Source organism: Poecile atricapillus, chromosome 1, assembly GCF_030490865.1.
Source record: "Poecile atricapillus isolate bPoeAtr1 chromosome 1, bPoeAtr1.hap1, whole genome shotgun sequence".
In the NCBI taxonomy this organism is placed as follows: Eukaryota; Metazoa; Chordata; class Aves; order Passeriformes; family Paridae; genus Poecile; species Poecile atricapillus.
In genome coordinates this window covers 120797209-120868246 of record NC_081249.1, presented here as the reverse complement: position 1 = coordinate 120868246, position 71038 = coordinate 120797209, and the positions used below count along the sequence as shown (strand labels likewise).

At 41.2% G+C, this 71038-nt stretch overlaps 3 protein-coding genes across 6 annotated transcripts in view; 2 read left to right on the top strand and 1 right to left on the bottom strand.

The window, feature by feature from the left end:
• DEPDC7 (DEP domain containing 7) overlaps window positions 1-5863 on the top strand; it is an 8862-nt gene extending 2999 nt beyond the window's left edge. The window contains exons 3-9 of the mRNA XM_058829554.1: window positions 1457-1587; window positions 2453-2642; window positions 3421-3635; window positions 4748-4890; window positions 5069-5194; window positions 5297-5375; window positions 5544-5863. Coding sequence (XP_058685537.1) covers window positions 1457-1587; window positions 2453-2642; window positions 3421-3635; window positions 4748-4890; window positions 5069-5194; window positions 5297-5375; window positions 5544-5758 — 1099 coding nt within the window. The 3' untranslated portion in view covers window positions 5759-5863. The remainder of the gene's footprint in view (window positions 1-1456; window positions 1588-2452; window positions 2643-3420; window positions 3636-4747; window positions 4891-5068; window positions 5195-5296; window positions 5376-5543) is intronic.
• Window positions 5864-8107: 2244 nt separating this feature from the next.
• Window positions 8108-19697, top strand: TCP11L1 (t-complex 11 like 1). Of its 4 annotated transcripts, none has more exons than XM_058829959.1 (10): window positions 8108-8232; window positions 11376-11541; window positions 13716-13848; window positions 15019-15139; window positions 15832-16052; window positions 17100-17236; window positions 17665-17858; window positions 18178-18359; window positions 18988-19160; window positions 19388-19697. In XM_058829959.1, the coding sequence occupies exons 2-10, from the start codon at window positions 11388-11390 to the stop codon at window positions 19621-19623; spliced, it is 1551 nt and encodes a 516-aa protein (XP_058685942.1). In that variant the 5' UTR covers window positions 8108-8232; window positions 11376-11387; the 3' UTR covers window positions 19624-19697. The 4 variants fall into 4 exon arrangements, with proteins under 4 accessions (XP_058685942.1, XP_058685953.1, XP_058685934.1 ...); XM_058829970.1 differs by lacking the exon at window positions 8108-8232 and adding an exon at window positions 9259-9503; XM_058829951.1 differs by lacking the exon at window positions 8108-8232 and adding an exon at window positions 10040-10142.
• Window positions 19698-22826: 3129 nt separating this feature from the next.
• Window positions 22827-70769, bottom strand: CSTF3 (cleavage stimulation factor subunit 3). Its single transcript, XM_058829940.1, has 21 exons — window positions 69978-70769; window positions 61000-61101; window positions 60775-60870; window positions 38731-38763; window positions 38252-38349; window positions 36819-36885; window positions 36688-36722; window positions 36454-36580; window positions 33805-33882; window positions 33465-33627; window positions 32852-32961; window positions 32348-32464; window positions 31148-31222; window positions 29849-29992; window positions 29645-29747; window positions 28154-28223; window positions 26798-26993; window positions 25143-25296; window positions 24663-24757; window positions 24468-24528; window positions 22827-23539 (listed from the first exon to the last, which is right to left on the bottom strand). The coding sequence occupies exons 1-21, from the start codon at window positions 70005-70007 to the stop codon at window positions 23337-23339; spliced, it is 2157 nt and encodes a 718-aa protein (XP_058685923.1). The 5' UTR covers window positions 70008-70769; the 3' UTR covers window positions 22827-23336.
• Window positions 70770-71038: the final 269 nt, after the last annotated feature.

Genomic DNA, 71038 nt, shown 5'->3' with positions numbered 1-71038 from the left:
CTTGTACATTTACAGGGTAAAAATAGACACTGCATAGATGTTTGTGGGTGGAAGACAGGTAGGAAAGAGCAATTTGAAGAGAGTAAATCACTCAGCCTACACGGTTACTTGTTTTCTCTGTTATCACATTGCCTTGGGGAAGGGAGGGGAGAGAGTAGAAATTAAGTGCATTTACATACTGATCTAAATCGATACAACCAACTGGAATTCAGGTGCATCAAACAGGGCAATCTTTAGTCACTGCTTGTCTAGCTCTGGCATAAACCAGTAACCCATGCAACTTCTAAGGGAAAATTATTTTCTCCTTTCATCATCTTTGCTTCACTATGCTTCCAATTTATCTCTTTTTCAGCTGTTTCTTTTTGCATGTCTGACTTGTTCCCAGGCAGGGTAGCAGGTTGTTCTGCTGTTCTGCTATTGCACTCCATCCTAGAGCCAGAGGGAAGTGCAATGGTGAGGTTTTGTTTCCCTGGTCCCTTTAGGAGCGGGCAGAGAAGACCCTGGTACAAACTAAACCCACACAAAGCAGAACGTGTAGATGCCACTTTGCCAAGTAACTTCCCTTAAACGGTTTTAGTGAAGTGTTCATCTCTTCACCCACTCTGATATATTCTCACAAGAAACTACGTGCATGTATTTAATGCAGTAGGTTTAGCAATGTGCACTTTTGAAAATTGTAAATGGTGTTGATCCAAAATGGAAATGCCTTATTGGATTGACACGTTCAGGTGAGTAGCAAATGTGAACTTGAGTTCATCAACCCTGATGAAAAAAGCAGAGGAACAGAGATTAAAAATATTTCCTTTGTCCTGCTTCTCCCCTCTCTCCCATCAGCTCTTGTCCTAAAGCAAACTGTCCCAAGTCCTTACTTAAAAAGAGAATTCATAAGAAATTAGAACCACTTTAATTATATGTGGTATTTAAAAATATTTTCATCACAAGAGCTGTTAAAATAAGACTTAGAATATATTGAACAAACAGTCAATAAACAGGATTATTCCTGTTTTATTAGTGTAGAATGAAGGTGTTTTTCTTCTGGGCAGGGCACAGATCCATGGGTTACATTTCTTCATTTAGTGAAAGGAACAGAGCTATCGATACATGTAGCTTGTCACATCCATGCCAAAGATAGTGGACATCAAAAAGATTTTGCAGTGCTCTAAAACAAGGAAGCTGTGGGAATTTAAATCATACAGCTATGCTTGGAGGAGCAGTAATTTTGTGGCTGGAGTGGTTCTGTTACATGCAAATAGTTTTTGAAGGTGCCATACATTTTCCTGGGTGATTTGGACAGAGGAAGTGTCAGGCAGGAGAGACGAGGGGGAAAATTATGTAAATATCTATATAGGAGAACATTTTTGATCTTGGGACAGTTACCCATATCTTTATGTTCCATTATGTTTGGTTATTCATATATATGTTTATATATATGTATAAAACCTGTTTTTAATCTCAGATATGAGAAGAGCACATTGTTCCACTCTACTCCATTCAAGCCAGAAAACTTGGAGGATCTTTGGGAAAACCTAAGTCTAAAACCTGCAAGCAGCCCTCAAGTAAACATCTCTGATAGCTTGTCCCGTCGAGGTAAGCCAAATAATGTCATTTGTCTGTGGCAGGAGGAAGCTACATCTGTAGGACTGGGAGGACTTGTGCCCCACAGGTTGGAGAGGGAACCAAACTGATACTTGCAGTATTTTGAACACCAGGTCATGAAAAATCAAATTATATTTGTTGCAGGCTTGCCTTTTGCCTTTTTATTTCATCAGACAAGAGGCATTATCTCTTGCTGGAAATAAATCAGCGTTGACTTTAGTGGAGAAGAATACCTAATGTACAGAGCTTGATTTGAGTTAGAAATATTCATAATATTCAGTTACCTGCATTACTTGTGTGCTTGTTTTAGTCAGGGCAAACAGTCTGCTGTGAGCCAGAAGGGAATTGTGTATCTGCACTTCCAGCACTCCTTCGGTATTGTGTGAAACTATTCTTGACAATTCATGGCTTGTCTTTCAGACCATATTATGATCTCATGTTTCCTTGAGTTAAAAGTGCTAAGGCATCCTAGAAAATGTGGTTTCATCATACGGAAATATTCAAGGAAGCTGTGATAAGGAGAGTGTCACTGTTGCACTTTTTTTTCCCCCATCCCTTATCTAGAACAAAGATTGTTTGTAAATTAGAGTACAAAGAGTGTAAGGCACTTCAGACTTATCCGAAAAGCAGTTCTCCCACACTTGTAGTTAACTAAACAAGCGGGTAGTTCTTGCCTTTTGTGGTGATAAAAGCCACTTCAAGCTGATAAGAGCCTCCTGCTTTGCTACTGCAAATCTATTTTGGTGAAATCAATCTGTTGGGTTAGGCCTGATGGGAGGAAGGGGAGTTATCTTCCTTGTGATCGGTTTTTGCCCATGCTGAGTCTCTGTGTGCTTTTTGTACCCACCCTTCCCAGTTATTAATGAAGTGTGGCAAGAACAAACAATTGCTCGCCTGCTGCAGCTGGTGGACCTCCCCCTCCTGGAGTCTCTGCTTGAGCAGCAGGAGATCAGACCTCAGCTCCCAGAGCCCAGGAAGGCAGCTGGATATGTCATCACAAGTAACTACCTGGACAGAGAGATCCTCAAGGCTTTCAGTGACTCACAGTAAGTAATCACTGCAGCTCTGAAGGACTTGCTGCTTTCAGGGGAATGTGGAGCACAGTTGGTCTTTGGGTAGAAATGTGGCAGTCTCAATCTGGCAGAAAGGAGGTGAGCAGACACTTTTTTCCCTGTTGGACTTGGCTGGAATAACTGTTAAATAACAATTGTTTAGTGAGAATGTCTGCTGAACACTGGGATGGTTTTTGAATGCAGTGACAGTAGTTGATGGTATTCAGAGGGGAAATTCTTTGCTGCATTGAGGGAAGAATAGAGGTTTTATAATCATCATGAATTTTTCCTAGAGACATCACTTGTGAAGAAATAGTTTAGTTCCCCCTACTGTATTAAAAGAATGCTGAGCTTGAAACTGTGCATAGAGTTAAAAACATGCTCTGAAAGACTTGTACCAGTCTGAATCAGATCAAGGTTCATGTTTCTGTTTATCCAGCGATAATTGTGTCCTTATCTAACAGTAGAGGACATGATTGACTTTGGGTTTTACTGCTTGTGACTGTTTACTTGTGGGTTACTAATTTTTCATCTTGATTAAATACATAACAAAGAGGCTCATGACTGTGATCTACCCGAGTGTGTCAGGTGGAGTGTCTTGTGTGTGAGTTTCTAATGGGTTTAAGTGCCTCCACACGCAGTTTTCCCTGTGATGAAGGAACCAGTTTACCTGCTTTCTGTGGAAAGCCTTGCAGCCAGCTCTGAAAATTAAATCCACAAATAAATCAGATCCACAATTAAAGCTGCAAACTCAAACCCCTCTCTCTTCCAGGACAGATGAATGGCTCTCAGCAGCAATTGACTGTTTGGAATATCTTCCCGATCATATGGTGGTGGATATCAGCAGGAACCTGCCTGATCAGCCAGACAAAGCAGATACCTGGAAACTGCTGCTGTTTGAAAACATTGGTAGATACTACAGCCAAAAAAAGGAGCCACTCTTAAGCCACGCATCTGAAATTCATTTAGGAATTGCAGAACTATTAGGTGAGTAAAACAGAGCTGTGTTCCAATGCTTATGTGAGACATGTACTAAGAAACTGAGTATTTACCTCAGGAGCCAAGATGAAAAACTGACTTCTATAAGTGATTTTTTTTTTTTTGTTGGTTTTTATTTCTTTGTTTGTTTGGGGGTTTTATGTATGTTTGGGTTGTTTTTTTTTTTAATTTCTAATTTCAGTCAGAAAGACTGTTGTTTGACATTCTGGTTCTTACTTTATGCAGTTCTGTAATCTTTGTTCAGGTCTGTGTAGAATGGCTGTGGAACCACAGTGCTATAATTTGGTACTTGCTGGTATCCATGGAAGTCAGATATCCATGGGAAATGAAATATAAATATAGCCTAATAGTAAATATTTAGGCTGTAAGAGCTAAACTGAAATCTGTATGAGTGCTTGGTACCCCATTGACAACTTTTACTTTTTTACACTGAAATGTTTCTTAAATTTTGTTTGGACAGTGTTTTAGAAAGCTTTTGATGTTTTAGTTCTCAACATTTTATCCTGGATCTCCTTATTTTTCATAAGTTCTCTGCCTTGATTATTCTTCTTGCTTCATGTTAACTGGAATACTTTGCATTTGTATCCCATTCTTCCTCTCTGCATGATAAAGGATATTAGTACAACTTACTTCATTTAAACAATTCACAAATCTAAAATGGCTATTCTGCCTAGTAAGGCAAATTAAAACTTAGCAAAGGTTTACAAAGTAATTTGTAATCAATTCATCAAATTAGCCCATATTCCTCAGTTTTTCTGATATTTTTATTACCACAAGCAGAAGTCATTCTTTTTTTTTTTAATAGAACCATTTCCCTTTTTCAGTATTTCACATCCCCTTTAAGATGTTTGAACTGTAATTGAACTTAATTACAAGGGAGCTTTAATGCCAGGCTGAATGCCTGTGTGGGGGATGTTGTCAGTGTCTGCAAGCAGCTCTCCTCAGCCTGGGAGAAGTTTTTGTGAGAATGAATGGCTGTGTTTGGCTGGTTCTGTTTAGAGAGATGGGTGGATGGGTGTCTCTTCAGTGGCTAACCTAGGTGTTTCATGGTGACATTAATTTAAATGAATATGGCAATAAATACCTTCCTCTCTCCCCAGTGAATGGGAAGATGGAGCAATCTCTAGAAGCTGTTCAGCTCTATTTGAAGCTCCTAGACAGCCAAGTCAGGGAGGAGTTCAGGAGGCTGCTGTACTTCATGGCTGTTGCAGCACATCATTCTGAGCTCAAGCTACAGAAGGAGGTAAATCTGCATTCTTAACAGCTGTTTTACACTTTCTGAAATCCAGAGGTCCCAGGCACTGGTCAGAAAATGCCTTTGTAGTTTGAATTTGTGACTGCAGGAAAAGCAGTGTCTCAGGACTTCTTAATGGGGGAGACTAACTCTCCTCTTCTTGTCATTCTTTCTCTTTATTCTTTAGAGTGACAACAGGATGGTTGTGAAAAGGACGTTCTCTAAAGCTATTATCAACAACAAAAACTTATCCAGAGGGAAAACTGATCTCCTGATCTTGTTCCTTGTGGACAACCAGAGAGATGTGTTAAAGGTAAGAGCTTTTAGAAAAGGGCCAGGTTTTGTTTATCTGGTATGCTCATGGAGAGCTGCCTTCTCTAAGTTGCTGTTGTGCTGTCCCCTATTTCTGTTCCAGATCCCAGGGGCACTGCACAAAATGGTCAGCAATAAACTGCTGGCTCTGCAGAAAGGCCAGGATCCCAGCAAGATAACAGGTAACGCTTCCCTCTGAGCTTTGTAATCGTGTCATGCCCCAAAATGTGGTGCAAAAAAAGTTTGCTGTAACAGGGACTGATTTGATCTAAAGAAGGGTGGCTCTGTAGAATCTCCGGGGTGGGTGGAGTGTGGTGATAATCCTCTGAATGTCTCATGTTTCCTTTCAGGTTATACCTTTTGCCAAAAACTTGATGAAAGAGAATATCGATCCAACACGGAGAAAACCACAAAAGATGAGCTGTTATCTCTATTGAAAGCTATTGATGAAGATTCAAAGCTCTCTGACAAAGAGAGAAAAAGGCTGCTAGGTCAGTTTCATAGTAGTAATCCGAGTATTTTTATGCAGTATTTTGGAGACAGAGTTACTAATATGTGTGTGTGAGACTTTAAATATTGATTACATTGTATACCCCAGCAGTGAAAACACTAATATATTTGTAAATCTTTTATATTCATGTATCTGCCTAATAAAATTATTTTGTGGAAATGGATGGAATTTATGCAATTATTACCAACAGTACCTGAGTTTAATGTGTATTTATAGTTTAGCTTTTCTCATTCTTAAGTGCTATAGGACCTTTTAAACAAAATAATACTTTTCCTCCCCAAAAGCCAAGTCTGTTGACTCCCTCTATTCTATATCAAAATCACAGAGATGGAAGACACCATGAATGAAATCTCTCTGCCACCTTTTGCCCCAGCACTGAATTTTATGCTTTTTTTTTTTTTTTCCTAATTTGCCTTGGATTTTGTGACCATCACATAGGATTGATCTTTTGACTTGCTGTGTGCTAGAGAGAGCTGAAAAACATGTTCTGCTTGATATTGCACAGCTTTTCTGCAGACTTGCCAGCTCACTAACTTATGTGTGTGACAAATTACTGTGCTGTTTTAAGCTCAAATGGCACCATATTGAGGAATTGGCTCTCCTGGGGTGGTGAAGCCAGTCTGGCTTTGATTGCCACAGGATGTACTGATTGTGGCTGCTTATCTTCATCCCTGCAGTGTTTTGCTCTGTCTGTAACTTACTGATGGCACCAGCTGTAATCAGAAAAGTGCTGGAGCAAATGAAGGGCCTTTGGCTTTTCTTGTGGCATTTCTTATCCATGTGTGGTCTACAGTGGAAATACCAAGATCTGCAACACAGACAATCATATATATATATATATATATATATACATGTCGTTCTAATTGGGAACGGCAGGAAAGAATGACAGGACTCTCAAGGGAGTCAGAACAGGAGAGAATCTCTAGTTTATTGCTTCAGTCATGCTATATAGACTAGTTCGTGGAAAGTACAGAAAGGAAACTCTTATTGGTTAGTAAAGTGCTACATTACCATCATTGGTCAGTGGCGTTCACCAGCCCCCGACCTTCTCCTGCAAGGAAAACAACAGGACAGACAACAGCACCTGGCAGTTGTTTTCTGTCTCTGAGGATTGTTTTGAAATCCTCCTATGAATTTCCCAGGCTAGCTTCTCAGGCAGGCCTGGCAGGCTATGGGGCCTGCAGCTTGCTCCAAAGCTAGCTTCCATACATATATATATGTATGTAACATGATCAGACATCTAATTTTGACTCTTGTGGAGTTACCTTTGGACTGACACCACCAAAACTTTATTTATTGGGAAAAAAAAAAAACAAACAACACCTTTTGTTCCATTTAAAGTGTTGAGCTCTGTTCTTTTATTTAGGAACAAAAGCTAATTTAATTATGACAACGAAGTGTGTTACAGTCACAGCTGGTGAGCTGTTCTTAAAAAACACAATCCTAGGTCAGACTCTCCTGATTTCTGGTGTCTGCTGCCAGGGGCCAGAGTGTTTGTCTGAAATGGAGCTGAGGGACTTGGTGTGTGGAGCAGGACAATGTTTTACTGTGTCCTGAAGGGGGATGAAAGACAAAAATGTAAAAAGCTTCTTCTAGTTAATTAGAAAGGACTTCTAAAAATAATCAGTTCCTGAAAGCTAGCAGGGAACTATAAGCCTTTATAGTAGTCATAGTTGTTAGTTTTAACTGAAAGCTTTTTATTGTAAATGCACTTCCTCATAAAAATTAGCTTAGCTCATACTTTAAAATGTGGGGATGGAAATCCTAAGGTAGTGGTGGTGTTGGATTGGTTTGCTCTTCAGCAGAAGTATTTTCCCTTTTCTACCTCCTGCCTGCTGTACCACCACGGTTAATGGGATGAGGTTCCTATCCTGGAAATGAGCTGCTGCCTGTGGCTCTCGCCTGCTGCAGTGAGAGTCCCGGGTCACAGATCCCCTGCCCTGTGCCACACTGGGCTGGCTCCGGTGCCGAGTTTGTGTCCGGGCCACGGAGGAGCAGCCGAGGGTGGCCCAAGGCAGGGTCAGCCCGCTCCTTCCTCTCTTCAGGGCGATCCAGCTCTTCTCAGAGCACCTCACGCTCCCCCTTGGAGCAGCTGGCGGTCACACCGTGACCTGTACAAGGTGCCTAAGGACGGCAAGGACAATCCGGGACTGCGCTCCCCGCTTCCTGGGGGGTTAATCTGAATCAGCGTTGTGTGATGGGGCTGACCCCGCTCTGTCCATCGAGGTCCGGGCGGGGGCTGCGAGGGGCTCCGGTTGGAGTCGGGCCCTGCTCCTCGCTCGGCTGCAGCGGGCCGGGTGCGCTGCCCCGGAGCCGCCCGTGCCCCGCGAGCCGGGCCTGCGGTGCCTCTCCCGCGGTGCCGCGGGCCGGGCCCGGTGCCGGCGGGGGCGGCAGGGCCCGAGCCCCGCCCCGGAGCCGCCGCGGCCCGCCCTGCGCTGGGGCTGCGGCGCCGGCCCAGCCCCGCTCCGCGGCCGCAGGAGGGGCCGGGCCCGTCCGAGCCGGCGGCCGCGGCGGCTGCTCCGAGGGCGGTAAGGCGGGGCAGCCCGGCCGGGGGCGGCCCGGGGCGGAGGGCGGCGGCGGGGCCGGGGGCGGCGGGCAGGGCCCGGGCCCAGCAGCGCCGAGCGGGCGGCTCCGGGCCCGGGCGGGCAGCGCTGCGCCGGGGCCGCCGGGCGGGCTCAGCACCGCATCCTCCCGTTCGGCCCAGCGACCCACAGCCCCCCGGGCTCGTTTCTCCCCTTAGCCCACCGATGAAGCCCGGAGCTCCCGGGCCTTGCGAAGGGAAAGCGTGGCCGGAGCGGCGGCGCTGCCCGGGCCGGTGGGGATGGGGACGGTGCCCTGTGAGCTCCCTCCCGGTAGTGATGGACCTGGGAGGGCCTCACGCAGGACAGGAGCGGAGGGGAAACAGCGGAATTTCACAGCGGAATTCCCCTTTTAATTTGGAAGAGAGACGGGGTACAGGCTGCGGCTTGCCTGCTAGCGGCTTACAAGGGAAAGCAGGTTGTGCTGGGGCAGGTGAGCAGAGGGAAGAGCTGAGGAAAGGCAGCCCGGAGTGCTGGGGCCGCAGGTCAGAGGAGCTGCCGGCTGCTGTCTCATACAGTGGGATCCAGGAGCAGCTGCTCCAGCCTTTTGTGTCCTCCAGGGAAGCACAGCGAAGTTTGTTCAGTGCTCCTCACGTGATTCGAGGACCTGTAATGAAAAGAAGATGGGGAAAAATGTTGTGTTTAAATTTTAATTTTCTCGCATTTCTGTTTTCATTAAAAATAAACGCAAGGAAAGTGCCAAGAAGTAGACTTTGCTCTATTAAGAGTCAGAATTGCCTTTGTGAAAGGAGGGATAATGATCATCCTTCTGGAAGAGGTATTGTCAAGCTTATTTACCCGGTGGAAAGAGGGTATGTTCTAGATGTGTTCTACCAATAATAGCAGTAATCCATCAGAAAAGAGCAGACTATTGCAAACTAAACAACTAAACCAACAAGTGTGCCTGTTTACCTCATCTGCTGAACAGTCATTTGGTAAAATGGCCCGGGAGTTCTAATACCTGCCCCTCCATAGCTGAAATAGGATTTTTCTAAAGCAAATGGTAATGAAAATGAAGCTTGGGCTGGGTTTGAGGCTGTAGCTCTTGAGCTGCCATTTTATGGAAGGCAACACTTTAGGGTGTAGACTGTGTGGTAGGAATGATGGCCTGCTGGGCAAAGCTGGGGGTAGGAATCATTAGACTGATGCTCTTGTCCCTGTCATTTATCTTCTGTGAGTCCTCAAGCAGCTGAACTCAAACCTCTGTTTCCCCTCTGTAAGTAAGGTTTATTACAGTTCTCTGCTTTTCTCAGGGTAGTGAGGATAAAGTGCAGTGAGAGATTGCAAGGTACTAGGAAGTGTTGTGTGCATTAAAGACTTAAGTGCGGCTTGGTTGAGTCATCTTTATGGCTGAGATTTGACTTCAGGAGGATGCTTTGTGGAAGAGAGACCATCTAGTCTGGAATGAATGTGGAAGCCTGTATGATAATGCTTTTATCCTAGCCAAATTCAACAACAGGTTTCTCTCTCTCTCTCTCTTTAACCATCCTATTTTATATTTTATATTTTACATTGCAATGGTTGCTATGCTCTTCTCTGTGAACAGCCCCTTTATTAACAGAGCTCCTCATCCTTCATCTAGAGCTGGAGTGAGTCTAACAGTACCTGTGCTGATGCCTGTGTGCCGAGGGTGCTCTCCTGTGTCATTTATCCCAAGCTTTTCATGCTGTTTTCACTTCTAAAATAGAAATGACACAGTGCTGTGGGCAAGTGTTGCATGCTGTTGTCTCTCATGCATCGAGCAAGATGATGATCCTGAGTCATTGCTGTAGAGCAGAACTCTTCCTTACATGCCCTGAGCTTTCCAGCTGTCCTGAGGAATCACACTGTGCAATCAATTCCAGCACTGGTGGAGCAGGGTTAGTTATTACAGCTGTTGTACGAAAATAAATCCCAGTGATGCATTTTATATTTCTACACTGTTGCTTGCTTCTGCTGCATCCTCTTCAGTGCAGTTATTGATGATGTATTTTCTCTCAGTAGCTGTGAGAAGAGAGTGTCTCTCTTGCTGAGAACTTGGTTTATTTCAGAATGTGAATGTGGGGATGGTGGGATACTAGGGGAAAGAGGAAGTTTTTGTTTTTCCAGGAGCTTCTTTTTATTTTGAAAGCACACTCTTCTGGACTCCCACTTCACAGAACATCTTAAGTTATTCTAATTTAGAGACATCATATGCTCTCAAAGAGATTTCTGTAAAATTAAAGCCTGAGCAGCAGCTTCCTGCATGGTCGTTTTCAATGGTGGATGCAGAAATTACATTCTTTATAGGGAAATCTGAGAATGAAATAGTGAAGATAAGGAACAGTGAAACTTGGTTTTCTACTGGTAATTGTTTCAATGTAACTTTGGGTACACTGCAGGTATCTGCAATGTGATATAAATATCCTTTAATATGTCATGTCTAATAAAGCAGGATTTTAATTACTCTAACTGTTCTTTACTGTCTTAAAAAAACCCCAAACAACTGTGATGTTTTATGCATAAATCAGGATCCTTGAATAATGAAAACATGGGAATATAATTTTATATTAATTTCTCTCTAGTTCTTTTGCTGCTTCTTATTGCTTTTGGATGGCTCAGAGGGAAGTTTTTAAGTTGTGAGCAGTTGGGGCAGGCCATAGTTCAGGAATATGTTATGTTCAGGAAGATTTATTGCTGTGTAGTAAGGAAATGTTGTCTCATAATCTTTTGTAAAACACTTTTGTAATATTGTTCTGAAGGTGTTTTTCATCTTTCTCCTAAAAGCAGTGCTAGGAAAGAAAACAATATCTTTTTCTCTCGTCTCTCTCGTTGTGGCAAGGGAACAGTTTGAGATTTTTAAGAACTGACTAGGACTGCAGATTAAATAAATGGTAGCTGTGTTGAAAGCATCCCATTTTGTGGAAGATGGGAAGTGAGTCACTGAGTCCAAGTCCCCTGCCGTTATGGGGATGACATCATACAACTCCTCATAAGAATTATTCTAAATTATTCTTTAATTCTTAATTTATTTTTTTTTCTTAATCAGGAGGATTCCTGGTGATGTTTACCCACTCAGCCATGTCAGAAAATGCTTATTCATTCCCTTTTTCATATTTTTTCTTTTTGTAAAGAACCACCTGAAAATGTCTCAGAATCCTGACAAGCTAAATTCAAGTGAAGAAAAGTTGAGTGGTTTGGAGGATGATCAGGACGAGAACTTGGACAACTCGGATCAGTCTGTCCGAAAAAGAATACGACAGAGTGTTCCAGGGTCACACAGAGATGATACACCAAAGTGTAAGCAAAACTGCTTTATGAAATACAGTAAAAAGATGGTAAATTCTGTAATTGTTGTTGGAGGCAATCCTAGTGTTTTATAGCATTCTGTGCAAGTTTGTCTTGCAGTTAATTGCAGTGTGACTCTTGATGATATGCCTTGAAACTGTAATACTTCTCTCCCCGTTTTCTTTTTATTTCCCTAATTGTACACACAGTGTGTACATTTTCTTAATTGTACACAATGACCACGTTGCTCTGAGCCACGTATATCCTAAATATCCTGGTGTGTTTGTGCTCTTGGAATGGATAAACACAACCCCAGTGTGTTCCAGCTCAACTGTCTCTGCTGTTTGCCTTATCAGCTGAACCTTCTGCATTGCTGCAGCCCCTGTTCCTACTGCAGGGCAGAAAAAGCTGTTATTAACAAATATAAATTGACAAATCTTGTCAGCCCCCTCACAAGATAGATGGAAAGTTGTATATTTAATCCTAATACTACTTCCATGTAAGCAGGACTGCTTATTTTTCTTAAGGCATATTTTTCTTTGGCATTCTGCTTTTGACATGAAGGTCTGGATGCAATATGGGAGCCAATATTTCTGGCAAATCTGTAGATAAAACCAAGGGGAAGTTTTCTGGCTCCAGGGATTCAATTCAAAGAAGCCTAAGTGCTCAGGGTTCTAAATTTCTGTAGGGAGTGGCTCAGCAGTAACATTTTGTTTGTTGTATTCTTTCTATTTTTTAATTGTGTTCGTTATGACTTGAGGTTTAGGGCTGTGTTTAGTGGAGATGTTCTGAGGGAGTTTCTATTCCTATGCCTTGCTGGTTGCCTGGTGGGAAATGGGATGTTTGTATGGAGAGAAGCTCTGAACATGTGGAAGTAAAAAGCATGGCACAGTCTAGCACTGCACTGTACCACAAAGAAATGGTTTGATCTCGAGCCCTTCCCTCATGTGAGGGAGCAGGTATGAGAATGAAGTGATGTGATTTAGGAGCAATCTTTGGCCAGTGAAAGAGTCTGAGCTCCTAGTACCCCCACTGCTGGAGTGAAGTCATTTGGCACTCGGACAAGAGCACTGGGAACTTTGCTGTCTGCTGGTTCTTCTCAGAATATCAATCCTCGCTGTGTTCCCAGAGTCACTCTGCAAGGTTAAGCTCCAAGCAGAAGGAAGTAAGGATTTAGGAGGGCTGCATGAAAGGAGAAAGATATTAATGAGAAACAAGCACATTGGAACCCAACTGTATGAACTCAGAAAGGTTCTGCGTGGCAGACAAGTGATTGACACTTTCTGAAAGACCTTTTCTATGTAATTACTTAAATCCAATCAACATGGATTATCAAATGAGATGGTCATAATAGTTTGCCCAGAACATTTCTCAGGGAGCCCAGCCTATGAAGAACCCTGCTTGGTTTCTTTCACTTTGGGATTAGTATGTTGCTCCTGTGCCTGAACTGTAGCTGAAGTCAATGAGCTACAGAATGGAATGGATCCATCAGGGCACCAACCTTTTCACTAGCCCAGGGCCAGTTTGAGGCTGCTGGCTCATCCTAGTCAGTCCCAAATGCATGCCAGGGGAAGAGCTCTTTAAGCATTGGTGCTGCCACTGCTGCTGTCCTCTGTTTTTTCTGTGATGGCCTCTGGGGGGGAAAAAAGAGTTTGGAGGGGTGCCATTTGCACTGGAGTAGTGAGAATAATTAGCTACTGGTGTGCTGCTGCTTAACAGTGATGGTGATTGTTTGTTGACTGCTTTAATGATGAAATCACTTCCTTGAAAAATGTAAAACTGAAATGGCAATATCTACACAATACTTGTGGAAGTAGTATGGTGAAAATGCTGCTGTTTGTAATTATTTCTTCCTACAGTGTGGAGAAAGATGCCAAGATGTTACTAAATCATCCTAAAGAAGTTTTGGATTGGGGGGGCTTTGTTTGGGGATAGTTTTTAAAAGAGCTTGATAGAAGCAATTGACATACTGAACCCAGAATATCAACTGGGATCCACACCTTGGATTTTTGAAATATTCCAACCTGTGTTGTCCACCAGATGGGACAGGAAGGGAAGGGAAGAACAATCTTCAGCTGATACTGTCACTTGACCCTGTGTACTGTCAATAAGGTGGAAAGGGTCCAAAAAGACTCTTTCTGCAGGCTTTTGCTGAGAACTGTCTGACAGTATAATTGATGTTGCAGCCAGTCCCTCTCGGCTTGTGTCAATAGAAGAGCTCATGGAGACAGCAAAGGCAGTCACCAACATGGCACTGGCACACGAAATTGTGGTGAATGGAGACTTCCAGATAAAACCAGCTGAATTGCCAGAAGACAGGTAAGGTTGGTACCAAATAGGTACCTAAACAAAATTGTGTTTGTAGAGCTGCAGAGCAGGTGAAGGCTCTGGCTGGTTCTTGTCTGGCAGTGCCTGGGAGGAGCTAGGAAAGAATATAAGAAGAACTGCACAGTTCTGCTTCCCCAGACATGTGTGTGTGAAAGCCTCTTGGATTAATTGGACATGTGTGGTGCAAATCCCAGAGTGCTGTGGTTTCTGTTGTGTCCCCTTGTTCATCTGCAGCCTTTCCAGTGCCCCAGCCTGGCTGCAGATGTAGGTAGTGCTTTTAGCAGATTTGAAACTTTCACTGCCTGTGGGAGTAAGATGAAACTGATTATTGTAGCTTTTCCTGTCTGTTTCTTCAGGGATATTTTGGGAAGAGATTCCTGTGTTTTATTAGGTTAGTCCTTGCTCCTTTCAAGTTTGAAGTCTTTCCTTCTCTGTGCGAGTCTGCAGTAATTGTGTGCCCTGCTGAGAGGGGAGAACAGAGGAAGTTTCATCTTCTGTTCCTCTCTCTCACTCACAGTGAGGTGTGGCTGAGAGCCTCCTGGCTTGATTTGGGAAAGGGGGTGCATATTTCATGGAAGGAACTTGGTCCTCATTGGGGTCAGTGCTGAAGTGACACCTGGTGTGAACAGGAGCTGTATTTTGAATTAGAAATTAATTTATTTTTTTATACAAACTGATCTGGGCCCTTACCTCAGAGTAGGTGCAATACTTATGTATGAAACAGAAGATTTTGTGTCAGGGAAGTTACTTAATTTCTGTTGTGTTTACTAATGAATTTTATGTAGTGGAATTGATTCTACTTAGTGATGCCTTTAAAAGGAACATGAATACTGGTCTTTTGAAGGCAAAATATATTTTTTGCCATTTTTGTTCTCTTCCAGTTATCTAGATGTAGCATGTGACAAATACTTTGAAGGATTTTAATTTGCAGCCACCTTTGCTCATGTGTAACCCTGTATTAGGACATAAGCCATTCCAAATCCCGTGTCCAACTTTTCTTGCTTTTCTGAGCAACTTTAAATGGCAGATCTCTGTTAATCATCACATAGTTATTATTACATTATATTCACATTATTACATGCTGTGCTTCAGGAGCTGCAGGTTATCTTTGTGAGGTGGTGCAGAGACCAGTACCATTGTTTTTAACATGTTTATTCACAGTTTAGAGAAGAAAGTCAGAGATATTGTGCATAAAGCTTTCTGGGATTGTCTGGAAGCTCAGCTGGAGGAAGACCCCCCGACATATGATCATGCAATTAAGCTATTGGGAGAAATTAAGGAGGTAAGATGATGTGATATGAAAGGAAATGACTGAATTTGAGTAGCTGCAATGAATGGGCAGAAGTGGTTGGAATTTGGCTTTTCATAAAAAATCCTCTTGTTCTTTTTCATTACTGTATCACTGTGAACATATACAAGCTGTATAATCCTAGGGGAAAAATTTGAATGTAAAACCAAATGCAAAACCATGTAAGGTGAATAACAGGTAAGCAATAGCAGCTCCAGAATTCCAGGCTTCCTTCATCTTATGGCACTGGTATTAGTTATGGAATCAGTGAGATGCTCCAACACTGGGCTGATAAAATCAAGCACAACAGTCTGAAGTATGATCTGTGTCACAGAGGATTTACCCCTCAGTAACTTCAGTATCACTCAGCATGAGGTGAAACATTTGGAGTTGGTGAGTGGTTGGCTAAAAAAAAAATAAAAAGATAAATTAAATGATTGAATTGTTTACATAAGAATCCCTGGTAGTGTTCAAGGCCAAGTTGGATGGGGCATTAAGCAAAATGGTTTAGTGGGAGGTGACCCTGCCCATGGTAGGGGTTTGGAACTGGGTGATCTTTAAGGTCTCTCCTGACCCAAACCATCCTATGATTCTATAATTCTGTAAGAGGTGGTTCAGTAACTGTTTTGATCCTTATAGTCTTTGATGTGTAGAACTAATGCACTGTTAAAAACTTTCAATTTCAGAGTCTTCTGTCTTTCTTGTTGCCTGGTCATACTAGACTGAGAAACCAGATTACAGAAGTTCTTGACCTGGATTTGATAAAGCAGGAGGCAGAGAATGGGGCCCTTGACATTTCTAAGTTGGTCAAATTTGTTATTGGGATGATGGGGACTCTCTGTGCTCCAGCTCGAGATGAAGACATTAAGAAACTGAAAGATATTCATGAAATTGTTCCTCTTTTCAGGTACTGAAATGTGTTTAGCAGTCATGTTCAGAATCCCTTAAATAATTTTAGAGGTGGGGGGTGGAGTGGGCAACTTGCAGCTCCTAGAAGGAAAAGAGTGATAGGGAAAAGGGTACAGCTGTGGTGTGAAGGGGAGAGATGTTCCAGGAGTCATTAACAAGGACCATCTCTGACCTGGTGAGTTGGAGTATTTGTCTGGCTCCTGCATGTCACTGAAGGACATTTGCTTAAATGTCAAATGCAAATAAGCTTTAAAGCAGCAGATGAATAGTCAGTTTGTATCAGAATTGAATGTCAAAAGCAGAAGGTGAAAAAAGCACAAGGGGGAGCTCAGGGGAAAAGCATTACTGGTTTCCAACTAGTTTGTCCTTTCCTCCCAGTTTGAGCTCTCTTTACCCCACTCCCTGTGTAATTCCCTGTCAGTTCCAAAGGGAGTGTGTGTTCCACATCTGGGAGCATCCAGGCTTCTGCTTTGCCACCATGTTCTCAGTGGCACAGCTCAATAGCTGGGAGAAGCTTCATTAACCTTGCTGTTTTCTAATTTGAAAAGCTTCCAGGAGTTCAAGATTGACTTGGCAGAAATATTGCCAGCAGGAATTAGGTTGCTTTGAAATTAAAATATTTTCCTTTGGTGTTTGTTTGTTTGTTTGTTTTTCCTTTTTTGCCTCTTGGGTCTGATTATTCACGTCCCACCGAGGCTGGCTTTCCAGGCTGCCAGCAGCCATGGCATGCAAGCTTGGAAACCCAGATGTCTTTTCATATACAGTATTGCACATCCTGGGAGATAAAAATCTATGGAGCTAGTGAAGTTAATTCCATGGAGGCTTTTTTACAGAGAGCAAGATTTGTTTCCCACTTGGAAAAGACACATGCATGCATGTACATGCTTGCTCCAGCTTTCTCTGTCTCATGCTCTGAAGTTGTTAAGCTGTTACTGTTTCCCATGCATGTTTTTGCTCTTTCCTTAGACAATCTGTAATAAATCTTGTAAACAGCACCTCTGAAACATCTGCAGCCTTGAATAACTTTTTCTGTTTGTTTGTTTAGAGCAATTTTCTCTGTATTAGACCTAATGAAAATGGATATGGCAAACTTCGCTGTCAGTAGTATTAGGCCAAAATTAATGCAGCAGTCTGCTGAATATGAAAGAAAGAAGTTTCAGGAGTTTCTTGAGAAACAGCCAAGTATGACTTTGTTCCTTTCTTTCTTCCCCTCTGACCTCCCAGTAAACCGTGTCTTTGCTTGTAGATCATGAAAAGAGCTCAGATATTTTTATAAGTTCTAGAATTCATGTGGTAAATGACAGCTTGTGCCCCAAAACTATGGTTAGAAAAAAAATCTGCCAGAACAATAGTTCTGCCCTTGGTACATTCAGTTTAATTTCAGTACAGCATAGGGCATGATTACCCAGCATCATCTCACCTCTGATTTCCTGTAGCTGTGTGGTTTTGTTTTAGACGTTTTGCTTGATGCAATAAATGAAATGCATGTCATACCTGATATCATGGGCATTAGTCATAATAACTAATGGGATTGTTTGGAAATTATTGGTGGAAAAACCTGACTTTGGAAAGGAATTTTCTTAACAAGATTTTTTCCTCTGCTCTTCCAGATTCTTTAGACTTTGTCACAAAGTGGTTGCAAGAAGCAGCAGATGATCTTGCAAAGCTGGGACATGAAACGTTGCCTCCCCACTGTAGCGATGGTGCCACTGGTGGACCTTCTGCCTTGTGCTTCACTGCTGTACAAAATCAGGCCTATCTGAAGCTCCTGAAGTGGGATCACGTGAACAGGCCTTTTCCAGAAGTAGGTATTAAACAGAAAAACTGGTCTGTGCTTGTTCCACTTCTCTATTCCCAGGACACAGCAGAAGCTCTTTTGATTTGCAGCCTTGCAACATGTACAGTACTGAACCATTGATCTCTGATTGGGAGATCTGGCAGCTCTAATAGGTGCTTATCTTTCAGTGCTGGAACCTGCTTAGCTGGAAAAGAGGAGTCAATGCTTTTCATTGTGCTCCTGGTGCTGGCCTGCTGTTCCCTGTGCCTTTGCTGCTGCATCCCAGTGTCCCTTCCCAGCCCTGCAAACTGACTCCATGCTGTGCTGGCTCCCTCCCTCCTTGCAGACGGTGCTCATGGACCAGACACGCTTCCTGGAGATCCAGCTGGAGCTGGAGCAGCTGCTGCTGGTGGGGACAGTGCTGCTGGTCACCTTCAGTGCAGCAGGCCCAGCACTCGTCGATGTGCCTGGATTCACTGAGAAAATCAAAACCATCGTCAAGGTGCTGCTGACGGGAATGCATCTTCCGTGAGTATGGCACAGTGCTGCTCTCAGGGACAGCTGGAGCTCTGGTGTCACCCTGGGAAATGATCAGGTTATGCCTCTTTCTGGCTGGGGACTGCAGGAAACGCAGAGGAGGTGATGAGGGCTTTCTATGAGCCCAGGCTGACAGTTCTTCAGCTTACACAGAGCTGTCTTTTCTTGCTCTGCTCTTCCATGATTTGTACAAGCTGCTTTTTCCAGAGACTGCTTTTCATGGTGCCAGGCTGGCACAGGAGAGTGCCAGCAGCTGCCCCTGCTCAGTTTGGGCCAGCCTCTCCAAAAACCTGAGTGTGGCACAGTGAGCTGCCTGCAGATTTAGTGATTACACCTACGGGTTTTGCTTTAGTCAGAGCTGTCCTCAGGCAGAAAGTCAGCTCTTACATGTATGGATTGCTCAGGCTTGAAGTCTTGAATGTTCTCCTACTTCCTTGCTTTAGATCCCAGCTTTATTTTTCATGTATATATAATTGTATTAATCTTTATAATTGGCTTTATCTGCGTTATGCTTTTTCCACTACATTTGATAAATTAATTCTAATTGAATGGTTTCTTTTTTAAAAGTGGGAAAACAGTGAGTAACTAATACAGCTATGCTGTATCTCCTGTTTTCCAGCTCCTTTAACCTGAAGGAATCCCTGGCCACTGTGGGTGAGAAGGTGTGTGCTGAAGTGAGCAGCTGCCTTTGCCAGCATGGCTTTACCCCGTTCTCAGCTGAGAGAGAGGCTGTGCTGAAGGGACAGATCCAGGCGGTGGCCAGCCCGGATAACTCCATCTGCAAGCTCATCGGTGAGTCTGGAGAGTGCTCTGCTCTCCCTGCCTGTGGAACTGGGGCTGGGGGGTGTGCAGGGCTCCTCTTTCCATTCTTTCCACGTCGTTTCCACGTTGTTTCCATGTTGTCTGTCCAGCTTGCTGACCACCTTCAGGCTTGTTGCATTTTACATGAGGTTACGCTGTTTCTAATTCGCCCTCTCTTTTGAAAACAAACCGAACCCATTTTTTTTTCCCCCCCCCAGATTCTCGAATTCAAAAGTTTCTGGAGAATTATCTTGCATCCAGTCACCAAAAATCATTGCCTGCCATTCCTGGAGGATTAGGCCCTATTCAGAGGGAGCTGGAGGAGATTGCTGCCAAGTACATTCGTCTTGTCAACTACAACAGAATGGTCTTCAGCCCTTACTACGATGCAGTCCTTGGCAAAATACTGACTAAGGAAGAATCCCAAATTGTAGGGAAGTCAGAAGAATCATAAAACCAGTCCTTGTGCTACCACTACAGTATTGTCAGCTACTAAATAAAACTTGTACCAATATTTGTTTAGGAAAACAGCTTTCCGTGTAAATACTGGTTCCTTTTAACCCACAAGTGGTGACTGGTGAGGGAAATACAGGAGATGCAAAAAGGGTCCTGAGGTAAAAGATGAGAGATGCATTTCTAATATAATTATGCAACCTGGGGTGGGGAATATCATGGGAGTTTTCTGGCTGCAATTTTTAGATTTTTGAGCTGATGATAGATAGGGCAAGTTTAAGAACCAAACTTTGTATTTAAGTGGCTCGTTTTTAGGGCATTTAACTCTTCATTTACAGTGAATTTAGTTGAATTTATCCACAGCTGATTAGCAATGGTTCTTCCCAGAAAGGGTGATTCGGTTTTTTAAAAAAATCTTACTTTAAAGAATTAATAAAGCTAAAATTCAAAAGAAGAACTTTACCAGACAAAACACCAAGCCAAGCAGCACTTTACTGTAACATTATGGTGAGTATGGTAGGCTTACTGGCTTTTTCTGTATTTTACTGCATTTTTAATAGCATTTTTTTGCTGTTTACCTGCAGATGTTACAAAACATAATATATTTTTGTAGCAAATTTTCTGGTTATTGGGTAACTATCCTCTGCTATGTACAGTACTACCAGAGGTGGCAATCTTATAGATTGCAGCTGTATTTATATCTTGTAAAGATTTCAGAAAGGGCAGAGCTAAAATGTTTTGATAAAAGTGGCATTTCTTACCTTTTTGTTGCTAGTAATTTACTCCTTTTTAGGTGAAACACTAGTTTTAAAGTAAATTGTCATTTGCAGAAGGTGGATTTAAAGTGTGTGAAACTTTAGGTTGAAAATTTGGGGTTTTTAAAAAAAACTACAACAGGAGATGGTTGCATATTCAATCATGTCTTCAAAAATATCTGGGAAGTGCAGAGCACTGTGGGCACTATTAAGTGATTTTAATGTACTGTGAGAGGTGAGTGGTTTGATGTTAGTTTGAATATACAGGGAATATTTTAGTAGATTTTTTTCACTTTGTAGAGGTGTTCTTGAAACTTAGAATATTTGTAGGTCTTGAATTTAATGAGCTACTTGTTGTATAGAGAAGAGCCCAGTGATCTTTTACATTGCATTCTCAGGCTCAGCTGGGAGGTAAGTGAAATTTTCCTCTGGTTGAGTACAACAGTGTATTTCAGTAATCAATATTTGATGGCTTTATGAAAGCAAAGTTTGTAGTTACACACAGTAAGTGGCCCAAGCATGAGGTTGTCCAAACCAGAACGTGCTGTCTTTAAAAAAAACAAGGAAAATGGTATGTGAAATAAATTAAATAAAGGGGCCCTTGTATTGCCAACAGGCAGCTTAATTTAGGAATCAGCCAAAGTAACAGAACTTGTAGAAGCACTTGATTATGATCCACTGTTGATGCTTCCCTTTCCAGTTTCCTTTAAATGTCAGTGGGGATAAAGATGCACCAACTTTGTGTTTGGAGGGGGATGGAAGAAATAAGACCTTTTTTTCTATATTAGCCTATGCAACTCTAAACCAAATCTTTTCTCAATCATTTCAAACCCCTTCCCCAAGGGGAAAACCCAGCAAAACCCTGTGAAAGTTCATCAGCTCAGACAAGTGATTTTTCTCTTGGCCAAATGTACTCATCCAGCAAAATGAATGTCTCTCTTTGAAAGCTTCTTTGAGAACTCAAGAATGAGGTTGGTTAGCCTGAGAAAAGGGTTCTGAATAGGTTCTATTTCATTGTTTGGATCAGCAAAAGATTCTGAAATCTAAAAGAGATCATCAGGGCTTGCTGGGCTTTGCTATTAGAACAGGTTCTGTCTCACCACACAGCCTAAAGCTCTGCAGCTGCACAGACTCCCTCAGCCTGTGCTGAACGAGCTACCAGAGCCAAGGAGATCGATCACCAAGGCAAAGCTGGGTTCAGTTTTCTTAACTGAGAGCTGCACAAGTTAGAAATGGCTGCTGTTACTTTATCTCTCAGCAGTGCCAGGACATTTGCCAGGAGCTGCCTGTGGAGGCAATGGTGCTGCCTGCACAGCGGTAGGTGAGGTACAGCACAATCTCGAGGGTGTGGGGAGGAACATCGTGGTGAGACCTAGAAAAGCCCTTGAAGGGTGTGTGACTGAGGGCAGAGTGCAGGGCACTGCTTTAGCAGTGGCTGAAGCTCCAGCTGAGGAGATGCTGCTCCCAGGGCTGGGAGTCAGGGCTCATGAGGCCATGGCAGCAGGGACTGTGCTTGTATTGCTTGCAGGGTCCACACAGGGAATCCCATTTCTTCTCTCAGGGGGGCTTTGAGCCTAAGCCTTCATGTAGCAGAAATATCCTAGAATGAAGGAACAGAGTGCAGTACTCACCTGTGGCTCCCCTCTCACCTCCAGGGCCCACACAGAAGGAACAAATGCTTCTGGCACAAGTGCTGGGGGCCTTTCAGCAGGAAAGATCTAAAGGAAATGCAGTAAATGCCCACAAAGCATGGTAATGGTTCTCCCAGGTTGTTCTTTTTAACCAGTGTTTGACAAAACACTCTACATCCTCTCTAAAAGAAACAGGGAGATGCAATTGAGTGGCAAAGCAAGGAGGATGCTCCAGGATGGCGAAGGCCAGCCCCATCTCTGTGTGCAGGTGCTGCTTCACCCCCTGCCCTGGCAGAGAGGAGCCCTGCCTGAGGCAGCTGGGCTGGGCTGGGAATGGCTTTCATTTGCCCCAGGCTCTGACTGTCCTGCAGTCCAAGGGATCTTATCAGAGTGCAATTCCAAACAGCCAGTTCCAAGTTAAAAGCTGAAGTACGCATAGAAACTGCTTGGAAAGCTCACATAGTGTTTTTTTTAGCTTGTTTGAAGATAACAAGTGCAATGATGTAGCTGATTATTAACATTTAGCTTTGTACATTACGTGGAAGACCAGTGCAGGTATCCAGGACCAGGCTGTGTGAGCCAGTGCTCCTGGACTACCCACACTGAACTGAGTTAGTCTCACGATGCTGTCTTCAAACAGTCCTGGAATTACAAGCCAAAGTGTGCTGTATCCTCTAGAAAATGGAAACCAAGCTCATTCTAATATGTATGCTCTGATCAATTTCCTGTGACGGTATAATTAGCATTGCTTTTGAAGTGGCTGAGTAATATTTAAGAAGTACCTTGTTGTGTTTGAATAAAATCAGAATGAGGCATGATGTTATGGATATCCTTTTATTTTAAAGGAATGGTGTTTTGTTATTGTTTTTTTTTTTTTTCAATTTTCAACTACAAAACAGATTCCTTACATTCTGCCATAAATAAAAACGAACAATAAGGCAGGACACTACATGAACAAACTGAGAACAACTGTTTTCCAGAAAAATTTGAATTAAAAATGCTTCACAAGTATAAGCCATCCAGTTTTTAAAATAAAACTGTTGAAAACCCACAAGAGTTCAAGTGGTAGATGTGTACACCCTTGAAGAACAAAATACAGTTTTGACATTTTGCACTTTTGGTTTTGAAAACCGAGTTTTGTTCAGAGCACATTCTAAGGTTGTTCGGGCTGTTTTCGGATCAAGAACCATATGGGAGAAGAGGCACCACAGTAACAAAACCATTTTCAAGGATTTTTTTGTTTGCAGCTGTCCCTTTTAAATGCTTGACTTTTAAGAGACTGATTCAATGCAAGTCTTTGTCTGTCACAGCAGAACTCCAAACTTGTTTCACCGGATTCTCTTTTGCTGTCGTGCTCTGTAAATGTCATGTACAGGGGGAACTACAGATCCTTTCTCCTCATCGTCATCAGAATCCTCATGTGATCTCTTCACAGCCTTGTTGAGAATGGTGTTGTTTTCCACAGGTCCATTGCCTTCCACAGCTATTTCAGGCAGGCCGCCCGTGATGATCCGTACGGCTTCGTCAACAGCTTCGGGAAGAGACAGAACCACTCAGTGTGTGCAACTCAGAGCCCTGCCCAGCCACCAGCACCCCAGCAGGGACACCCAGAGACACCTCAGGGACACTTCTGCAACATAAGACACTTTTCCTGTCCTGTTCTACAAATATTAGGCCTGTCTGAAACCAAGCTGTGGTGAACACCAATTATAAAGGAAATGCTGCTGCTCCAGCTCGAGCCCTTTACACAGGAATCGAGGTCATTTGTGAGCTTCAGTGAAACAGGAAGGCCTTTTGGGAATCAGGGTAACTAGTTCATGATTCACCAGAAAGGCTGCAGAGCAAGTCAGTTTCTGCTTCTCAACAGAGGAAGCCTCAAAAATACTCTGTGTAATTTAAATAGATATTTTAGTTTCACTCCAAGAAACTAAATCCTACATTTCTTTATGATAATTTTTTTCCTTAAACTAACAAGGGGGGGTGAAGGGGAGCATATTATCATCTGCTGTAGGATCTGTGCTGTTTCTCTGTTCCAGAACTCTGCTTCCCTTCTTTGCAGGAGCTCAGAAAGCCCTGCCTGCAGCTTGTGCCCAGGCACTGCAGCACTCAAGAGTTATCCCCACCAATGACCTCACCATGCTGCAAATTTGTGTTTTCATCTTACAGCTGCAATGCTGCTGGAAATGCTGCCTTTAAAGGGTATTCTCAAAATCTTCATTTCTTTCTTTCAATTGATACCATCATATTAAAAGAGCAGCTGGTGATTTGAAGTTTTTTGACTTTTTGTTACCTCCCTCCAGGTAAATGTGCAAACGTCTCTATGCAGATTCCTGCCCAATCTCCTCTGCTCTTAAACAATAATTAGAATCTGTAAATGAGGTCTGGGTTTTAGACAGCAATATGTAAACCCAAGTCTCATGCAGCACTAGCACAGCCTCCAGAAAAGACAAGTAACTTACTGTCTGGCAGTTTGCATCTTCTGAATATCTCCATGAGCTCATCCACTTGAACAAAGGGACCCTGATGTGGTACCAAAGAGGGGAAAAAAAAGAGTTTAGAAGGTTATTTTCAATAGAGTGATAAGCACTGTGATTCTGTCATCACAGAATGTCTTCCACAGCTTTCTGAAATGTTCAGAGTTCTTTAAAACAAACCTGAAAACAAATAGGAGGTGGCAGGAGCTTCATGAGAACTACAGCTGCTGGTGGAACAGGAAATACCCCGCCCGGGACAGGATGTAAACCTGGAGCTGTGGGGAGAAAAGCTGGGTGAAGCCAGTGCAAGACAGCTGGACCAGAGCTGCTTTTGCACTGCATTGTTATTTGATACAAGTAATTAGTACCCTGTCCCCTTTGCCTCTACTAATTCCACACTGTTCACTCAGATCTGCTCCGTGAGCAGTGGAACAGATTATTACCATTTACCAGACCCCAAACTCCTTGTACTTATTTCCATGTGACCTTGGCATTAATTAAAGCACACATGCCTTTAGCAACCCAGTGAAATGACAGCCTAAGAGTTAAGTACAGGTTTAGATCACTGAGGAGTAGGAAAGCCTCTGATTAGGCTGGCTGAACCCCCAGGTTCCTGACTCCCCACAGGTGAAAGACAGCACCTCCCAAAGCCTGACTTACGTGCTAAGTGCCTTGGCTGAAATGGAATCATCTGCTGAGTGTCTGGTTTGGGATATTCAGGTTTCCTGTCGACTTCATCCTTGAGAACAGGCACGATGGAAGGTGCAACCACAGGGTCTGGAATTATTGCTGCTAGCTTGGCACGGGAGACATCCTGTGAAAGCCAATTAGAGAGCGCTGAACTTGGCAGGATCACATTGCTTGCTTCAATTACAGAACAAAACCTCGCTCTGCACCAGTCGCTTATTCTCACTTTGCCTTCATTATCATTTCAGATGTCCTCTCACAAGACCATCTGGGCAAAACTTGCATGGTTTCAGTTAACATTTTAATCCTACAGTGTCCCAGCTGGGAATGGAAACACTTGTTTCTGTTACTGAATGGGACTGTGTTTGTCATTTTCGAGCGGCTCCTTTTTTTAGGTTAAGAGGATTTAGGTGAACAGGTGCAGACCACTAGGCCTTCACAATTATCATTTCCCCCTCATTTCACTCCCTAGATTGCTTTAGCTGGAAAAGAAGTAAAGCATAAGGCAGTCAGCAGGCATGCAAAGCATCAGTTCAAACAGGATTATGTTTTGGCATGCTCCAAGCAGCAGGAATCAGTCCCAGGGCTGCCCCATCTTAGGTACACACTGCCCTGTATGCTCTTAGCAAAATGTACTTGTTTGTAAGCTCACATCTAACTTCAAAATAACATTGCCCCCACTGCATTCAAAGGAAAGTGTTCAGTGGCTCAATGTGAATCTGATTTCCACCTATCAGATTATTTTACAGCTCTGTGATGGCCAACAATTCAGCTGCTTTCTTAACTTTGATGGCATCTGTATTTTTCATAAATTGATTTTACTGTGTAAGAAGTAAGTGGAAGCTGAGGCACTGTTTTAGAGGCATGGATTGAGAGCCATCTTCTGTCCATGCAAATGGTAATCAGCTGTTTCTGCTTCTCTGGCAGCCTTAAAAAAATATAAACCAACATCCTGTTCTGTTCTAATGATTCCCCAAAGCATTAAATGACAGAAATGGTAAAAATGCATGTGGGTTAGAAACAGAACAGGAGACCACCAGATACAGGGGTCTGGCCTAAACTTTGAACTCCACATGGCAGCCCCAAAGCACTTTAGCCCTAAGAAACAACTGAAAAAAGAGGCAGCCACTGATCCCTGTCGAGCTTTCCTCAGCCACTCACAGCAAACACAGGGACTGCAGCATGTGGGGTTTGATGCAGTTCCCAGCAAAGTCAGGGGAGCTTTGCCAGCTCAGAGCAGAAGGACAGCCAGCCATATTTCATCCAGATGACCTGATCCTACAATATTCCCAAAGAATTCTGGTTTTTGAAGGAGCTCAGGTGTGAAGTGGAGGCCTGTAGCTGCATGGTGATGGCATTAGCACATCGACCTCTCCATGGGAAGATGAGAGGTAACCAGGAACACCCAAAGTTGCAGCTGTTACTGATGGTCCTTGCTCCTTTCTGCCCCTGGCCCCTGGCACTTTGCTGCCCAGTGAGACCAGGAGGAGGAGGAGGAGGAAGAGGCTTGTTTTACCTGCTTTTCCAGCAAGGGGAAGGGATGTAAGGCAAGTCCTAAGCAAGGAATTGCTGAAGATTCCTAGGACTGAAAAGAACAGCAGTGCACTGAAGTGTTCTTACCCACTCACCTTATAACCAAGGGCCTTCAGCTCGCTGGTAGAGCAGGGGTACAGATCCATGAACTTGTACCTGTCCACCAGCAGAGCTGTTTCTTTGCCCTCATATTCTTCCTTGAACGCTGTAAACCTCCGTTTTTCCACTTTCAGGATGCTGGCCAGATCCCCAATGTTACTTTCAAAGGCTAAAAACCGAGCCCAGATTTCCCTGGAACAGAACAGGGACACTGAGAGTTACTGAAGGAGGAAGGATTACTGAGCATAACCCAATTAAAAACACACGAGAGGACAGACCCAAAGGAGGCCATTTCTGTTATTTACTTTAGGTGCATCTAACACAGGCATTACCCTCCCAGTGCCTTCTATATTTCTGTAAGAGCTTTCAGTCTGCTGGACTGCAAATGAACTTTTTACAGAAAGAAAGGATTTCTGCTGTCCAAGACTTCAGCACTTGAGTCTTTATCAAACATTCTGCTCATCCTGTACACAGAGCTTCACTCTGATGCTGATATGGGAAGGACTTTTTACCATGCATTATGATCTAGTTCATCTGCACATTCTAGCTGGCAAGAACACAACAGGCAGTGCTTCAGAATTTTATACAGCCCAAAATATATATAGTTACTGCTGATTTCTCCATGGAAAATCTCATATATAACTTAAGCAACATCTGACCATATTTCTGGACTTGATTCATCTTCCATTTTAGCTTTGGAGTTCACCTTTGAAGAAGGTTCAGCTTTTAAGTTCTTGTGTTTTCTCACTTTTAAATTTGGCATAAAAGTATTTCTCACAAAAGATCAGAACTAAAGTGCAAAAGGAATGTGCTCAGCAGTGCCATATTTGATTTCTTAGTTTTGATACTTTGGTCTACCAGAATAATAATGGTGAAGTGAACCCTCAGACTGCAAGGCTTTGGTGAGCATTTTCTTGAGAAAGAAACTTAAAAAGTAGCAATGAAAATATGGCAGTGAGCAGTAAATCCAAGTCCTTTCTGGTTCTTTCCCTATTTTATTTTCATGGCTGGAAGATGCTCAGCGCCCTCCTCAACAAATTCCTGACTCACCTCAGCTGAGACCACTGAATCCTCACTGTACAGGAGGATTTTGCACTCTGTCCTCAACAACCCTGCATCAATGAGGTTTTAAAGTCAATAAATTCATGAATTTCACTGGAAGTGGAATAGGGACTTTCCCAAATCTGTCACAGTTGTTGCTATTTTGGACAGAATGAAGAGGGGAAGTAACATCTGTACCTAATTTTGTCCCGCTGTTCATATTTCTAATTTCTTTGGGATTAGGGTTTCTTTAGGGTTGAAAGGGGTTATGTATCTTTTCCAGTGCAGTGAAACTGCTTTTGCAGACATACCCAGATTTCTCAGGTGGAAGGCTCCCTGAAGTTAAAACACGTTCAAACAAAACTCTTGTATTGTTGTCCTCTTTAAAATAGAAAGAAAAAAAAAAATCACACTGAGTAAAATACATTAAAGACAAGTTAAAAGATGTCCATTCAAAGAGATGTGTACGTTGAATTAAGCATAAGGCTGACTTTCATGGATTTGAATATCAGTAAGTATAAAAAGAGATCTGAGTACCCACATAAAACTTTACTGATGTTAAATTCCAATGTGAATTTGTTCTTTGGAAGTCTGTTTTTATTGATAGTGACAACCTGATCCTAATAGAGGTTCTTTTATAAATTCTTTCATAACAGCACAGCTATTGCTTGGCATCTCTTCAGGATTTCTGGGGGTTTTATTCATTTTCCTTAATTATCTCAATAGCATATGTTGGTGAATTTAAATTTGGCCTTTCAATTCATTATTTCCCTTTTAAATCAGGGCAATATTAATATGCTTGTATAGTCCTCAGAAGTCTTTGCACATTGCCAGTTGAGGGGATGGAGAGGTTGGTGGGTTTGCTCCTCAAACTGCCAACTCCTGCCCCATGCATTGCAGCACCTCTTCCAGTTCAGAGATCAGTTCTCCTGGGTTTCAGGAGTTCTGCTGGGTTATTAAAATAGAGCAATAAAATAGTGAGTTTTAAGATTATTTTTTCTCCTGGCAGCCTACAGAAAGGTATTGTTAATATTCACGTAGACCCACAATAACTTAGTGCAAAATTAAATACACTTTAACTTGGATAAAATCTTTCACTTTACAGCTCACAGCAGGAAAAAACCCTCAAAATCTTTAAACTCCCAGTGCCTGAAAAACCCAGGTACTGAGATGAATGGTGTCTGGTGCTGCAGAACCCACACAGCAGCTTGGGCTTCCTTTTCAAGAAGGCCATTCAGCCCCTGCCTCAGGGAATCCCTCCCAGAGCCCTTCCACCACCACCTCCACCTCCTGCCTGGATCTCCCCAGCCCCTCTGCCCTTTTCTTCCCATTGCAGCTCCCCAGCACCTTCCAAGCATGACTGATATGCCCAGCATTGATTTTATGTCTTGTTCATCTCATCTACTTGGGGAGAAGGAGTTTAAATTCATTCCAGTCAGGACCAGCTAATCCCTCACTCCTCTCTTTCTGATTGTAAACTCCTTTAGATCTCTTTCCTCAGGATTTAGGTTCCTCAGTGTACTTCCCACTGCTCACAGCAGATGCTGTAAAACTCCTGCACCACCAGTGAGTTACAGTTTGGAAAGTTCACTCTCCTCCCTTCAGCAGAATCAAGATTTAATGTCACTGAACCTCTGGAGCTTTGGTACGGACAGAGCAGCAGGGTTTGTGTTCAGATTAACTGCTGAGCTTCACGAAGAGGTTTCATTGCTCTTCAAGAAGAATTTAAATACCAAGAACTTAGCCTGGACCTAAACTCACAGAGTAATGCTTCATTAGACCTCTCAAAGCTTAAAGCTTACCATTAAGGTGGGAAAGGTAGTCGATATATGCCAGTACATATTCTGGAATGTCCCCATATTTTTTCAGCCCTAGCTCAAAAATCTTAAAGGCCACAGACTTATCCTGCAAACATTGGGGAAAAAAAAAAAAAAAAGTTATTAACTTCAGTGAGCTGTGCACCCTCCTGACACTTGTTTGGGATCAGGGTGAGCACCTGTGATTACCTTACTACAATAATACTCCATTAAAGCTGCAGTAACATAGACATGGTGGCGGGTCCGGGCATCCTCTCTGGCTTTCTTAAATATCGTCCTTCCGGATTTAATGCCTTCTGCTCGCCTTGCAAATTTCATGTACTGGATATAAACCTAAGGTGCACATTAATATTTAAATAGCATCAGTGCTAATGAAGAATACCAGGATATCATTAAGTTTTTTACTACGTCTGAGATAATCTTGACTCATAAAACAGAGCAAATGAATTGTAATAGAAACAAGGCTGTCGTGTGCCTCTGTGTTGTTTTGCTTTAAATACAGAGGCAAACCTTTTTATAGATTTTTTTATTTTAATTAAAGAATGGAATATACCTAAGATTGGTCCAATGAAAAGACAGCAGTTAATACACAGATTTTTCAAGGAAGGGGAGGTAAGGAGATGAATGTGATTTACAGAAGCTTGTGCCTTCAGAGAACTCAAGGCTTGTTGCAAAAATGGTAACTTTATCGGAAAGTTAAGATGCCCATAAAGCCAAGGAACAGCCAAAAGGCCTGATGAAGCATTTTACTGTACATTATACAATCCAAGATACAAATCATCCTGCCTGCAAGCATTTATACCTGATCAAGGAAATAATGAATGCACTACTTAATTCAGCAGCCAATTTGTGATTTGCATTTCTTTGGGATTCAACTTCCCTTCACTCTGAATTAGATCACAAATAGCAGCATTCCTCAAGCAGGAAGAACTGGTACATGGTTTCCCACAAAATGTGCCTTTGACAAGCATTAGGATGTGTCTCTAAAGAATGGCAAGTGTCAGTAAAAGGATACCCCTCCTCTGACACTGACCTGTTGTTTAGTGTTACACTTCCCACCTTCTTTTGCCTCCTCATGCTTTGTTGAGTCTGTTTATAATAAACTAAATAACTTCTTGAGGGCAGGTTACTTCTGGCACTACCAGAGCTGGCACCTGGACAGTGTTTACTGTGTCACTTCAGCAGAGGTACAGCAAAACTCTGATACCTACATGGTGTATTACAGATTTATTTGCAAACTACATGGCCACAGGATGGCTATGAAGTATTTCAGATCTTTTATCTTCATTACTTGTTGGAAAAGACTGTGTAAAAAAGACAGAGGAGGAAAGTGCACGACTTAGGGTATTTCAATGGAATAAAGACTGTAATTCTGCCATCTCAGTACTCCACCTGCTCCACCATCCCTGTGACCCAGGGGATGTGCTCATTCTGTGCATGCACTGGTGACAATCCACAGGAATGTGGAGACACTAAGGATGATCTTACCAGCGTGGGATCGATGTCCTCGATAGCCAGGAGCCGGTTGTAGATGCTGTGCACTTTCTCATACTTCATCCGGCTCTGGGTGAAAGCAAACACAGAATTGCTCAGTCATTCCGTTCCAGATCATCTCCCAGAATGCAAAACTCAAGCTGGAGACAGAACTAGAATTTTCCTGTTTCTGTTTTTCCCTGGCTGAACACTGCATATGTCAGTCCCTTTACTCAGATATTCTGCCTTGTGCAGACATTTTTTACTTCCCACACTAATTTCCCACTAATGGTTACCTATGCACTTTTCAGGAGTCTCTGAAGTCTTATTCTAATGTAGTAACACTGCAGCAGAACTGCCACTGGGGCTGTTTGGCATAAAAAGACTGTATCCTTTACCTCCATGTAAAAGTAATGTGCAGATAGGTAGGAAAAGCACCTTCTTAACTCTCCAACCTACACATTTCCAACAGTGCACTCTGCTCCCTGCCAGCAGCAGCCCTCCAGGCTGAACTGTGCAGCCTTGCAAAACCAGGACACAGCACACAAGAGGCTGCACTGAAAACCAAGGAAGGACTTTTCTTTTAAAGGCAAAGGCTCTTTCCCCTCCTCTTGTCCTGAAGTTCTTCCTGCAAAGATTCTTTCACGATAAAATTAAGTGGGGAAATTACATCCCTCAGAGGACTCCCCAGTCCTCATCGGACCAGTGGGAAACAGCCTTTATTCCTGGTGGAATAAACACCACTGGGGTACTGCTGCTTGTGGAGGCTGTGCAGCAAGGTGGTGCCCTGGGGAAAAGAGATTTCTCCAGAGAGCTGCAGCAAAGGTGGCTCCCATCTTCTATCACAGCCATGCCAACATAAATACCAACCCCCCCCAGGAAGCAGACAGGAGAAGTGCCCTTTATGCCAATTTTAAATTGATGCTGATGCTGTGAGAAATGGAAATTTGCAAGCATTTACACCCTTATGATAGTTTCAGAAATACAGTCAATATTGAAATGGAAAGACAATAGATTTTCAAGACTTTTGTAGCTCATACTATGAGCTTTTCCTCTCCATTTTGTCAGCTCCATCTCAGAACCACTGAATAAGGCTAGAAGAATCAGTAATTAACTCTAAAGAATTTTGTGTACTCAGTATGTTTCAAATAAATGACATTATTAATGGGAGATGTGTTTGGATTTTAATGTCAGTACATCACTATTTTTGCTCACCTCTTCATAATCTGCATATGCAAAATAAAGAAGCATATTCTTCTTTAATAAAGTGCTGATCGCTCTTTCATAAATATTAGCAGCCTCATCACTGAAAAGTTTAGCATTGTTCATGTCCTGTTATAAAATAAGTATAATAATATAATTGTTCAGCATCTGTGACAATGAAGGCAAATTTATGGAATATATTCTGGGTGTGACAAGCCTCAGTGAATTTCCATTCAGTGCTCCAACAAAGAGATAATCATCTCCCCAGTACTTAAGGAATCAAAAAATCAAGCCCAAAAAATCCCCCAAGCCTAAAACTGGCCAAGATTGAAACAATTTTTCACAATTCTTATTTAAAATGCAGACATTTTTATTTCTTAAAATTTTTAATTTGAAAATTTTAAGAACATGTCACAACCATTTTTCACACCCCCCCTTCCTTGATTCAGAGGAAAAACTGACAATACATCACATCAAAACAAAGAAATAAGAGAAAGCCAGTGGCAAGCTGCTTACCCCTTTCTCAGCCAGCAGCTTGCTGGACTGCTCGAGGTACTGAGCTGCTTCATACCAGATGTCTGGGTGATGGCCCAGCACCAGGAGACACTGCTCATAGGCAAACATCACTGTGGAAAAAACACACCAGAAACATTCCTTGGAAAAGGTACCACCATTGTACAACCCAAGTATGGAACACAAAATTCATCAAATAAATCAGATGCCATCAACACTAATTGGCTTTGAATACAATGACCACTGCTGCAGTTCTTTTATATTGCCAGGAACTTTGTGAACTGTAAGCAGCAGCTAAAACCTGCCATGGCCACAGAGGAATAAGCACAGCTCACTCAAAATCAGCCATAAAATCAAGCTGCAATCTACTGTTTCCTGACCTGCACTGGAGGTTCAGGGACACACAATTATAGCACTGCCTCCCAAAATCCATTTATTACTTTCAGCTTGGCTTTAGCAAACTTTAGATTGTTTTTTTTGTAAAAAAGCACCCACACAATTCAAGAAACTCTATCAACTTCTACTCCAGCACGATCCCTGAACACCAAATCACGTCATGATTTATGCTGGAGCCGAGAAATCCAATTCTCTATGCCCTAGCACGACACCTAATTACCTCTTTTGGTTATGAGAGTTTGATCTTCTGTTCGTAGAGGGTTGCTCTTTTCCCACTGGATGTATTTCTTCCACATGTCCACCTGCTGAGCCTCTTGGGGGGTGTTTTGTGGGGGGACGGAGGGAGCGTTGCGGTCCAGGCCCTTCATCACTGTCTCGTATTCCTGAAACAGAAGCAATGAAGAACAGATTTAAGCACACCGAACCTTAGGTTATGCTGTCTAAAACTAATGGAAATATTTTAATATTAGTCTGACACACTTTTATTTGAAGTAAGAAACAAGTTTAGTGGTGGTTTGTAGAATTAAATAGAACAAAGAAAAATCAACAGAAGGTTGTACCTTTGCCACACGTCGTGCATTCATATAATCTCTACTCCTGTCCTCGATCATCTTCTTGGCTAAGTGAATATTGATGCCCTGGAGAAGGGTGAAAAAAGGAATTGGGAATGTGCAATTTCACTTTGGACATACTGAATCTTATTTTATACAGAAAAGAGCTTGATAGTGATCAAGGACAAAGTTATTTTAAAATACCAATCTCAAGATATTTATTTCACCTAATAAATACATGGGGAAGAACTTCTATCAGAGGATAAATTCACTACTAAAATTCAAGTGACCGGAAGCACCTCAGCTTATTTTTAATCACTTTCAAAAACACAATGAACTTCACATGAACTGCTGTGAGTGAAAGTGGGAGGAATGTATTTGTGATTCACAATTTTGCTCTTAAATGATGGTCAGTGACAGCTGCCTGACTGAGAGCACATGAGCAATTTGCTTTTCTTGTACAAGGAGTAGCAGAGATTGACCTCCAGGCTCAAAGCTCTGCCCTCTTCTCTGTTCCTGAACTGACAGCTCTTATTCTACACAACACACACCCTGCCACAGGCGTGCCTTTCTCAGCTGGGACCCGAGAGGTGCCAGCACTGTGTGACACCCTCCAGGACTGCATACGTGTGCAGAGGGCTCTGCAAGAGCAGCAGGGGCTGGGAGCAGCCAGACCCTGGGCACAGGGCAAGAACAAAACCTCCAAGAACTGCTCTTAGGCAGGAAAAGCAGCCTCCCTTTGGCTGATACCTGTGTCTGGGTGGGCTTTGCTGGCGTGGATGCCAAGACTGTGCAGAAGATGTGCACAGCTTTCAGTCTGAGTCCAAAGAGGCACCTGAGCTGGGAAGCAAAGGAAGCTTTGCCTTCACTACAGAAGCAAAGGCACTGTCTGGGATAGCAAACTGGGCCACACAAACCAGCAATGCCCCAGTTAACCCAGGACCAGGCTGAGGATGCAGGACTCTCCCAGCTCAGCAGCCATGCAGGGTGGTGAGCCAGACTGTCACTTGTCACTGAGACACGTCTCCCTAAGAGCTCTACCACTTTTGACCGTTCAGTTAATTAAGGACTGGTGACTGACAGGCTGGTATTGTTACCTGGTGGCTACAGCTGAGCTCAAGGAAAGCTGGAATTGCAGTGAATGGCCATTAACTTTCCACACTGAGACCTGCACGAGGTCTCCATGTTTGCTGGGCTGCTGACATGGAGAATCACCTCCCCCTCCAAGAGCCCTTCTGGTGAGGAGCATTTCCCTGTGCCAGGACACCCGTGAGCAGCAGCCCTTTCCCTCGAGGTCAGTGTAGCCAGAACAGGACAGGCAGATCCCCATGTCTGAGCAGAGCAATGGCCCTCAGCTTCCAGCAGCCTGCAACAGCCTGAGGGACTGCCTGGAGATCCAGTGTGAGCCAGAGCTGCTCAACTGGGAACTGGACAGGTCTGAGCCGTTGTTTTGGCAGCCTCCCCGTGTATAATGGAAGCAGGAGGAACCTGCAGCAAGAGCCTGCGCTTGCTGTGTGGGAGGGGAAGGGGTGGTTTATGGGGAAGTTTTGTTGGGGATTTTCCTACACTGGAGAAGGTGTGTCCTGGGTATCCTCCCTGGTGACAGCGGGCTCTCTGTGGTGTCCCCAAACACCTATGGGGCAATGAGCTGTCATGGTACACGCCCGTGGCTGGGGATGCCTGGAGTTCTCCCACCCAGAGGTTTTCCCACCCGGAGTTCTCCCACCCAAAGGTTTTCCCACCCGGAGTACTCCCACCTGGAATTCTCCCAGCCAGGGGTTTTCCCACCTGGAATTCTCCCACCCAGAGGTTTTCCCACCAGCTAAGCACCATGGCTTTATTAACATGAGAGGGCACCAAGCTCACAACTTGCATAATTAGCAACAAGGAAAGATAAACTGGCCCTTCTTTCCTGCTCAGTGACCCACAGTGACCAGGCTGGTTTGCAGCCAGCAGGAGAAGTGCTGTATGAGCATCCCTGCTTGGAGTGCTGAGCATGAGGGCATCTACACCAGCTTGGCACTGACACTGCTGCTGCCTGGGGCTGGCTGGTCACCAGCTGTGTTTAAAAATGCACTCTAAAGGTGCAGCTACAAAATGGCCTGAAAGGGCAGTGAGCTGAGCTTACGCTGGCTGAAGGCAGCTCTGAGGAGCAGACTCACCTGAAGGGGGCTGGAGTGGCTTCAGGTGAAGGATGGTGAGGAGCATTTTTAAGCAGTATGTAACTTAATGCCATGGAGGAAGTCCAAACCATCCCAGCTGAATGCCATTTGACTCAAAGTGAAAGGAGGGGAGTGCCTCCTTGGGGACACAAGCCCTTACTGCCAGCTGAGCAGCTCCAGCTCCATCACTGAAGACAGTGATGTCTCTCTCACCCAGCAGCAATTCCACTGGGCCAGCTGGGAAATGACACAGTCAAATGTATCTCATGGAGAGTCTTTGAAAGGAATTAAAAAATCACTCAGGCAGCCCAGGAGCCCTAGTAGTCAGGTACCTTTTGCCACAGGAGTTGGAACATACCACACACAAAAAATGTGTTTATGCTGCTGGTCATCTCTTTTACACATACTTATTTAGTGGATATAGCTTGGGCACCATATTTGATTACATGATAATTATTTCTTTCTGCATGTCCCAAAGAATCCCACTGTTGGTTACCTCTTCGTATTTGTTATAATCTCTCCAGAGCTGCTCTATGTTTATCATGGGGTTCACACAACCACGCTGGTAAACCCTACGGACAGCTGTGATCCTCTGGTTTTCTGCATAAGATCCTACTGCTTCTCTAAACAGTGGGGAGAGAGAGCAACGTCAGCTATGACAGGTCACAACTGGCAGGAACATCAGCATTGCAATAACTGAGCTTAAAAAAAGTTATTTTGAGGTACTTACACGCCTTTCAAAAAATTGATGTAATCCACCCAGATCTAGGTGAGAAAAAATATTACATATAGTGAAACCAATGGTTAGCTGTATTTGTCATAAAGTTAGAAATAAAATGTGTTTTGATTAAGAAAACATACCTGGTATGACATGATTTCCATGCCAATCTTATCCAGAGCAAAATCATATGCCTGAGCCATTTTTTCTCTGAGGAAAAGAACCACAAAGACCATAAAGCAAGTGTTTAGTATTTTAAAAATTCTTTATTTAAGAGTATTCTTTGGTGCAGGAAATTCTAACCAAACATCAAGGAATGACAAATATCATTCAACAGCTGAGAGCAAAAGTTGATATTCAGATAGCTTTAAATTCCATATTTAGATTCTGTTGAGGTTTTGGTTGTTTGTTTTATTCAAGAATTATTTAAACCCATTGGTGGCAATCCAGCATTTTAACAGTTCCTGGCCCACCCCAAGTCAGTGGAAATCCGTGAATAAAATGAAGTTGAGAAGAAACCAACTGCTCTCCACATCTTCTCAGCTGACAGATGTACCCATTGTTTCTTATTTTTTCCCCCTCAGAGTGCCCCAAACCTTTCTGTAATTCTCCAGGAACCCCAAAAGCCAAGGACAATTAGGAGTAGCTCCCTTGTGTGGAAACTGCCCAGAATATTTCACATGATTTCTTATTTCCCCCAAATTAAAAGTATTATCCCTCAAATTTAAAATGTTTACAGAATTTCCTTGGTTAAGTTTCAGTGAAAGCTGTCTTTTCCCTCCCCCACTTTTCTCCTCGTTTCCTTTACACAAACACATTTCAGTACCTTATTACCTCCTTGGCCACATTAACAGGAGAAACAGAGGAAAGGCAAACTGAATAAACTGACACTTCTAAAATTGTTTCAAAACAGTCTTGTAAAAACAAATTAAAACCCCTTGCTTATTTTCTCTGTTAATGCATTACTCATTTTGCCAATTATAGTGCAAAGAAATTGCAGTGGGCTGGAGAAAAAACAGTTTATAGATGCTGGAAGTCACCGGTATTTTTTGAAGCTCAACCCACAGGAATATAAACAAACAAAATGCAATAACTGAAAAGGGATGAGAGTAACATAACCCAAATTCTGACACCCTAAATTTTGATTATTTTTTTTTTGCATTCCAAAACTTCCTCCAATTCCTGAACTCCTTACTGCTACCGGTCTCAGCTGGAACCAGTGCTAAATTTTGTGGAGACTCTGAACAGGACACTGAGGGCAAGGACAAAGAGGAAGAAATGTGTTTCAGGTTGGCTCAAGCACCAGATCCCATCTGCAGGGAACTGGCATTGGTACATCAGCTCCTCTTATCCCATCCTGTTAGAGGAATCCAGACTAAGGAACTGATTTTACCCAGCAAGCTCAATTAAAGAGACTTTAATGTTTTCTAAATGCAGATTATATATTAACCCCAACACTCTGACAGAAAATCCCCAGACAGATTTGTCACCCAGGTTCCTCCCCATCCCCTGGTCAAAAATCAAGAAGATATTCACCATAAAACTGGAATAATTCAGAGCAACTCTGGGAACTTACTTGTAACTAGGTAGCTTCCCCTTGGTTTCTCGTACATAGGAAAGGTAACATTTCCATAAATCAATGTGTAAAACCTTCATAAGGCAGCGCTGAAATAACTGTTTAATACATCAAGAAGACGTGATCAGGATTCCAGGTACAGAGATTAGGTTTCTACTTTTAAAGCTATACAAAATGAATTTAAATAACCCTCGTAATTATGATTGAGATTTATAGGAAAGAATAAGTTACACTACTCATTCTTTTGTTTAAAGCATGTCCATGCTATGCAAGGGAACTGGAAAGAATTAAGCAGAGAAATCCCCCTGCACACTTCACTGATTAGAGCTTGGTAGCAACAACAAGTCAACTTTAGTGATTCTTTTTATCTGTGTTCCACATTCAATGACAGCTACAGCGTTTTTTCAATCTGATTTAGCCCAATCACAAGGTACTCGTTCTTGCTAGAGAGATATATTACATATATTAATATGACTCACCTTTTCCACTTTGTCATAATTTTTTGCTTTAATCTACAGGGAAGCAGAAAAAAAACAAATCACTTAAGAAATTATTTTAGAATAGCAGGAATATATTCTTCATACAGTACTAAAACATTCCAGTTTGTACTTTGCCTAAACTAATTACACTGAAACACCACGTAACATTGCAGAAATAGAATTAAACATACAAAAGTCATGTATTTTGTTGCAAAATTAGTAGGTTTTTTATTTTTATTTTTAGTTCTTCAATTCCAAAATGCAGGTACAAGTAAGCAAATTTGCCTTCTGGTTTGAACATCCAAGACTTAGCCTTTTATTTCAAGAAACCTGCTTCCTTCAGTGCAGATATAGATTTAGGTACCAGAGCTTCTAGACCGAGATTTAGTAACTTAAGGGTAAAATACTGTATTTACAAAGCTACTAGGCTAATAAATGTATTATACTTGAATACTCATTTCTCGAAGTGCACTTTGCTCCAACCTGCTGATGCTGAATAAGGGAATAAGAACCGTGGAGAACCTGTTTTCCACAGCTGCCCCAGCCCTGGTGCTCCCTCAGAGGAGGGAACAAAGCACACTCATGGGCCAGCAGCAGTTTCATTCATTCAGACACACGGCACAAGGACAGGGGTGAAATTCAGAGCTAACAGGTTGCCTTTCAGGCAGGATAAAGGAAAGCACAGGACTGATGAGGAAGGCAGAGCAGCATCCTGCATGTATATGTGTTAGCTCCAGCTATGGTAGCATGCCAGGCAATCCCTACAGACACACCCTGATGACACAAAGAAAATCAACAATGCCCTTAAAACACGCCTTGAAATAAAACACCTTTAATAAAATAAGGATTTGTTATGCTGTGTTGCATTTTTGTAAAGCACCGAACTCCCTTTTTAAATCTCATTGCTCTTTGCTGGATTCCCAGCCTTTATTGTGGTGTGAAACATGAGCACCTCTCCATTTCCCCGAGGAGCAAACAGCCCCCACTTGCAGCAGGGATTCATGATTTCAGCTGATATCATTCCCAAAGCACAGCAGAATTTTTAATGCATAATGGATGCATCAGGAGACACAGAGTGCAGGAGATCTAAAATAAGCATGCCCCACCTCCCGTTTCCTGAGCGTCTCTACTTCTGCAACACCCCGGGCCTGAGAGGTTTAAAATCCCCGTTTCTCTCGCTCCCAAAAAAGATCAGTTAAAAATGAGAGAACTGAAATAATTTTGAAAAAAAACTTTATTGGCACACAAGGCAGACTGGACCCTTGTGTCTGTACCATACTCAAACTGGAGCAGGATCCCACCCAGGCTGAAAGAATTCCACACAATCCAGGCTGGCAGGAAGGTAAACCTAATTGTGTCTTGCACAGAGTCCAAAAAGAAAAGAAAAAGGACATTTTTACTTCATCTTCCTTGACAGTAATTTTTCATGTCTCTCAGCACCTCTTATAATATGAAAAAGATTCACTAAAGAGACAGAGCTCTCAGTCTATGACTCCCACTCCCTGAATTCTCCTGCTATCATTGGCTGAGTGAAAAAGAACAAATGAATCTTGGTTTTTATGTCATAGCACACAGGACAGCTGCCTGCACCTTCTTTTCCTTGGACTTAATTCAAGTAAAACCTTCAACAAGATATGCAGGATTAATTTCCTTTTTTAAACAGAGTGAGATAGAAGATAGTACGAATTCTTTTGTGAAAATTATAACTAATTCATGGCTTTGCCACTCTCGAAAGGCATCACCCTCTAGTTATTCAGTAACAAGATGAAAAATAATTTTTAAGAGCTCAGAATGAAAAGCTGTAAGCAGACAGTGCAAAAAAATGAGTTTGCCTCGCAGGTGCAGCCAGGTAAACAGTGTCAGCAAGTTTAGAAGCTCCTGGCAAGCACTGTCACCAGGCAACATCAAAGGATGGAGCACAAGGAATAGGTATCAATTAGACTGCATGCACTTCCCAGAACCAAACACCTTGAAAAGAAAACTGCTTTGCTAATAAAAGAAGGAATTTTTTTTATTTGCATGTGTTATGACTCAAAGTAAAATATTTTCTATGTGATTATCATATGTTAAAAGCTGCTGACCACATCTGGACTTGAGGTCAGCGTTCCATATTCATTAAATCCACACAAGTGGTTTGGTAGCTAAAACTTCAGAATTCTTGGTACCAGTGAAGTTAGAAGGCTGGCAAGCAGGATTTGTTTAAAAAGTAAAACAAAGCAGTACTGGCTAAGGCCTACTGGGTCTCACAATGGAAAAAGCATCTCTTCTGCAGGAATCTGTTTGCATTTCTTGGCTCACCCAAGCAAACTCCCCGGCAGTCCTGGCTCACCCAGCGAGGGCAGGTGCTGCCTCCAGGACCCACCATCACACATTTCTTGGTTTTCCTATGATAGACACTGCAACAGGCAGTGATGAGATGTGGGAAAGCATTAAAGAACGGACATTAATATTGTAATTTTGTCCTTAAAGACAAACAAAGTCAACTATAAAGAAATTTACAGCAGCTTATCCTTCCATTTCTAAGGCTGCTGGGATTCCTATTCTGACTGTTTTAATGCAAGGGGCAGGTCTAATCCTCACAGGCTGACACACAGGAGTGGCTCCACCACAAATCCACCTCAATGAGCTGAGGGATGCTCTCATTCCATGGAATGAGTGTCTCCCCTCCATCCTTCAAGACTACACAAAGACCACCCAGACTGAGCAGCTATGCTTGCACATTCCTATAGCAAAACACACCTGAACCTGCTTTCCTCTGCTTGTGACAAGGAGAAATTCCACCTGTTTTGCTAAAAGAGCAACTTCAGATTTTTTTTTGATGCTCCAATAAAAAACTGAAGTCACTACTGTATCCTCTTTGTACAAGATGAAATCGTAATATGAGCCAAATTTCTTCCCAGAATACACAATTTAATTCCCTGTAACGAGCTTCACAAACACTGAAGGGCAGAACTTAATCCATAAATTACACAGCACTTCACCCTTTTAAACAGACTTTTACAATACACATGAATCACTTATGATTATGTAAGACAAGTGATTTTACTAATCTAGAGACTTAATACTAGTTCTAGTTGTCTGGCAACATGCAACACAAGCCCAAAAAGCATACCTATTTTATTTTAACCTTTTCAGCTTTAGTACCTAGCTTTTCATGGTTAGTACATGATAATTAAGGACTAGCATGGTTTGATTTATTTCTATATCCCAACTCCATTTTCTTTCTATCAACTGTTATTTTCCAGGGGGAAAAGATATTTTCTCCAGCAGAAAATCTGACATTCACTCCCTCCAGCTCTCCCTATGGTGAGGTAGATCCTCTTGTTCTCTTTACTGTCCCCACTGCCCCTGAGCTACTCTCCAAGGTTTTTTAGAGTTTTTTTGGACCTGAAAAGAAACACTCTGCACCCCTGAGACTGTAGCAGCTGATGAGGGCCAAACTGGGAGAGAAAGAAACGCCACAGCTACACAGGTGTTACCTTTTTGAGGATTTTCCTAAAATCTGGTTTTGTTACAACACTAAAAGACATGCATCATCCTTAATGTTTGGGTTTGTTGTTTTTTAAAATGGATATATAGCATCTGTTTCACAGTACGAAATTACAGCCAGAGTCTAAATATATTTACTTTGAAATATTGCTTTTGTTTGTTAACAGAAGGGAACTCATTGTGAAAGGCCAATATTATTGACAGTTACACAACTGGGTACTACATAAATAAAATTGACATTTTAAAAATAAAATCAGACTACATAAAATTTATCATCACTGAATCCATTTGTGTTGACCGTTTGCTTTTCTTTTTTTTTCTTTACATTTTGATTGTTAGGATGAAATAATCAACTCTCCACTGTCAAGCACAGTGGGGTGCAATTTGGGCCTCTTGCAGTACAGAACTGTGGGTGCAACAAAATACACTCACATTTCTCCGTTTCCAAAGTACAGGCTAGGGACCACAGCAATTCACACCACCTCAGAGGAATGGCAGCTCTGAAAAGATGGAAATGATAAATTCTCTGTTCTGTCTTCAGCCTTTTGCTGTTTGCTGAGGCTCCCAGTCAGGGACTAGTTATATTGTACATACCTGTATTTATATATATATATATATATATAAATACATATATTACATATGTATTATAACTTATTTTATGTATACTGAACAAAGCATAGATTTCATTTCTGCCAGATATTCCAATAAATCCTTTATTTAAAAACATTACCATGTGACTCCAGATGTAATTTCTGTAATATATTGTTTTGCTACAATTTGTACCAGATATGGCTTGAATTATTAGGTATTTCTGCTGCCTTCATTCAGAGTTTTAATATTCCCTGTGAAAATACAGCTTTTATCTTGCTATTAGTAAAGCCTGCAAGAAGAGATAGAGTACACTGACCATGGGAAAACTCATTTTCTCAAAAGGCAGCAAGATGAGATTCTACATGTTTTCATTCAGAACTGTAATTTTTCACGTTCACCTGGTTTCAATTTCAAAGTCTGCCATAAAATGAGATTTGAAAAGTTCCTTAAAATTATTCTAAATTAAATGCTTCCAACTACTATTTACAAGGACTATTTCTAGAGCTTCCAGAACCATGGCATTAACATTTAAAAGTCATGTTGTTTCCACTAGATATATCACGTGAAAAACAGGATTCACTCACAGCTGCCAATAAAATAGCTGTAATGTAGAGGGGGGGAAAACCCCCACTATTTTGCAATCTGCTTCTGAAGAAACCTAAGTATAGAATATTGGAAGGAACCTACCCTGATCACCCAGTCCCACTTCAGGGCTGACAAAAGGCTCAAGGATGTTCTTAAGGGCACTGTCCAAAGGACACTGAAACCCCAGCAGGCATTGACCACCTCTCTGGGAAACCTGTCCCAGTTCCACCAGCTTCCTGATCCCCATCATCTCTGAGGTGTCACATACACTATATTTACACTTAGTTACACTTTCAATTTGCTCACAGTATTTAAGAATAAAGAACTCTACAGTAACTGAGAATACTGGCTCTGCTATTGAAGCAAAGCTGCAGTTATGTAAATCCAATTAACACTCAAAAATAGTTGAACAGGCACTTACTGAACAGATAGTGAGAAGGCTGACTTTTAATAGCAAAATTCTGAGCCCCATTACCATTTTCAACAGAAAAAGGTGGTCATGTCTACAGGAAAAATGATAATTAGGAAATGAAGGGCAGCAATTTTCATAAGGAGCTAAGTGGCAGCAGGCAATGGGGACAGGGCAGTGGCAGAGACACAACCACTGCATGAGTGGGCAGTAATTTTCAACACTGCTCCTCACTCTCTGAACTTCTTCAAAATTTTCATTACTGCCTCATCAACACAAGCCTTTAAGAAAACCTGCAACAGCCTTCAAAAACAATTAACCAAAGCATATCAAGTTAACACACTCTATCAACATCTCTCCTCTCAGAGGCAGCAGCCTGGAGATCTCCCTCGCTGACTGACTGCAAAAATGAGACTGAAAATTTGAAAAGGCTATTTCTGAAACTAAAAACTTAAGATTAGATTTACCTGGAAGTCTGGGAAAGAAAGGAACCCAGCTGCACCAGCCTGAGGGGGGTGAAGGAGCAGCTCAGAGCAGAAGGCTTAGGAAAAGGGGGCAGGAGAAAACTTGTGAAATGCCCCTCTTCAGACAGAGTAACATTCCCCACTTAATCAGTGTTAAACAGTGTCATTCTTAATTAGAAAACTATGTAAACAAGTAATTACCAATTTAAAAAATCTGCAAGTGGAAGATGTCTTTTTGTTTAATCTATTAAGACTGAAAGACCTAGCACCTTTAATTTTCAGGTGCATCAGGAAAGGCATCAATCCATACAAATACTTGAATAGAAAGTACTTAAATATGAGCAAACTGCATTCCAAAAGTGAAGTAAGAGAATATGGACAACCTGTTACTTACAATAAACATTGATCTAGAAGCGATGAAGGATTAATGCACTGCAGTAAATAAACTTTGCTACTAATAATGTAGTTTGGAATATAAAAGAACTACCTACCCCCTCTAATTCCTAAATGCCTATTTTAGTGTAAAGAGCAAAGGTTTCACTAACAAATAAGAGCACAGAGACAGAGCTACTGAAAACATCAACTGTGCTTTGGTTTACACCTTAGTGTAATTTGATTAATTTTCACAAATACACAAATCTGCAGGAGTAGCATTTGCCTCTACCCCCTTACAAAAAATGCTGGCCTCTTGGTCCTGCAGGCAGGGCCTTCCTTCATGTTAATATTTGGAAAAGAATGCGTAATTTTCAGGCACCATTCTCAAGAGAATTAACAGAGGGTGTACAGAGAAATATCTATTCATAGGCAGCCTTAAAAAAACCTGTGGTGACAAAACACTTCAGTGATTTTTCTGATTGAAGAATGATTCTGAATTGCAATCACTGATTCACTCCCTTCTTCATTTATTCAGGATATCAAATACATCTCTTTTGTTTTTAATCTGATTATAAAAAAGAAGCAATTTCTCATGTGTCTTTTTCTTCCTATCTACAGCATCCTACTGCTGTCACCTCTCATTTTGCTCTGGAGTTCTACTTCCTTTCCAGAACACACTTTCATTAAAAAAAAAACCAAAACCACCTCCCATCCCAATTTGCAGCAATGTTTAAACACCAAACCCACCTGTTATTACTTGCTCTGATGTTCTTTCTGACTAACTAAGCCTGCAAATATCTCTCATGGATTAGCAGTGAAATGAAGCTGCAAAACCAGCCCTTTTAAAGTCATGATGAAAAACACACTCTGCTCTTCAAAACAAAAGACAGCATCACTTCTCTGCTAATTTACCACTCTACAGATCTGACATTTAAAAACTGCCCAGAAATTGGGGGTGAAGAAGAGAACTGCTCCATGTCTAAGTTTTCTTTTCCTGTGAGTCTGCTGAAGTGGCAGCTCTTTGATGAAGCTCCCAGACACACAGCTCATGTCAGCATTGCCAGCTTTTTTCCCTTGCTCTGTTCCTACCTATTCTTTAAGGTGTTCTCCAGCTCAGGAAAACCACTGCCTTTTTTATTTAGGCAATTTGCCCATTATGAAATGGAATGTAATATTAGCTATATGAAGTAATTTACAAATGCTAAGCACCCACTATGTTCTAGCCAGATTCTACTTCACAACCAGATTCTCAATCTCATTTTAATGAAAAGTCAATTTTCAACATGCCCCGTGGCTCATAATTTCCTTTTCAATTTCACACTCCCTTTAAGCCACAGCAGAAACCAGCACATTCACACCCCTGCAAACTTGCTTCCTTCCCAACTTAGGCATTTTGGTTTTTCCTATGTGTTTTAGTTCACTTACACTTCTCATTCCTTTCTCAATGTCTTTTATACTTTACAGAAGCAGTGGGTTCTGGGATGTGTTTTTGGATAGCAAACATTCACAGATCTGCTGGGATCCTTTGCAGTTCTTAGTAAGTATGCAAAGCAACAGTGACTTTCCTCCTAGAATTAATCTGTTGTCATTTAACTCTCAAATTACAGGACTCAAAAGAACATACAGCACCCATGGATTGCAAGATAATTTCTAACATGACAAAATGCAATGAGATAAATTAAAGATTTGCAGTCTCAGCTGTTGGACAGATCACTGAAGTTAAAAAATTACATACTGAAGAAAACCTAAAGGTATTTGGCCCATCTCATTGGGCTAGAGATCCTTAATTTGTAAAATCAGACAAATTACACCATTTGAAACTGTTTTTCCAAAGAGATCAGTCCCTCAGCAGGGCCAATGGAACTGGACACAGGCATTCCTCTAATGCTTTTTTCAGCAGATTTTAATAAGATAATAGACACCAGTGCCTATTATCTGAGGAGCACAGATGCACTGCAGTCTGCCAGTGCCACCAGACAGGCTCTACCCCATAATCCCAGCTGGAAATTCCTTGCAACACTCAGACCTAAAAACAAGGCAGGGATCAGAGCACTGAAACAGATTACATGGAATAAAGGGTATGTGAGGCATCACCACCTAAGGGAAAAAAGCCAATTGTTCCACTACACAGATCTCACAACTTATAAGGCTCTGACCTAAGATTTAATTTATTAAGAGTCTTCATTTGAAATCATTGTGTGTTTTCACATCAGAAATCAGTGTCCATTACAGTAATGTACATCTGTTTAAAAAAAATTCTTGCTTTCATTTTCCTATCCTCACATTTTTTAAGAAATTAGCAGTTTACTATGTCATTTGAGGGAATAGCTGGGGGAAATGGTGTGTTTTAGGGGGCACTGAGGTCCCCATTAGGTTTATAGTTTTATAATTTCTCACTATACTCATCACATGGCTACAGTTTTGATGCATTCTTTTCAGAAGAAAAGGGTTTGCAGAAAAGGGTAAGTTTGATAAGTATATTTTTTCCAAACTGCCAATTCTAGTATTTCAGAGAATTTGTTTTAGTAAAACATGGCTATCAAATAATAATAACTTTTATGGAAGAAATCTCTGTTCATTTATCAAGCCAGTTAATAGTACAGCTGAGCAATTTACAGTTTCAAAGAGATCTTAAAGAGATCTTGAATATCAAATTTTAAAAAAGCTATAATCTGTAAGGCAGCCTCCACAGTGACTTAGCAAGAAGGGCTGATAGCCCAAATGAAGATATCTTAAGACCAGAAAGAACTGCTGCCCTTTTGAGTGGTCAAATTCATTCAATAATGGCTCACATTTTCTAGCATGGAACTGGTCTCATAAAGCTCTCTGCAGTAAAGCCAGCCAAACAAGCAATTCTCCTAAGGAAAAGGAATACAGGTTATTCAAAGAGTAAAAAATGGTACTAGATGATGTAATTATATCATAGAGCATAATCTTCTTACTCTTGTAATATTAGCACAAGATCAGCTTGGCCAGTTAGTAGAGAACAAATTGTTCTTAATATTTTGCCTCTGTTCTCAGAACATAAGGAGCAATTTTCCAATAATTTGTAGCAGAAATGGCCCAGAGAATGGTTCTCAAAACCATTAGACTGATCCTCAGGCTCCAGAAGTGCCCAAGGGCTCTCATGTCTGACCACACAAGCCAGCTGTCTCATCACAGGAAACCATAAATCAGAAATATCAAAGTTAATAGTCCAGAATAATGCTCAGGCACAAGTAATTCTCTGCAACTGCATCCCAGCATCGATTTGCAGCTGACAAGATGTTGTATATTGTATATTGCTTGACAAAATAAACCCTACCAAAGGTAACCACTAAACCCAAACAAAGCACACTTCAATGGCAGTGCTACCAAATGAATCTTTAAAGGGATGTGGTTCCTGGGTTTGCTATGGATTTCCTGTGAAATCATTAAGAAACATGATTATGTCAATCATTTACTAAACTAGGATACTAATCTGCCTCAGATGATGACTGAGCTGCTTTTGGTTCATATTAATGAAGTATTCCTGCTGAAGTACAGGGAAGTTATTTTTCTAACATAGGCAGCTGCCCCCATCAAAAATCTTTCACATGTCTCTCAGATATCAAGGAAATTCCCCCTTTTTTGAGAATGCATATTCTTAATCAGTTACTGAGAAATCTCATCTATAATATTAAATTAGTATTAGAAAAGGAAAGACTGTATCTGAAGAGTCTATCACAGAATTAAACACACAGATTTCTGTCTTTTGGCCATGCAGAGAAAACAGAATTCACTATAAAAATAGCATTCAGTGGTAAAATAGTTTCCTTTAAGATAGGAGTTTTACTACAGGGTTTCCTCAGTATCTAGTTACTACATCTGGACTGATCAACAACGTAATCCAAAAATCATATGAACAGTGCAAATCTTTTTGGTAAAACCTTGATCCAAGAACTTTTTATGGATAGGCTCTGCTTAACTCTGGATTCTCCTCCCAGAATAGCTGAATTTGAGTGTAATTACTATCTTAGCTAATGAGACTGCTTATATTATAAATATTTATAGAATATTTAAATGCTATACTGTTTTTCCCCTTCAACACTGTACAAATAGTTTTTAAATGCTATACTGTTTTTCCCCTTCAACACTGTACAAATAGTTTTTAAAGTGGGTTCTTCTTCTCCTTCCCTAAATTTCATGGCCTCACAGGTTAAAGCTAAGTCTGCTCAACTTCCATCCATGGGAATAGTCCCTTTATTCAAAAAACAGGATCAAGACAAAAATATTTGTATAGCTACTTTTAAATCTATGAGTTGATGTTAGTGCTTAAATAACTTAGTGACTTCACACTTGAATAATTGGCTATGTAGAGATGCACTGAAGTTGGAAAATAAAACCACAGATCACACGTTCCCATGCTTTAGAAATGAAATGTAGGAGACATTGCCACTGAAAGGTGAGAGGGGTTAGTTCTACACTCAAGTCTTTTAATTTTACAGGTCAGCTCGAAATGACTGACACTTTATTTGAGGTTGGTTCCTGTTTGTGGGCTTTTTCTATACACTCTGTGCTCTCAGAATTACAGGATTAAAACCCATTGAAGTCAGCTGCACTTCTAAGACAAAAGACTTGTAAAGACAATTCACTGTGTTGTTCCTATTTGAAATTCACCTGTGTTGGGTTAGAGAGAAGAGCTGCTCTGATGTCAGATTTCACTGGAACAGTCACGTGCTAATGTTCATTTCCCAAGCAGCCTAAGTAGGTGCATTTGCTGCTTATTTCACCTCTTAGGAGGAAGATGAAATGCAGAAGCCCATGACAAAAGCAGTACAGAAACTCACAGCCCTCATAGCTTGAACAAGAGAGAGATGGAACACAACTGACCTCCGGGTTTCCTCCCATCTATCTATTCTCTGCATATTGAGAAGAGACATCAGGAGTTTGGGTCACGTATTTAAGCTAAAGATCCTGATTTTGGAGTAATGAAAATAAACTTTCCTAAGCTTGCCAAAGAAAGGTCAGCCTTGACCCACATGCTAGAAAGAACACCTGCTTACTGACCAGAAATGTGCTACTTTTACAGACACCTGTACACAACAAATAAATGCTGCTGGCAGTTCTGTCCCCCTCACTAGAGAACATTGAACAATTACAGCTTTTTTTTTTTACAGTTAAGTCCTGTTTGGTATTAATAATCTCATTTCCTTGCTGCTTTTCACAAGAAGTGTGTTTTCTTCTGCCCCCCACCCCCACCAAGTGCTGGCCATGCAACATGAGACATCACAGGGAACTGCTGTTCTGAGACAGCAAACATTTGCAGTTTGATATTTCTCTCCCCTACCCCTCTAACCAAGCATTTTGGGGCTTTTCTGCTAGATTTGATCATTCAGAAGCCCATGGTTAAGTGTTCTAAAACTTTTTTTCATAAAAAAGCCTCTTCAGTAGATGGACAGCAGGCAATTATTTGATTCAGAAAGTCAGGACTTGACTTTGACTCCTATTGTTATGTAAATACAGAACACATTCAGACAGCACTTGAACTACAGACCGCTGCAAATGCCTGCAAAATGAAAATTAAAGCATAGTGTTAAAGATGTAGGCTCCCAGCTAAATTAATTTGCATAGAAGCATGAGGGATCTCAGAAATCCTAAGACAGCTCTTTTTTCTTCTATTTTGCTGCTTTAAGCCAGGATGCCAAGAGCAGGTTTGATATAAAAACACCAAGTACATGACAATACCAAAACACTCTGTAAAAGTGACACCTAACTAATACAGAAGCTGAGCTGAGAACCCCCAGCACCGGCAGGAAATATCTGGCTAAGTACAAAACATAGACCTGCTTCCAAAACATCATGCAAGCCCTCTTAATTGAGAATGTGCAGCTCCCAGCAAGGAGGCCAAGGCTCCCAAGAAAAGGTGTGGGATCTCCCTACTTCCAAACTTAAGCCCAGTTTTGGAAGAGAACAATGCTTGGCAATGGTGCTTGGCTTGGTTTACGTGCATGTTGTCATGATGATGCAGCAGGCTTTAAAAATCCTCTCTAGAGGCTCAACAACACGCTGAAGCATCACTACAAAACCTCTGTGATTGACTGAGTCAGCCAGCATCTGAAAAGAGAACTGACTTCCAGTATTGACTGCTGCAGAAACCTCTGCTCAAAGGTGAAAAGCAGCATTTTCAAGGCAGTTACAGCAATTCTGCCAGCCTGGGAGGCAAACACAGGTACTACCACAGGCTTCAAGCAGCTGCTCAACATTTCTGTGCATTAGAGGCACAAAGGTGCCCTCCAAGAGCAGTGAAAAATGTTTGACTGTGAAGCTTGTGCAGAAATGACAGACTGCTAGAAGTCTAATGATGCCTCCTCAGTGCAGGGTCTTCATCTGACTCACACTAAAGATCAATCAGAATTGTCACACTTAATTGTTTGTAAACACCAGTTCTTTTTTCACTGGCAAATAAAAAAAACCCACAGCTGACCTTATAACTTTACTAGGGGTAAACCCAAATTTTGGGAGCATCAGGAAAATGACAAGTAAGTATGTTATGTCTAACTTTGTGCCTTTTCTCTTTTGTAAATAGCTGATAATGCAACAGTAATACTTTTAATGGCTAAGACTACTAGCACAAAACTTACCTCCATTTGCTTAGTGCCAAAAAATATTCCTGAATTCAAGTCTGTCAGCTAATTTTAAAGTTCCACAGTACTTCCCTTTTAGTACCCATCCTGTATACATACAAAAAAGCATGTGCTTTTGTGTATCAATCTGAAATTGAATTCCCCCCCCAAAAAAGCGAGGCCTGAATTAAGTTTAGTCAGATCTTATGTGGGAGAACTTCAAATTTTATCCTTTAACAATAAATCATATTATCTGTTTCCTGCTCAGGTTTACAAGCACTGATATTTTATCAAGAGCAAATACTGTGGAATATTTTGAGGAGCCTGCCCATTCTGCTCAAGTACTACTGTGCAGAATTTCAGTCAAGCTAAATTTATTGCTAACATTTCCCTGGGAAATGGTAACTGGTGGACATTAATCATGGACAAGGTACCAGGGGAGCAATTTCTTTCTTAGGGGGTGGAGTAGGGATGGGGACCCTGCTCTGTGTTTAGCTTGCACCCACTGCACTTCTTTGGGTAACTCAGACCAACAAGTCATGCATTTGGGAATATTTCAGAAGTGCATTTTTACAAAGAAAACCTTAAATAGCTAGTAGAGTTTTCCAGGGCATCTATGTGTGCTTTTAAACATTTATCTCTGTCTATTTATAACTAGTCCATTTGAGCTTTAGTCTTTTTTATAAATGAACTCTACCTTCCCCTAGTCACTTTTAATCCAACTATTGGTCCTCATCACACGGAGTAAGAATATCTAGCACAATCCTGCAATTAGGCAGAACTTAAAATTCCCAAAGCCACAGTCAGGACAAGAGTGACAAAATTCCCCTGGTGCAATGAAACCTGCTAGATTAAGGCTCTCAGTGTAGGGCCTGCTGCTCTGATCTGGTATGAAGGAAATGTTTCCTCATGTATGAACCTGTCAGTGCTGTCAGGTTGTGCAGGGACACTTCCAAAGCACACTGCTTTTAACTAAACTATTAATTACTGCAACACCACGGAAAATCTTGGGAAGGGGTCAATTGACATAGCTGGTGGAAGGAAAACTGCTAGTTAAGCTTCCAAAAGCAAATGTGTTACAGAAGCAATTTTTGTAAACTTATTCCCTGTCATCTTCAGCTTGTATTAATTGTATATCAGAAATGCTTAACACCTTTAAGTAGCTGCAAGCCTACATATATTAAATTACCATCGTTCTAGCCCCTGCTGCATTAACATCAATAGCAAGGCTGCTTGCACCTCAAGCTCCTGCATGCTGTAATGCATTCTAATTCTAATTCTAATTATCTGTGATACAATATGAAAGAGTAACCTACAGAGACTAACCAAACCATGTTTCAGGGAAAGCTTAAAAGAAATTAATTCAGAACTGTGTCTACAATATAGTGCCCATCACAGGCTGTTAAATGTGTTTGCACACTTGACAAATGCAATACAATTACTAAACAGCAGCTGTTCAACTGCATAAGCATAATTTAGAGATAGCAAGAGTACCACATTTCCTCTGCAGTAATTACAAAGTGAAAAAGTTTGTCATGGGATTAATTTCAGATTTATTTTTTAGATCCAATCAGCAGTTACATTTCATTACTAGAGAATCTCCCCCCACAAAGTCCCTTTGCTGTCCCATCTGAAATGGTCAGTGCAATTACAGCACTGAAAGAACACGAGAGTTCACAATTCTTACACTGAACATGCTCCTGCATCTGCCCATAAAAACACACAAAACCACACTGTGATGGGTAGGTAGAAATAGAGAAAAGGCAGGCCAATACTGGGTTTGAGACAACAAAACTAAAGAGGAAATCCAGCTCTATCTTCCCACTCCTTTACATACAGCACCAAGTTATGTTTTTGCATTCAGACTGAAACTGCAGATAATTAAATCCTTTTCATTGAAATTCTAAATATATTCTACATACATTATTTTTCTAAGTACCTATAAACTTTTAGGTAGCCTGAGTAAATTACCTGTAGACAATTTGCACTGATAAGCTTACCCACTCCTATTTCTACTCTATGATTTAAAAATAACATTATTAATGCTGTGTGACCTTATTATCTAAAACTACACACAAATGAGCACAGATGCACATACATAGTCTGAGAGATTCCCAAGGAATCCACAGGCATAGAACCTATAGTATGTCTTCATTTAACCATAAAAATTAAAATAATCAAAATGCTAAATTAAGAGAATGTTTTAAACACAGTTTGATGTTTAAATGCAGTTCCACTGAACACAAAGTTCTCACGTGCTAACTTCATATCTGTTTTATCCACAGGACAGCACATACACAACTACACATCTGCCACCCCATTTTTGCAAATCTAAATTTCAAATGGAGAGTTCATTTTTATTTTGTTTAAACAGTTAAATCTGTGTTTGAAAACCTGTACTTCGAGGGTGAACAACAGCTGAAGGAAATTGACTTTGTTGCAGTCTGGACATAGAAAATCCTATAAATTGAACAACTAGGTGTAATTTTAGTCCAAATGCAAGACCCAAAATGTATTTTAAGCAATGTACTCATTCTCACAAAGCCAATATAGAAGTATCAGACTGTACAGTTATTTCTTGTTCCAGTTTCACACACTGGTTATTTCTGACTATTTCAAGCACTAATGCAAACCATGAAGAACTGGACGGAGTATCTTGTCCTAAGTTTCATCCAGATACATTAAAGGAATCAAAGGAGGTAAGACACTTGATCATCCATCACAGAATTAAAACTTCAAATTAGCTGATTAGAGGAATAGTTTGAATTAAGGATAAAAGCTATGTAATTTAAACATACATACAAGCTGTTTTACTGAAACTCAGAGCCAGGGTGAAAGCATGAGTAAAATGACCACACATCCTCAGCACACTAACTCTTCTCCTTTTGGAGTACATCAGAGATGTTAAAACTCTGAAAGCCTTGAGCCCAGCAATCTACAAGAGCACCTGCCCCAGATCAGCAGGGTGTAACAGTCTTGTCTCAAGATGCAACAGGACTCCAACCCAGAGAAGTTATTACTGAAAATTCTGCACAAACTCAATTAAAACCAACACCTTTCTACTTCTCTGCCTAACCTAAAATGTAGTATTTATGATGTTCAAATGAAGCCTGGAAATGCATCCATGCTTTTCTATTATGAATATTTGTCATTACCAAACCAGCAAAACCCCAATACAGATCAGATTCAAGCTACTGTAAGATTTCCTCACATGTGTAGATAACTTCATGTTTATAATGTGCACAAAGCAAATGCTACCTGTGCAATGTTATGCAGCTATGGACCAATGCATATTCCTTCTTCTCACTTTTGGTTTTATGTAAGAAACAAAAAAAAAAAGTCATAGGATATTAGGTACACATGTCATTGCAGAAGTCCAAAATTTCACTGGATATGGAGCTCCCAACATTGAAGTGAGAAAAGTCAAGAGAAAAATGAGGCAGAAACCCAATGCACACTTGTAAATGAAGACCACTGGTACTAAAAGAACACAGGAATGCCATGGGGAAGGGCTTGCTTCCACAGACCTTCCAGCTAAGAAAAGTCACTGGACTTCATCCCAGCCATGATTCATGACAGAGGGAACTGAACTTCTGCATATTCTGCAGCAAACAGTCACATATTTTATGTAGTAGCATTAGCAGAGGTCTAACAGAGAGTGTTCTCTCAACCATCACATTTCTCTAAATCTGAATAAAGAACATCAGGAAACTCGACCAGCTGGCAGTTGGAAGAGATGTAGAAAAGAATCAGAAATTACAATTATAGTTTCCTTCTCCCAAGCAGATGGAGAACCAACCAATAGCAAATACAGGGTACACAAAAAACCTCTGTTTTTACTTGTGGTTCTTTCAGGTTCAGACATAAGAAGCCCAAGTTTGTGCCTGACCTGACACACAGATTCTCCCCTCAAAATATCAACAAAGAATCAACAGATGACTTCAACAAAAGAAAGCACACAATGAGAGTAAGTTTTCACTGTCCTTGTTCCATGTGAAAGTGAGACTTCAGAAGTGTTGCGAACAAGAATACATAGCTAACATGTCTAACAGGGATATATATTTCTGTCACCCCACATGGAAAGAATACAACAGAACAGGAAGTAGTTTGTGTTTATTCATGTGTAAATAGCAACACACTATAGAAGAGGGTTCAGAATAATCTCTTCATTAGGCATCGCTTCCACTTCAAAAACTTGCTAAAACTTCCCCACAGTATTTTTAATGATCAAATACAGAAAATAGAATTCTGAAGAAACCCACTAGCGTTGTACTGCACGCATCTTCTCAAACTACAAATGTCAGTATGTGGGCAACTTTCTGATATTACACAGCTTGTAGGACCAGGGGAACTATGCAAGATGTACACACCTGTATTGACATTTTGAGCAGAAGAGACAGGAAAAGAAGGTGCATTCACTTTCTAGTGCAAGTCTACAATAATCACACAGACAGAACAACATTTATTAACAGGAATGGAACAAGTCCACACATGAATAAGAAAAGATCATAAATAATACAGTTGTAAAAAAGATTGAAAATCTCAGACTGAGGTAGTCAAGACTGTGCAATATGGGTATTTGTACAGAGCACCTGTACAGCAGTTTCTCAAAGCAGAAGCTTACCATGAGAAATGTGGCTGGCTAGTGGGGTGGGCATGGATTATCATGGGGATGCCTTCCGTTAAGAAATTCACTAAGAGCAGCTGGTGATACACACAATAGTTTCAGTTGAAAGTGCCACTAAACAGAATCTCAGCAAAGAAGTCTATTCTACTTTGACTTCTGATTACTCCATCCTGACAGAAGTCTGTTCCCATTTTTCCCCAAGCAGAGTAATTTTGGTGATATGTACAACATTCTCTTTTCTGAATTCGTAACCAACTAAAGTAAAACAGGGGAAGAAAATGCTTTGAAGAAACACAGACATTTTAAACAAAAACAATCATTTTTCTAAATGGTTTTATTTACATTTTTCATATACAAGTACGTTAAATGATACATTCTGACTAGTATCCACACCAGTGTGAATTACATGGATTAAAGATACTGATGTATTGCATATGATGAAATGCAAAACAATCAACCCTAAGCTGTGGTCCCACCCCTTGAATCCTCATACATCATCTGGTTTGTTACCAAGACATTTAAAATCCAAAGTGTCCATATGAAAGAAAAATTATCTAAACAAATGTATTGGTTGCATTTTGTTAGGACAAGCAATAACACAGGAGTCTTACTTGCAAAATTCGCAAGACAAAAAAATACATTTTAACAGGCAAACCTTTTACATGCACGTTACCAGCTTTGTATTTATTGTTTCTAGACTTGGGCTACTTGTCACAACTGTCTTCTGGATATGATTTTTAGGTCTTTAATTATAGCAACCTTTTAACCCCTACTAACAATGGTTCAAAGTGACCAGGATATAATGTTGTACACTCAATAAAAAAGATAAAAGCTGTGGTGTGAACTGGCCTGAAGCATTCAGGACAATTACAGAGGAAAGTTTCCACTCAGAGTACCTGGAACTCAAAATTCCTTAGATCATTAAAAAAAAAGTTGCAGATACCTGAATACAGTTTAATAAACGTGCCTAGGAGGATTTTCAATCTGGTGATTTCTCAAAGGAAACTAGCAAAGAAAAAAATGACAACTTTAAATGCTTGCTTCAGAACTACTGAAGCATTTATGACACTGGTAGAGTAAATGTTCTTTCATGAGCATGAAAAGCATTATCAGGTCTTTCTGTATCTAAAAGATGGTTCAAACAGTCAAAGTGACAAAGGAAATAGTAACAGACAGCTGGGCCTATGGGATCATAGGGTATTAAATTTGATTTATTTTTACATTTCTGTAGCACTTTTTAGCCAGGTGCCAAAAGCACTTTAATCACTAAAGCAGCCTCACAACAACCCTGTGAGGTAGGTAGGTATCTGTTTCGTAATGGCAAACAGGTTAAATAACTTACCCAAGGAGACACAGCACATCAGCAGAGCAGGCTAGAGTCCAGACTGTGTGATCTATGAATTTAACATTATGGAACATATGGGGCTGAGACTTAGACACTCCTTTATACAACTGTGAAAGAGTCAAGTTTTCTGAGAGGAGGTTTTTTTATGAGAAAGGTATGGAGAGAGAAATGTACTTTAAGTAACCAGAAAAAAAGAGTCTGGGAAGAGTAGCACTACTGTTCCCCTTCCTAAATTTTTAAGAGATGCAGGATAGCAAGTTAACTATTTTACTTGCTTAAATACTTATCAAATCCAAAACTCTACTTAGATGTTCAAATAGTACGACCCAAAACCAGCTGTGAACTGGGAGCTGTTTCATTCACTTATATTATTTCTACGTCCTGTAATTCTTCTTTGAAGGTCAGAAGAAATAAGAACCAGCGCAAGAATCCAAACTTTTTCATCAATTTCAACTTTAATAGTGTAATTCCCATTAACAAACTGTCAAAGCATGCTCTTCCTAATTAATCTCCATCTTCTGCTGACTGACCTAACCAGTCACAATGCAGAGAGCAGAGCGTATAAATCAGTGCCTGGCACAGAAAATGGTAAATGTGAAGTATTTGGTTACTTCAGCACACCCAGTGTATCAGTTGCAGTGAGCTGGATGATACACTAAGCACTGCTCTCCACTGTATTCCACTAGGGAACACAGTCATACACAAAAAGCAGAACAGTCAGTGAGCTGAACAAACACAGCCGTAAAACCAAGAGGTGATGACAGCAGCAAGGCCTGCACTTACAAGTTATACATTACAAAAGGAACTGGCACATGCAGTTCTTGTCCAGATAGTTTTTGTCCAGATAGATATCAACAATTTCTACTGAAGACTGCAAGTGACTAAAGGGAACACATTTGTTAAGTCAGACAAAGGGGAATTTAAAGGCTTGGAGAGTACAGCTGTTAAAGGGCTAATTTCTTCTTTGTAAGGCCATTTTCATAACCCTCACCCTGGCTCATCTTCCAATATACCACAACTAGTTAATGCTATTCAGCTCTGATTTATGTCTTTCAGAGGGCAATATTCTCTAGTGAAAGACAACCTTCCAGAAAAGAACTCCCACTTCCCTCCCCCTTCCTGTCTTTCTGGGATTCAAAGAGGAAAGTTTTTCATGTCAAAGAGTAAAATACTTGTTTTGATATCAGAGGAAATGCAGGTAACAGATGACTGAAGATTCTGCAATTTTCCGATTTCAGTAATAAGGTAGCAAAAGTAAAAAGCAGTGCTGGAGATCTACCACAGGTTTATTTTACTAAGTCATGGCTAGAAAGTTCTATACTTCTCAACAGCCCAAGAAAAGCTTTCTAGCAGGAGGAAGACTACTAAAATTGCCATGGAAAAACGCTTTTGGAAAATACTTATACTCCTTGTACATCTTAAGGCTGCAATAAAAGAAGCCTGAACAGAATTCCACTGCTTAGATAGCCTTCAAAAATTAACTGGTCTTAGTTTAACCACAGTGTTAAAAGAACATCTGATAAAGCATTTTGATTTTAATTCACCCAGATGGATTGTACAAATGATATGCAACTGAAAATAACACTGACAACAGCACCCAATTGTGTGAGTGCATTGTTTTTAAAGAGAAATTTGGAAATAAGTTATTTCAACTTATAGCTATATATGCTCACACATGCTTTAAAAAAAAACAGTGCAAAGCGTATTTTCATTATCTTCATTTGTAAATTGGCCACTTTATCAGTTGTAGTATGCTACTGTAACCAGGAAAGCTGAAAATTAAGTCATAACTGAGAATTTCAAAATTTGGCTGTTGAGATAAAAAATAAACTTCTGAAAATTACCCTCTTACATTTCTTTGAAATATAACCCTCTTCAGGTGTTAACCCCTACCAGAAATTTACAGTTGCTAGTTTTCCATTGTTTTGAATAACAGAACTATATATTCCATTTCTCTAATATTTGAAGTGTATTAATAAACAGACACACAAGAAAAGGTTATGGTTATGACAATTCTTTCCCTCTCAGATTTACCTCGTGTTCCCCTGGTAAACATAAATGCTGAGGTACTGATCTGCCCTCCTTGAAGGAACAGGATAAAAATTCTACCCCAGACTGTTACAAGCTTTGCCACTGGTAATGTTTCTAAATACTCTTAGATTATAAATTAGGGGAGGTGATGTCAGTCAGTTGATCTCTGAAGGTGGTTTAAGACAGGAAGCTTTACACTGGTAACAGGACTTTCTGCTGAAGGATGTACAGTATAGTGCTGGCTTTCTGACATGGCCTTACCCAACCCTTAAATTTGAGGCAAGGGAAAGAGAAAGGTTTCCAAAAAGCACAGAAATCAGGTAATTTAATGCAATTATGAAATTAGATTACATTCTGAATGCTAGAACCTGTAGCAAACATTTCAGGGTACAAGAGGCTAATGGATTTGGCTGCAGGGTCCAAAAAGGAAAAATATGTATTTGTATGTTAGTCCATCTGCAATCTCCCAAACGTGAATAACCACCAACATTCTAACTACTGCTACAAACTGCTGGAAACAAGATAGTGAAGACTCTATATATTTAATTTGGTAGCATTCAATTTAGATGACACTATTTAGCACTGTAGCATCTTATTATGAACTGTAATATAAAAATTTCTGTTAGATTCCCATGATCCCAACTTTCCTTATCTTTAAAATTTACTGCCAGACATTTCTGGATATGTAATTTAATGTAAAATAAGATAATAACTATGCAATGAAATTTCACATCAAACGGAAGAAAAAGAGAGCTCATTTCTCATCTACAGAATACAGGTCCCCACCCCTGAATTTTAACATATACATAAAATCTATCTCAAGGAAAATGTGCAGCTGGAAGATGCCCACAGAAAACGTGTTTTAGTATTCAGGAACAGCTACAGAAAGGAATCAAACCAAAATGAACACCACCACCCCACCCCATGATTATACAGGGAATTTCATGGCATGTCATTAGAGACAGTTCAACTGATCAATGCACTTAGTGGTAAGTCTTTACCCAGTTATGGAAACAATCACAATTTGTTGGGATTTTTAAAAGCTAATGAGTTGGGCTAATGCATTTTCATTCCAGAAATTAGCTTCCATCCCCACACCCTCCCTGCAAACACTGTTCACAGAAACACTCAATTTCCTAAGAAAGCAAAAAAATAAAAAATAAATAAAAGAACCAAATATTCAGAGAAAGTCACTCAAATAAGTTTGTATGTGTAAATAAAAAAAAAAGTCCTCTAAGTAAATGACACGGGAGGCAATAAATTGACACGACAAGCAAATAAAAGGCTAAAGCACTCCAATACCATTGAAACAGTTTTAATGTTGTTGCAATTCCATAATGCAACAATCATCAACTCATAAAAGACCCAATACTTTAGAATTCATTTTAATCATTCCTTCATACCTATTTTACAAAATAAAGGCAAGGCATATTTAAAATCCCCTTTCCCCTAGATATTATGTGCCTATCTTACTCATGCTTATAAAAATATAAATTTAAAATCCTATGAAATTTTATATAAGAAAAAAATGTAAAAATATTAACCTCTGCTTCAATGTACAGTTTCCAGAATCTGCCAGAACTGGGGAACTGGGCAACAAGGCGTTCATAGGTCTTCCGTGCTTTGTCTATAGGCTGATTCTAAAAATTGAAAATCAAAACAGCATTTACAATATTATGATTTATGTAAATGAATATGTTGATTTTACTCCAGAACCAAAGAGTGTGAGTGGACCATAGATAAGGAAATGTAATCCTATATCACTAAACCTGTGCCTCTCGAATGAGAATGCTCCAAGCGTCAAGGTCATATGGGTTTTCTTCTAGTTTCTTTTCAGCTTTCTTCACTTTTTCTGGGACATATTCCGCAGTCTAGAAAAATTAAAAAGAAGACATAAGAGATCACAAGCAGTGTTTGAAAAGTTCTCTCCCACCTACACAGTCAAGCTAAAGATAACGTTTCTGACAGGGTAATATTCCAGAGCTCAGCTTTTAAGATGGAGTTTCTAAACTGGAATTCAGCTGGAAAACAAATTGTCCCAGGAAGATAACGCACACTTAGCACAAGTTCTACATGTTATGGACATCAAGATGTTAGACTAAACCAATTCAATGTCTCTAAAACATGAAAACAAATTTGAGTTTGCCAGAATATTTACTGCACTAAGAAACATTTTTACCAACCTGCAACTTTAAGATGCAAAAAGTAAATTCAGCCCAGTATTTCTATTACAGAGCTCAGGCAAACAAATCCAGGTTACTGCAGGAGTCATTCGGCACAAGGAGAACAGCAGGTATTTGGTATCACATGTTTAAGAAGAAATCTAGGAGATGACTGTTTAGCAGAAACAAATACACACTGTCCAAGCACAATTTCTTTGTTCACTTTTTGATCTCTCAATCCTACTGATGACTTCCTGCAGTTCTGGCACTGAAACCACCTTTTTTTTTTTTAACATTAAGGCATTCCTATTGAAGATTATTTCAAAGGTTTTTTTGAGGCTAAAAGCTTTACCAAATTGAATGCAAACTTGTTAACATAGCTACCAGTATAATATAGGTTTAAGAGCTCTTTCAAACACTTCCGGAAATAACCAGCTTTATGATTTTCAGGGTTTTTTTTTTTCCCCAGATCTACCATTGTTAAATCAAAGTAGAATAAAAAAATGACAGTGTCAAGATCACATACAGACACCCTCAAAATACACGTTTGGTACAGCCCTAAATGATCCAAAGTTTATTATTAAGCCTGAAATATTGTTCTGACCTGGAAGCAACTTATTTACTAACTTTCCAAACCTGGCTCATTTTTAGGCAGATAACAGCAATAAAAAAACCACACCAAATAAATTCTTGCCTTTGTGAGATGAAACATTAGTAACCCTTAAATCATTACTCTAAGACCTTGCTGGTGAAATTTTCCAATTTAACTATATAATTACTGTTAGGATATTCATCTCTAATGTATACTGCAGTGGAACTGATTCACTGTGCAGGAAATTCTAAAAAAAAACCCCAATCCCTGGCATTTGCTAGAAGATTATTTCAAGGAACTGATTTTAATTCTTAATATCAAGTCTAGATCCCAGAATCACAGGATGGGAGGGATCACAGTGGGTCACCTGGTCCAACCTCCCTGCCCCAGCAGGGCCATCCCAGAACATCCTTTTGAAGCTGAAAAACACAAACAGCACAGAGAGAAACAGCACTCCTCTCTCAAAGGTGCCATCACTGCTCCAGAATGAGAAGCAGAAGGTAACTACACTAGTTCTGAATATTTTTCAGTGTTACCAGTTTTTGTGTCAGTCCTATTAGGAGGATATAATTCAAAGCATACGCCTTTAAAGGTATTTTTTAATAAAGCTACTTATAAAATGGAAAAAGGATCAAAAATGCTGCAGAACTGTTAAATGGACATGTAGTGACAGATATTCAATAAAGGGAAAAGCAAAGAATCAGTAGGCTGGGCTTTACAAGGAGTTTAAAGACTATTACTCCTCTTGATTCACTTCTCAAGCAATTTTTAACACTAATTAATGCAAAGCAGCATAGCTTGGAAGTCAAATATCAAATCCCACAGCAAACTATTATAAAATTAATTTGATTAAAAAAATCTAAGTAGCTCAAAGCTGTCAGCTCTAAAGTAGTAAATTTAAAAACTGCCACATGAATAGTTTCACATCCCTAAGTCCATGAAAATTTTGATTTTGTAGTACCAGGTTGTAGTTCAACTGATACAGGCTGAAGATGTAAAACAGTATAAAATGAACTAGTGGTTTTATTTCTTCCTAAATGACATGCATAAACATAATTCAGCTTCCAGAAACAGCACTGAAGCTGAAATTTCTGAAGTTTATTTCTATAAGCTACCCCTGCAGGTGGCCCAAAGCTGAAATGCTGCTTATCAATAAAACACTAACTCAAATACATCAGTGGGAAGCACTGCATCTTACTAGAACCATCCCAGTGAAATCTGCTTGTCTCAAAGAAATGATTCTGGATACATTCAGACAGAAATGCCTGGCAGATGTACCATTAATGTCTGCTACAATAAAAAGGACCTCACCCTACAAAAACACAAGGTCCTACACTCTAAGTACTGACTTTAAACAAGATAAAGTAGAATGGGCACCTTTCAACTATTATAGCAATAGTTTAGTTGTATTTCCTCAAATCTTTCCACATGACAAAAAAACTAACATTTCACTGGAGTGGCAGCTGAGTTAAGACTTCCAGGAATTTGATTTCACCTATGCAGATACAGGGTCATAAATTCAGAAAGGCAGAAACAGCTCAGGAAAACCAGATGGGGATAAGATTCACAACCACTACAATCCTAAATTAATTTTCTATGTTTGATACATGAATCAATCTGCGCAAGAATAATAATTATTTTACTGGAAAATAAAAAGGACCAATTTTCTAAGCTGGCAAATGTTTAGCAGCAGCAGGTAAAGCTCTCTATTCAGCTATACAAGACCAATTATAGGCACCCTAGAGAATTGAAAATAACCCTGTGATGATCAGTTTTAAACTGGACTGCCTGCACTTGCTTGTTCCTTACGTCACAAAGAATAAAATGCTCAGCTTCTTAGAGGCAGTGAGAACTCCCTCTCCACCTCCAGCACAGATAAAAGCCATCCCGTCTCAGGGACACACTGCACTTCAGGCAAATCAGTGTCCTGGTTCTACCTGGGCAAAAATAAGACCTCACTGCATCTTCACAAATAATCATTCTAATATCCTGGAGGAATCAACACCTAGGATTTTCTGGGTGTGTGAGCAAACACCCCTTGGGAGGGCTAACAGCTACTGCAAGCACACAACAAAATGGAAGCAAGAGCTTGACTTTTAACCCAACTCAAGTACAGCCAGGAAGACGTGATCTTAGTTTTGAGAACTTTATGTTAACTGCTTTTTGTGCTTACAGCTGCTGTTATCACAGTTCAAGGCCATATAGCTTCTGATCACGTATTTCTCGTTGTACTGCCTGCACAACAGCCAGTATCCAAACCTGTGAATGTGTAATTCTTGGGTGCTCACTGCCATTATCCTGCCACTAGATAAGCATTTTCAGATAAGCTCATCCTGTAACAAGCCAGTTCAGGGAGTTAAATCAGCAGGAAAAATAATCCTGTTAGAAAAGTGATTAACCTCCTAATGGTTCAACCCCCTGGTTTCAGGATGAGATGTAGAAAAAAGGATGCAAAACCATTCAGGACCCTAGCAGCCCCAGCTCAGACCAGTTTAAATACCATCAAACCGAACCCAATCAGATACTGGCTTTTAACTTTTCTTTATTACCTGTGAAAAATATTGCACATAGACTGAAAAAACTTTTTTTTCCTCTGCTTTTGTTAACTATGTTCAGCTGATCTCTACATCATCCGGACCCTACCCCATAAACAACTCTTTGAAGGTCATGGAATTATTTCAGCACTTAGGGTTTCTACAAGTTATTACCACCTAGTCTGGTTCATAACTACCCTTTTATTATTTATACACTGACAAACAGCAATAGATTAAAAGTTTCACAGATACACAGAAATATAAAAAGATCTTTCCAAAATCTGAACGGACCTAAACCCAAATTTTCTAGGAAGAAATCTAGGCACTCCTTCCTGAAAAATGCATCGACTGCACAAAATCCAACTGTGAACTCATAAAGAAAGTCTGAGGGAACAAAACAAGAGGAAATAAAGTTCACTTTTAGCATTTGCTTATTTATCAATCACTACACCAAGGGAATATTCTCAGTTTATACCATATTCCTAAAATCAACAGTTTCCTCAGGCCGCTTAAATGAATCTTCATGACTCCAAAGTGTCTTAGAAAACACTTAAACACCTTTAAATTATTTTCAACACTAAATACATCCAGTTAAGGCATCCTCCTGTTTCCACAAAAGGATCCTCTGCAGTGAAAGGGAAATGTGTTTAAAACAGCTGTTATATCCATGGAGTGGCCAGTTCAAGATGCTTTGAGAACCACCTCTAATTATGAAATAAAAACTTCTACAAACCAGATATGCAGGCTGTTGCATACAAAAAGACAATAATTCTAATTGCTAATTTAATCAAATTGATTCAGTATCCAAAAAGAGTTTTCTAGACATTAAGACAGAAGCCAGTTTGTTGGTTTTGGCTGGATATTGCACACTTTAGCACAGCCTGGCCTGTAACAGACCCAGTGAATTAAATTTCAACTATATTAACATGTAACTTAACAAGTATTAGTTGTTGTCCACTAACAAGACAAGTTAGTTGTCCAGCTGGCTAAATTTACAGGTTGGTTTAGCCTAAGGCTTTTTTCCCTTAAAGTTTTTTTTTTTATAGCTGCATGTGCAGAGAACAAGTTTTAAAATCCTTTTCTCACATCCCTTCACTGGGGGAACTGCAGTTTCAGTTTATCAATCCTTGCACTTTCTTACAGGTTTTTAATGTCTTGACTTCTATTCTACACTAAACCACTTCAACTCTGAACAGCCTTGAAAAAATTGCATTCTTTAAGACTGGGTCTCTATGAGTAGACATAGCCCAGCATACTCATCTTGACCAAAAAGAGTACTTTCATAAGTACTGCCCTATCCCAATATAATCTGGGCTCAAAACTCTAGATAAATCAGAAGTTTTAGATTAGTAATGATTACCATTCTTTCCTCACAGAACTACTTCTCAAATGTTGGACTGACACATTTTCACTTGAACTTCTTACCAGTATACCTGGAATTTACTGACTCTGGAAATACACCTAAATTATATTTATAACTGTGTAAAAATTGTTATTAAACCACTGCACTACAAACTCAGGTTTCCTTCACTAATCCTTGTACTCGTTCTGTCTACTCTTAAAGAGGTTTCTCTAAAATGGCTCCTTCTGTAATGTAAAACTCACACAATCCTGCAAGAAAAATCTTCTTTCAGCACTGCATTCAGTGACATCTACTTATAAAATACTTTGAAAAAGCTAAGTACTAACTACAACATTTACTAGTGTCTTTAGCATGCAGAAACTTTCATGATGTACCACATCAAACAGACACAAGACAAAGAGAGGAAATAATCAAAAGGAACAAATGTACCATCAAGAAACCAGAACAAACTGTTTATGAGGTATTTTCTGTAGTCAAAGAGACAATACAGACATAATTTTTTCCACTACTTAGCCTTAGACCAGATCCATATTCATGTGATAAAAAATGCATCTAGACTGGGGTATGTATCTTAGAAACACTAACTGGAAGTGTGAAATGCATACTCTAACCTTAAAATATTAGAAGGCAACTAATGCAGGGGCAAAGCAAATGTTATGTGATCTTCAGCTGAAGTTGATGCCTGGCAAGTGTTTATGAAGTGGGGGAAAAGAAGTGGGGAATTGTTAACAAGAACATGAAACAAGCACCACAACCAAAATGAAGCTGGATGTGTACATTAAGGACCACAAAACATCCATAGGTGCAAGGATGGGCTCTATGTAACCCTGACAGGTTGGGAAGAGCCTGCCAGGGAAGCTTCTGGTAAACAGTGGCAGATGCAGCCTTTCAGTCTCCAAAAGTGCATTTCTATGATACAGACACAGCTAAGAGTCTGGTATTCCAGAAACTGACGCTGGAAATTCTGGTTTGTTAAACATCATGGAGGCCTTGCCAGGAGTCTGGCAGGGGCCTGACAGATTTTAAGTCCTCACATGATTTCACTGGCTCTTCAGGACTAATTTGGGCCCAGCACAATTAGCATGGAGCAAGAATTTAAAATATACTCCGAGAGTTGTGGCTGCATTTGTCCTGCTGCTCCAGTCTGTTCTACAATAACATAATGAGGAGACAACCTACATAACAGATTAGGCTCCTGACCCACACAGTAAAGCAGCCCAAAAATTCCTGGAGCTAAGCTCGGCCTAAAGGCAGTAAAGCCACGTTTCAACTGCACTGCACATGGTACAATAAATCCTCCTAAAGCCCACCTATGTCTTAAACCTTCCATTCCCCTTTACCCTCCCTCTCATCCTACAATCAGCATTCTACTCTGTTCCTCCTTTCTACACTACCACAGCTCTGTACTTGCTGCAGACAGCATGGCAATTTGTTATTCACCTTGCTGCTTTTTGGCAGTGCCTTATAAAAGCTGGGATTTGGGAAGCAAGATGCAGAACCCCTTGGCTGAGAATTGGTCAAAGCTAAGAGCTCTGCCTTGTCAAAGATTTCTCACCTGCATCACACACTCTCACATTTACACCTAATGCACAGCACAGATGCAAATTTACTGTGCAGTCCCCATTTCATATGAAAATGACACCCAAAACCTCAGAGCTGGAAGCAGCAGATGAAACCTGAAACAGGAAAGGCAGCTGCAATCCCACCTCTGCCCAGCTTCAGCTTCCTACAGCAAAGCATATTTAGAACCCTCAGAACACTGTGCATTCTAAGTTTGAGGCCTTCCAGCCAGCACTAGCTTGGTGTAGAGCAGCTGCAGTGTGAGCGCCCCAATCAGCAGGCTCTGCTGCTCCTGCCTCCAGGGACACTGGATTTAGATCCCTCAAGCCAAGTCAGACCACAGCCAGGTTCACTGAAGGGACTGAGTGGGAGCTTCTGGGCTGAAAACTCCATGGCAGGGTTGCTAAAGACACTGGGATCTGGATATGGCCTATGGCAACAGCTGGAGTCAGAAACACAAGTCTGTCAAGTGAGGAAAAAGCTGTTACTGAAAGTAAGAAAACTGATGGAAGGGAGGCAATTGACCATAACAAAATTAGAGACCTGTAGGAAATTAGAATCCAGAGGCCTTCATCAAGAGGATAGAGCAATATAAATAAATTTAAAAAAAAATAAAATTAACCCAACCTGGTTTTTGTTTTTTTTTTTTAATCTCAAGTGCACCCAACAAGAAGACAGTAATAATAATGGGCAAAGAAAGGGCCCAAGTGCCAAATCACAGGTTAGCCTACGTGCGTCACACAGGCTGCAAATAACAATTTACAGGTTTGGGAATGCTAAACCCCTCTGCGAAATGGCATAACAGTATTATACCTGCCACTTTTATGCAGTATATAGACAGTAACTCAACCTTTTGTTTATCAAATTCTCCCTTGCAAAAGAAAAGAAAGCCTAAAGTCTGCATGGTTGAAGTTAAACAGTAACCCTTTACAAGCTACAGAAATACACATGCTACTTTAACAAACAGCTTAATTAAGCTATGAAACATCAATGTATTCTTGAAAACATACTGGAGTGGGAAGATTAAATCTGGAACATGCTACACAGCAGCATTAACAAAATTTTGCTGTGGCTTATTCTTCTTTGCAGCCATGTATCTCATGATGAAGGGAACCATTCTGAAGAGCCTCCTGCTCAAAAATTCTCCCAGTACACTTTACCAGCCTGATCAACTTGGAGCACACAGGAAATTTTGGGAATTTATCCTAACGAGGCAGAAACTAAGTATTTTACCCTCTGATCATTACATTTCCTATAGTCACTCCATCCACCAGAGTAGTGACCTTATAAAATTTACACATCACCTTTTAGGGGTACAGGCCCAGACATACAGACATTCACCTGCTTTGTAAGAAATTAACACTCTACAAAAAGAAAGCCACTTCAAGAAACATTAAGGCACTGGCTTGATTTTAAGTATTTCTAAAGGCTACAATGGCCACTAAGACACATGATTGTTACCAATAACTCTTCCCTCAATCAGGAACTTTCACCTCCACCCCACCAGTTAATACCGATTTTAAATATAAACCAAACTAATAAAAAAAAAAGCCATTTTGGAGAAACTCTGCCAGTAAATTTGAAATCGTTCACAGTAATACCAAATCTAAAAATGTGTTACTTCCCCAAAAATTTAATAGGGTAAATACATACTTAAGTCTATTAAAAAACTAACAAACAAACCAAACTCAGCTGAAAGTAGTTATTTCACAGAATCCCAGAACTATTTGGATTGGAAGGGAGCTCTGGAGATCCCCTAGTCCAACCTTCCTGCCCAGGGCAAGGTCAGCTGCTGGAGTAGGTTACACAGGAATGTGTCCAGGTGGGTTTTGAATGTGTCCAGAGATGGAGACTGGAGCCCTCCTGGGCAGCCGATCCAGTGCTCTGCCACCCTAAACGTAAAGTTCTTCCTCGTGTTGAGGTGGCACTTCTTAGGTTTTACTTTAGTTCCCTACTGAACTAAATGAACGCTGTACCACAAGGAAGACCCTTTATCAAATAAACGCATGTTTGTTTTTTTCTAGATCATGGATTAAGTGTATTTGAACAACGCTCTATTCCAGAGGCGGAAGGTATCGTTAAAGAGGCCTTCTCCATTAAACGCGTGAGCTCAGCCAACGCTCCCTTTACATAACACCGCAAACTGCCACTGTAAACAGCTTGTCCGGGTTGCAATCTTCTTCCCGAGAAACTGCGTTGTGTTCAGCGAGCACGACCGAGCGAGACGGAGCCCGCGGGGCTGCCCGGGGCGAGCACTGTCCACTGGGCCTGAGCCGGGAAGGCGAGGGCTGAGCGAGCCGGAGCTCCCGGAGCGTCACCGCCTGGGCCGGGCCGCCTCTGCGCCCCGCTTCCCCCGCTCGCCGACGGGGCACACGCAGCTCCTTCCGACGGACGGGAGGGCAGGAGAGCCCCGGCCGGGCTCAGGGCCCGGGGCAGAGCCGCGCTGCCCTCGGCCCCGCCGCACGCCCGCCCTCGCCGAGCCCACACCGCACCGCTCCCTCAGGGCGCGGCCTGCGCTCACCCGGCCCCCGCTCACCTGATCACCGGCAGTTCCCTCTCCGGACATGGCGCGTCCAAACCGGGCTGGGCCGCGGAGCCCCGAGCGGGTTAAAGCCTCTTAGAAACGCTCCTCCGGCCGCAGCCGCCGCGCCCGGAGAGCGGCAGCGAGAGAGCGGCAAAATGGCGGCTGCAGCTCCGGCCCGGGGGCGGGGGAGCGGCGCTGGCGGGAGGAAGTGCGTCATCGCGGCGCGCGGGGGCGGCCGGAAGTGGGCGGGAAACCGCGCTGAGGGAGGGAGGACGCGTTGAGGAGCCGCTTCCTCTCCCCGCTTCTCTTCATCTTCCCGCTCCTCTTCCTCTCCATTTTCCTCCCCTTTTCCTGTTCCTTCCTTCCGTTTGCACACTGAGGGGGCAGAGCTGTCTCCCCGGAGCCGCTCCTGCCCCACACGGGCAGGATGAAGCCGCGATTCCTTGCCTTGCCCGGCCTGGCGCGGTGCTGAGGGTGGCCCCGGGAGCCGCGCTCATGGCGCTCGCGAAAGGGACGGAGGAAAAGGGGGGAGTTTGGTGACTTCCATCGGCTCCTCGCCGGCGATTTGCCTTCGCTGGAGTCGCGCCAGCTGCGGCTGCCAGCCGTCCCTTCCACCTCACAAGAGCTCTTGCTGATCGAGGCAAGTTCAAAACACAGGCTGAGATCGCGGTCACCAAAGACCTCCAGGGTACCGGAGGCATCTCCCTTTCAAGTGATTTAATTTTGTTTACAAAATGCTCACCAGGCTGTTGATGAGAAAAGGGCCCTGTGTCAGCCCCTGCAGGGAAACTCTGCTATATGAAAAAAAATTAAAAAAATAAATTAAAAAAAAAAAATGGATGAGGCTTGGCAGATATCAAAGTGATTTTGCTGCCTTCACAACAGCACTGTGTTTTTAAAATTGCCTTAAGTCCTGGGGTTTCCTTTCTGCCTCATTTTCCAGAAGTCACTATCTAAAATCACAGAAACTTGTGGAAAGAGAATATAAGGAAAACAGAATATACAACCTTCTGAAGCTTCACCTGGGAAGAATAAAGGGAGCGGAGAGTGAAGAGTTACTGGGCTAATTGTGA

What these genes read in the sequence shown, in the direction of transcription:
- TCP11L1 (XM_058829959.1), top strand. Translation starts at nt 11,388, where the DNA reads ATGTCTCAGAATCCTGACAAGCTAAATTCAAGTGAAGAAAAGTTGAGT. An exon ending in GCTGAATTGCCAGAAGACAG is followed by an intron (nt 13,849 to 15,018) that starts GTAAGGTTGGTA and finishes GTTTATTCACAG; the next exon opens with TTTAGAGAAGAAAGTCAGAG. An exon ending in GTTTCTTGAGAAACAGCCAA is followed by an intron (nt 17,237 to 17,664) that starts GTATGACTTTGT and finishes CTGCTCTTCCAG; the next exon opens with ATTCTTTAGACTTTGTCACA.
- CSTF3 (XM_058829940.1), bottom strand. Translation starts at nt 70,007, where the DNA reads ATGTCCGGAGAGGGAACTGCCGGTGATCAG. An exon ending in TCAGCCAAGGCACTTAGCAC is followed by an intron (nt 24,758 to 25,142) that starts GTAAGTCAGGCT and finishes TTCTCCCCACAG; the next exon opens with CTCCAGGTTTACATCCTGTC. An exon ending in CACCTCCTATTTGTTTTCAG is followed by an intron (nt 24,529 to 24,662) that starts GTTTGTTTTAAA and finishes GTACCACATCAG; the next exon opens with GGTCCCTTTGTTCAAGTGGA.